At 35.2% G+C, this 72089-nt stretch overlaps 2 protein-coding genes across 6 annotated transcripts; both read left to right on the top strand.

Annotated features, from left to right (window-relative positions):
* Positions 1–12033: 12033 nt before the first annotated feature.
* On the top strand, positions 12034–40698 carry atcayb (ATCAY kinesin light chain interacting caytaxin b). Of its 5 annotated transcripts, none has more exons than XM_062023829.1 (15): positions 12097–12112; positions 16223–16300; positions 19493–19604; positions 21596–21694; positions 26184–26227; positions 26293–26499; positions 26565–26726; positions 29953–30055; positions 30130–30261; positions 30325–30411; positions 30523–30621; positions 32158–32184; positions 32254–32307; positions 34883–34929; positions 40381–40698. In XM_062023829.1, coding segments are annotated over exons 1-14 (1245 nt in total). In that variant the 5' UTR covers positions 12097–12111; the 3' UTR covers positions 34923–34929; positions 40381–40698. The 5 variants fall into 5 exon arrangements, with proteins under 5 accessions (XP_061879816.1, XP_061879813.1, XP_061879815.1 ...); XM_062023828.1 differs by lacking the exon at positions 12097–12112 and adding an exon at positions 14214–14238; XM_062023830.1 differs by lacking the exons at positions 12097–12112; positions 16223–16300 and adding an exon at positions 14214–14238.
* Positions 40699–42471: 1773 nt separating this feature from the next.
* Positions 42472–50716, top strand: LOC133631536 (nicotinamide riboside kinase 2-like). The gene is made up of 8 exons (XM_062023833.1): positions 42472–43294; positions 43374–43464; positions 46035–46083; positions 46234–46414; positions 46483–46554; positions 46629–46735; positions 50012–50094; positions 50171–50716. Exons 1-7 carry the CDS (start codon positions 43269–43271, stop codon positions 50092–50094), a joined length of 609 nt encoding a protein of 202 aa, XP_061879817.1. The 5' UTR covers positions 42472–43268; the 3' UTR covers positions 50171–50716.
* The last annotated feature ends 21373 nt before the right edge of the window (positions 50717–72089 follow it).

Genomic DNA, 72089 nt, shown 5'->3' with positions numbered 1-72089 from the left:
GTTGGCAAGTATGCGTTACTTAGCCAATAAACATTAGCTTACATTCAAAACTTACCGTCCTTTTGCAACTTCAAATGTCGAACGAAGTTGGAAGTTGTTGCGTCTCCGTCTGTAATCTTCGAACCGCATGTTTTGCATACGGCAGTTCGTTTTTTGTTGACCAACTCATAGTTTCTATACCCGAACGAAACTATCTTTGGTATAATTTTTTCTCACTGGCGCGTTGTTTGACAGCTCTTCTTCGTTGGTTGTCCTGCAATTTGATTGGATGTTGTAACGACAGCACACACGCTGACAGACACCTGAATAACTTTTTAATCTTTGTGTTTTGGGGAAAGTAGCAAGTCATGTCAAGTCAAAAGGCTCAAGTCCAAGTGAAGTCACAAGTCATTGATGTTAAAGTCTAAGTCGAGTTGCAAGTCTCTTTACATTTTGTCAAGTCGAGTCCAAAGTCATCAAATTCACGACTCGAGTCTGACTCGAGTCCAAGTCATGTCATTCGAGTCCACACCTCTGCAAATAGCTTACGCTAATTTACAAACAAACACATTTTGAGCAAATTGAGAAAACTCATATTAGATTTAAGAGACATAATTGATAAGAAAACTAAATTCCAGCTGCAGAGGTTACGTTTGGAGTAGTTTGAGCATTACAATAAACCAAGTAAGTTTTTGGCTAACCAACTAAATAAAGAAAAACGCTCTGTACCATGCATTAAAGATTCAGCTGGGAACATTACACATGTTCCTGAGGAAATTAACTATTTTTAGAGACTTTTACAGAAACTTATGTACACCCCAGATTGACCGAACTCCTTCAGATATTGAGACATTTCTTAATAATATAGACTTACCTAAATCAAATACAAGGCAGGTATCGAATTTAGATCTAGCTATTTTCAGTAACTGAAATTCATGATGCTCTTCAACAGATGCCAAACAATAAAGTACCAGGACTTGATGGGTTCCCTGTGGAGTTCTACAAAACATTCTGGTCACTGCTCGCTCCAATATTTACAAAAATGGCTTCAGAGATGAAGAAAACACGTTCCTTCCTCCAAACATTAATTCCGCTATAATCAGTGTCTTGCTAAAACCCGATAAAGACCCATCACTTCCATCCAGTTACCGGCCAGTCTTCTTGATTAATGTTAATCTTTACATTATCTGCAAGGTATTAGTTCAAAGATTGGGAAAGAGTTACTTTACATGTTGTACAACCTGATCAAACAGATTATATCAAAGGGCAACACTCGTCCAACAATGTTCTCCGTCTTCTTAATCTGATAAACTATTCTGTTATTAATAATCTAAAAAAACGCTGCTGTTTCATTACATGCTGAAAAAGCGTCTGATGGAGTGAATTGGAATTTTTTTGTAGCTACTCTACGGAAATTTGGATTCTTAGAATTTTTATAGCCTAGATCAGGGGTCACCAACGCGGTGCCCGCGGGCACCAGGTAGCCCGTAAGGACCAGATGAGTAGCCCGCTGGCCTGTTCTAAAAATAGCTCAAATAGCAGCACTTACCAGTGAGCTGCCTCTATTTTTTAAATTGTATTTATTTACTAGCAAGCTGGTCTCGCTTTGCCCGACATTTTTAATTCTAAGAGAGACAAAACTCAAATAGAATTTGAAAATCCAAGAAAATATTTTAAAGACTTGGTCTTCACTTGTTTAAATAAATTCATTATTTTTTTTTACTTTGCCTCATATAACTTTCAGAAAGACAATTTTAGAGAAAAAATACAACCTTAAAAATGATTTTAGGATTTTTAAACACATATACCTTTTTACCTTTTAAATTCCTTCCTCTTCTTTCCTGACAATTTAAATCAATGTTCAAGTAATTTTTTTTTTATTGTAAAGAATAATAAATACATTTTAATTTAATTCTTCATTTTAGCTTCTGTTTTTTCGACGAAGAATATTTGTGAAATATTTCTTCAAACTTATTATGATTAAAATTCCCAAAAATTATTCTGGCAAATCTAGAAAATCTGTAGAATCAAATTTAAATCTTATTTCAAAGTCTTTTGAATTTCTTTTAAAATTTTTGTTCTGGAAAATCTAGAAGAAATAATGATTTGTCTTTGTTAGAAATATAGCTTGGTCCAATTTGTTATATATTCTAACAAAGTGCAGATTGAATTTTAACCTATTTAAAACATGTCATCAAAATTCTAAAATTAATCTTAGTCAGGAAAAATTACTAATGATGTTCCATAAATTATTTTTTTTATTTTTTCAAAAAGATTCGAATTAGCTAGTTTTTCTCTTCTTTTTTTCGGTTGAATTTTGAATTTTAAAGAGTCGAAATTGAAGATAAACTATGTTTCAAAATTTTATTGTCATTTTTTTCGTGTTTTCTCCTCTTTTAAACCGTTCAATTAAGTGTAAATATTATTAATTATTAATAATAACATAGAGTTAAAGGTAAATTGAGCAAATTGGCTATTTCTGGCAATTTATTGAAGTGTGTATCAAACTGGTAGCCCTTCGCATTAATCACTACCCAAGAAGTAGCTCTTGCTTTCAAAAAGGTTGGTGACCCCTGCCTTAAAGGCACTGCCTTTGCATGCCGGCCCAGTCACATAATATCTACGGCTTTTCACACACACACAAGTGAATGCAAGGCAAACTTGGTCAACAGCCATACAGGTCACACTGAGGGTGGCCGTATAAACAACTATATCACTGTTACAAATATGCGCCACACTGTGAACCCACACCAAACAAGAATGACAAACACATTTCGGGAGAACATCCGCACCATAACACAACATAAACACAACAGAACAAATACCCAGAACCCCTTGCAGCACTAAGTCTTCCGGGACGCTACAATATACACCCACCGCTACCCCTACTCCCCCACCACCTCAACCCCGCTCACCTCAACCTCCTCATGCTCTCCCTGAGAGAGAAAATTAGGCATGATAATGTGTTAATTCCACCACTGTATATATCGGTTGATATCGGAATCGGTAAGTAAGAGTTGGACAATATCGGAATATCGGCAAAAAAGCCATTATCGGACATTTGTAATTGCCATAAGTCCATGCATCTGTCCATTTGCCCTCGTATCTAACCTTCCTTCTATCCTCCAACCATCCAACCATCTCTCCATCCATCCGACCATCAGTTTATCTGCGTTAATCCAATTGTCTGTCAATGGATCGTTCTTTGCCTCATCCGTGCATTTATCTGAATGTCCCTACTAGTGTTGTCCCGATACCAACATTTTGGTACCGCTACCAAAATTATTTTGATATTTTTCGGTACTTTTCTTAACAAAGGGGACCACAAAAAATTGCATTATTGGCTTTATTTGAACAAAAAATCTTAGGGTACATGAAACATATGTTTATTATTGCAAGTTTGTCCTTAAATAAAATAGTGAACATACAAGACAACTTGTCTTTTAGTAGTAAGTAAACAAACAAAGGCTCCTAATTTAGCTACTGACATATGCAGTAACATATTGTGTCATTTTTGTTAGAATAATGATGTATATATTATCACACAACTCTTATGCTTAAGGGCCGTTGCTATAGTTATTATCAATTGTGCTGAAGTGGTATTTTTTTCTTTGTCTGTGCAAGGCTGGCAATCCAAAAGATTGCAAGCCAGTCTGGTATCAGCGTTTGTGTCCAGGAACGGCCTGCTGACTGCCAAGGCCGAACACCGCCGTGACGCAGACAGAGTAGAGACAAGGCGATAGCACCAGCGTCAACACATTTGCATATTTTGTATGATCATATATTGTGTCTAACTGGAGTTGTCGAGATTACCCCCTTTCCCTCAGCGACAGCTTCAGTGATGTAACCAGGGACCTCCCAAATAGAGGAAGCACGCGGGCTGGACTTTAGAACGTAGTTTGGATCTGTAACTAGAGTACGGCCCAAAAAATGTGTCTCCTCAATCAAGCCAAATTTAACTCTTGTCTCTGCATGATTCCTTGCGTCTTGTCTTGTTTAATAGATGTCATCAGTGTTTGAACCTGACAATTTTCCATTCTATTATTTTGTACACATTATTAAGGACAAGTGGTAGAAAATGAATTATTAATCTACTTGTTCATTTACTGTTAATATCTGCTTACTTTCTCTTTTAACATGTTCTATCTACACTTCTGTTCAAATGTAATTATCACTTATTCTTCTCTTCTTTGATACTTTACATTAGTTTTGGATGATACCAATACATCCGACACTGATTGTTATTTATTACTCCGGTACTCTTGTCTCGATCCGTATATTTTCCTGTATTTTGTATTTCTATAGTGTTTTGTATATTGTACATGATTGCTTATTATTTTTATTGGATAGTAGTCTGTTTATTTCAATTGTTAGTTTTTTCTTTATTTTTACCCCATATTTGTTCCCACTACCGCACCTTAAGTTGGAGTCCTTAATCTCGTTATATGCCAATATAATAATAAATAAAATAATATAATGACAATAAAGTCCATTCTATTCTATTCTCTATACCACAAATTTGGGTACCAATCCGATACCAAGTAGTTACAGGATCATACATTGGTCGTATTCAAAGTCCTCATGTGTCCAGGGACATATTTCCTGACTTTATAAACATAATATACATTTTTTTTAAACGAAAGAAGATGTTGTGATGCCAAAAAATATCGACGTAATCGTAGTAGTATCGAATAGATACGCTACTGTACTTGGTATCATTACAGTGGATGTCAGGTGTAGATCCACCAATGGCGTTTGTTTACATTGTGACGCCGGTGAGCTACGGTGTGTAGTGAAGCATGTTTAGCTATTCCTCGTCCTGCAGTGATAATGCTACTTGTAAAGAAGTCACTTTATTACTGCAAGCCGCTACAACATGGATTCATTCTGTATGTTTTCTAGTAAGCCAGTTGAACCCGGTGGCCAGACACTCCCTCAAAGCATGACGACGACGACGACAACACAAAGTAGCCTGCGGGATCCGGCCCCGGCTTGTGTGACATCAACGGACACGAAGATTAGGAGGCAGCTTTAAGGTGGCTGTTTATTTTCTTTGCAGCTCAAATTAGCCCAGGTGAGGAGCTTATGCCGTGTGTGCGACAACGCGGCCCGGCGGCCGGGGCTCCGTTTCACGGCGCCACCATTAAAACGGGCCTCTCAGCCAGTGTGCTTTTAAAACAATCATTATTTAATCACATTAACGTCTCAAATGCTCGCGCTGACGTGTTTGGGCGTCTTCGGTTAAAACAAATTAGGACATCCGTAATTGAATTACCTTCCATTTTCCACGAATGAGGGACTAGAGGGTGCTAGAGCTAAACAATAGTCTGGCATGAAACTGCAGCTGATTGGAGGTCATCTGCAAGAGTCCTGCTTTGCTCTTGGAGAAGACGACATGTTCTACAGCAGGGGTCACCAACGCGGTGCCCGCGGGCACCAGGTCGCCCGTAAGGACCAGATGAGTCGCCCGCGGGCCTGTTCTAAAAAAAAAAAAAAAAAAAAAAAATTTTTTTTTTTTTTTTTTTTTTTTTTTTAAATTAAATCTACATAGAAAAAATACAAGATACAATTTCAATCAGTGCATCAACCCAAACAACCTCCCCCATGCACACTCATCCACACCCACTCACACAAAAGGGGTTATTTCTTTCTGCTACCAATATTCTGGTTCCCACAACATAGACAACACATCTGCAAGGGACACATGATTGTATAGGCTGCTGGTCCACTAACATTTTCATTAATTACTATTTTTTATGTAATTATTTTTATATTGTTTTACTTTCTTTTTTATCCAAGAAAATGTTTTTTATTTATTTATCTTATTTTATTTTATTTTTTAAAAAAGGGCCTTATCTTCAACAGACCAGGTTGTCAATGAAATTAGATTTGTTTAAAGGGTTTTTTTTAACTAGGCCCAGTCCAGATAATGTCCAAGTCGGACTCAGCAACACACACCTTCATTCATGTACACAGAAAAAAATTAGGGAACACAACAGATTGCATATAATTTATAAACAAAATTACATTTTCAAAATAAGCATTTATGTACAGTCCAGATTATGTCCAGGTCACTCAAATTAGGGAACACAACAACAGATATCATATAATCTATAAACATAATTATACTTTCAAAATAAGCCTTTGAGGACTTCTCATCTTTTTTTTAATGTTTTTTGGCATCATTATCGTTTCCAACCATGTAACTTTCTAAAGTTAGAAAATACTGAATAAATGTTTTAAAGAAAGTAATACTAAGTGAATATCTGTTTTTGGCCTTAAAAATAAACATTTTACCGAGTACTATAATTAAATTGACTAAATCATGATTGTCAATGAACTCTCCTAAAATAACAGAAACCACATTTGTGTACCACTCAATGTTTAAATACATCTTTGGAACAATTGATGCTTTTAAAGACAGACACATAGCTTCAAGGTTGAGAAGTTTCAGGCCCCCATATTCATACTCTTTGTACAAAACCTTTCTTTTAATCTTTTCTGGTTTGCCGTTCCAGACAAAATCGAAGACCCTCCGCTCATAAATCTTAAAAAAGTTTTGTGATGGAGCTGGTAATGACAAAAACAAATAAATAAATTGAGGAATATTTAACAAGTTGGCAATAGACATTCTACCATACAAGGTTAGGGATTTCCCTTTCCATAATTGCATAATTTTGTCCAGCTTTCTTAGTCGATTATCATAATTTACTGAGCCTAGATCTTCCAGATTTTCTGGGACAACAACACCAAGTATGTTAACTGGTCCATCTGTCCACAAAACAGGCACTTTGCATTCCATTCGAAAGGACGTTCCCTTTAGATTTCCGATCCTTAACATTTTACATTTATCATAATTAGCTTAAGGCCAGATTGCTGGGAAAATATGTCCAAAAGATTAAGAAGATTCCGCAAACAATGAGGAAAAATCTTATCTTTGTGAATCAGCCTTTTCTGACATGAACTTCATCAAGAACAAACACAGAACACGCCTCACTGATGCACATCTGCAAGACTCACTCAGAGTTGCAGTGTCAAGTTACACACCAGAGTACAACACACTAGTTAACAGCATGCAATGCCAGGCTTCCCACTAACTGACAAAGAAACAGATAACAGATTTGGTGTCCAGTTCAAAGTGTGACATGATTTAAAAATTTGAGAGTTTACTTTTGTATTTTACATGAGTTATTATTTGTACAAACATGGTGCAAAGTAATTCATGATTTGTTAAAAAATGTTAGTGGCTAGCTAGTTAAAATGGGATATTGTGATTTCACAAGACTGTCTTAGAAGTGATCATTTGAAAATGTTCAATTTGAAAAATGTGCACTTGGAGAAAATATAAAAATAAAGTGTTGCATATTGATATTTATCTGTTTCTATATATATTTATTGTGAGAAATCATTAAGATGATCAGTGTTTCCACAAAGATAAATATCATTAATTATTAATAATAACATAGTTAAAGGTAAATTGAGCAAATTGGCTACTTCTGGCAATTTATTTAAGTGTGTATCAAACTGGTAGCCCTTCGCATTAATCAGCACCCAAGAAGTAGCCCTTGGTTTCAAAAAGGTTGGTGACCCCTGTTCTACAGGAAGAAGAGGAACCAATTAATTCTCCGGCCAGGAGATGAAGATGTGTGCCAACATGCACGTGAATTTATTAACTCATACCTCATACTATGTGTCAGAATAATTGTATAGAAGTTATCATGGGTTGGACGTCAAGTGGATCTAACATAATAGTGGGAGAGTCCAGTCCATAGTGGATCTAACATAATAGTGTGAGAGTCCAGTCCATAGTGGATCTAACATAATAGTGTGAGAGTCCAGTCCATAGTGGATCTAACATAATAGTGTGAGAGTCCAGTCCATAGTGGATCTAACATAATAGTGTGACAGTCCAGTCCATAGTGGATCTAACATAATAGTGAGAGTCCAGTCCATAGTGGATCTAACATAATAGTGTGAGAGTCCAGTCCATAGTGGATCTAACATAATAGTGTGAGAGTCCAGTCCATAGTGGATCTAACATAATAGTGTGAGAGTCCAGTCCATAGTGGATCTAACATAATAGTGTGAGAGTCCAGTCCATAGTGGATCTAACGTAATAGTGTGAGAGTCCAGTCCATAGTGGATCTAACATAATAGTGTGAGAGTCCAGTCCATAGTGGATCTAACATAATAGTGTGAGAGTCCAGTCCATAGTGGATCTAACATAATAGTGTGAGAGTCCAGTCCATAGTGGATCTAACATAATAGTGTGAGAGTCCAGTCCATAGTGGATCTAACATAATAGTGTGAGTGTCCAGTCCATAGTGGATCCAACATAATAGTGTGAGAGTCCAGTCCATAGTGGATCCAACACAGGGGTCACCAACCTTTTTGAAACCAAGAGCTACTTCTTGGGTAGTGATTAATGCGAAGGGCTACCAGTTTGATACACACTTAAATAAATTGCCAGAAGTAGCCAATTTGCTCAATTTACCTTTAACTCTGTTATTATTAATAATTAATGATATTTATCTTTGTGGAAACACTGATCATCTTAATGATTCCTCACAATAAATATATATAGAAACAGATAAATATCAATATGCAACACTTTATTTTTATATTTTCTCCAAGTGCACATTTTTCAAATTGAACATTTTCAAATGATCACTTCTAAGACAGTCTTGTGAAATCACAATATCCCATTTTAACTAGCTAGCCACTAACATTTTTTTAACAAATCATGAATTACTTTGCACCATGTTTGTACAAATAACTCATGTAAAATACAAAAGTCAACTCTCAAATTTTTAAATCATGTCACACTTTGAACTGAACACCAAATCTGTTAACTGTTTCTTTGTCAGTTAGTGGGAAGCCTGGCATTGCATGCTGTTAACTAGTGTGTTGTACTCTGGTGTGTAACTTGACACTGCAACTCTGAGTGAGTCTTGCAGATGTGCATCAGTGAGGCGTGTTCTGTGTTTGTTCTTGATGAAGTTCATGTCAGAAAAGGCTGATTCACAAAGATAAGATTTTTCCTCATTGTTTGCGGAATCTTCTTAATCTTTTGGACATATTTTCACAGCAATCTGGCCTTAAGCTAATTATGATAAATGTAAAATGTTAAGGATCGGAAATCTAAAGGGAACGTCCTTTCGAATGGAATGCAAAGTGCCTGTTTTGTGGACAGATGGACCAGTTAACATACTTGGTGTTGTTGTCCCAGAAAATCTGGAAGATCTAGGCTCAGTAAATTATGATAATCGACTAAGAAAGCTGGACAAAATTATGCAATTATGGAAAGGGAAATCCCTAACCTTGTATGGTAGAATGTCTATTGTCAACTCGTTAAATATTCCTCAATTTATTTATTTGTTTTTGTCATTACCAGCTCCATCACAAAACTTTTTTAAGATTTATGAGCGGAGGGTCTTCGATTTTGTCTGGAACGGCAAACCAGAAAAGATTAAAAGAAAGGTTTTGTACAAAGAGTATGAATATGGGGGCCTGAAACTTCTCAACCTTGAAGCTATGTGTCTGTCTTTAAAAGCATCAATTGTTCCAAAGATGTATTTAAACATTGAGTGGTACACAAATGTGGTTTCTGTTATTTTAGGAGAGTTCATTGACAATCATGATTTAGTCAATTTAATTATAGTACTCGGTAAAATGTTTATTTTTAAGGCCAAAAACAGATATTCACTTAGTATTACTTTCTTTAAAACATTTATTCAGTATTTTCTAACTTTAGAAAGTTACATGGTTGGAAATGATAATGATGCCAAAAAACATTAAAAAAAAGATGAGAAGTCCTCAAAGGCTTATTTTGAAAGTATAATTATGTTTATAGATTATATGATATCTGTTGTTGTGTTCCCTAATTTGAGTGACCTGGACATAATCTGGACTGTACATAAATGCTTATTTTGAAAATGTAATTTTGTTTATAAATTATATGCAATCTGTTGTGTTCCCTAATTTTTTTCTGTGTACATGAATGAAGGTGTGTGTTGCTGAGTCCGACTTGGACATTATCTGGACTGGGCCTAGTTTAAAAAAAACCCTTTAAACAAATCTATTTTCATTGACAACCTGGTCTGTTGAAGATAAGGCCCTTTTTTTAAAAATAAAATAAAATAAGATAAATAAATAAAAAACATTTTCTTGGATAAAAAAGAAAGTAAAACAATGTAAAAATAATTACATAAAAAATAGTAATTAATGAAAATGTTAGTGGACCAGCAGCCTATACAATCATGTTTCCCTTGCAGATGTGTTGTCTATGTTGTGGGAACCAGAATATTGGTAGCAGAAAGAAATAACCCCTTTTGTGTGAGTGGGTGTGGATGAGTGTGCATGGGGGAGGTTGTTTGGGTTGATGCACTGATTGGAAGTGTATCTTGTATTTTTTCTATGTAGATTTAATTAATTTTTTTTTTTTTTTTTTTTTTTTTTTTTTTTTTTTTTAGAACAGGCCCGCGGGCGACTCATCTGGTCCTTACGGGCGACCTGGTGCCCGCGGGCACCGCGTTGGTGACCCCTGCTTTAAGGTTTATTGGCGATCTGTACTTCTCCCTACGTCCGTGTACACAGCAGCGTTTTAATAAGTCATACATTTTACTTTTTGAAACCGATACCGATAATTTCTGATATTACATTTTAAAGCATTTATCGGCCGACATCTCTCCTTACTACTAAAAGACAAGTTGTCTTGGATGTTCACTATTTTATTTAAGGACCAACTTGCAATAAGAAACATATGTTTAATGTACCCTAAGATATTTTGTTAAGATAAAAGCAATAATGCAATTTTTTGTGGTCCCCTTTATTTAGAAAAGTATCGAAAAGCATTGAAAATTATCGAAATAATTTTGGTACCGGTACCAAAATGTTGGTATCGGGATGGAGAGATGGTTGGAGGATAGAAGGAAGGTTATATACGAGGGCAAATGGACAGATGCATGGACTTATGGCAATGTCTCTTTTGGCGAATACATTGACTAACGAATAGGTGGATACTAGGGATGTCTGATAATATCGGACTGCCGATATTATCGGCCGATAAATGCTTTAAAATGTACACTACCGTTCAAAAGTTTGGGGTCACCCAAACAATTTTGTGGAATAGCCTTCATTTCTAAGAACAAGTATAGACTGTCGAGTTTCAGATGAAAGTTCTCTTTTTCTGGCCATTTTGAGCGTTTCATTGACCCCACAAATGTGATGCTCCAGAAACTCAATCTGCTCAAAGGAAGGCCAGTTTTGTAGCTTCTGTAACGAGCTAAACTGTTTTCAGATGTGTGAACATGATTGCACAAGGGTTTTCTAATCATCAATTAGCCTTCTGAGCCAATGAGCAAACACATTGTACCATTAGAACACTGGAGTGATAGTTGCTGGAAATGGGCCTCTATACACCTATGTAGATATTGCACCAAAAACCAGACATTTGCAGCTAGAATAGTCATGTACCACATTAGCAATGTATAGAGTGTATTTCTTTAAAGTTAAGACTAGTTTAAAGTTATCTTCATTGAAAAATAAGGACATTTTAATCTGACCCCAAACTTTTGAACGGTAGTGTAATATTGGAAATTATCGGTATCGGTTTCAAAAAGTAAAATGTATGACTTTTTAAAACGCCGCTGTGTACACGGACGTAGGGAGAAGTACAGAGCGCCAATAAACCTTAAAGGCACTGCCTTTGCGTGCCGGCCCAGTCACATAATATCTATGGCTTTTCACACACACAAGTGAATGTAAGGCATACTTGGTCAACAGCCATACAGGTCACACTGAGGGTAGCCGTATAAACAACTTTAACACTGTCATGTCTGTGTGATCATGTTTTGTTTTGGTTATGTTCGGTTTGGTTTATGGACTCTTTGTGCGCTCTTGTTTGTTTTTGTTTCCATGACGACCCATTAGTTTTCACCTGTCCTCATGTCACGCACCTGATTCATTTGGACTCACACACCTGTCATTAATCATGTTCAAGACTATTTAAGCCGATAGTTGCCAGGAAGTCAGCCTGGCGACATGAACCCTGTTTGACTTCTGCTCCCTCCTTGACAACCATGCTATCCTTTGCTTCCTGTTGACACCATAGTTCATGCTCCATGCTTTCAAAGTAAGTTTTTGTTTATGACCATAGTTCAGTTTATGTGTTGACGTTCTTTTGTTTCATAGCCAAGTTTGTTCTCCGCCTTGTGCGCGCCTTTTGTTTGCACCCTTTTTTTGTAGTTTATAGCAGGGGTCACCAACGCGGTGCCCGCGGGCACCAGGTAGCCCGTAAGGACCAGATGAGTAGCCTGCTGGCCTGTTCTAAAAATAGCTCAAATAGCAGCACTTACCAGTGAGCTGCCTCTATTTTTTAAATTTTATTTATTTACTAGCAAGCTGGTCTCGCTTTGCTCGACATTTTTGATTCTAAGAGAGACAAAACTCAAAAAGAATTTGAAAATCCAAGAAAATATTTAAAGACTTGGTCTTCACTTGTTTAAATAAATTCATTAATTGTTTTACTTTGCTTCTTATAACTTTCAGAAAGACAATTTTAGAGAAAAAATACAACCCTAAAAATGATTTTAGGATTTTTAAACACATATACCTTTTTACCTTTTAAATTCCTTCCTCTTCTTTCCTGACAATTTAAATCAATGTTCAAGTAAAACACATTTTTTTTATTGTAAAGAATAATAAATACATTTTAATTTAATTCTTCATTTTAGCTTCTGTTTTTTCGACGAAGAATATTTGTGAAATATTTCTTCAAACTTATTATGATTAAAATTCAAATCTAGAAAATCTGTAGAATCTAATTTAAATCTTACTTCAAAGTCTTTTGAATTTCTTTTAAAATTTTTGTTCTGTAAAATCTAGAAGAAATAATGATTTGTCTTTGTTAGAAATATAGCTTGGTCCAATTTGTTATATATTCTAACAAAGTGCAGATTGGATTTTAACCTATTTAAAACATGTCATCAAAATTCTAAAATGAATCTTAATCAGGAAAAATGACTAATGATGTTCCATAAATTATTTTTTTTATTTTTTCAAAAAGATTCGAATTAGCTAGTTTTTCTCTTCTTTTTTTCGGTTGAATTTTGAATTTTAAAGAGTCGAAATTGAAGATAAACTATGTTTCAAAATGTAATTTTCATTTTTTTTCGTGTTTTCTCCTCTTTTAAACCGTTCAATTAAGTGTCAATATCATTAATTATTAATAATAACATAGAGTTAAAGGTAAATTGAGCAAATTGGCTATTTCTGGCAATTTATTGAAGTGTGTATCAAACTGGTAGCCCTTCGCATTAATCACTACCCAAGAAGTAGCTCTTGCTTTCAAAAAGGTTGGTGACCCCTGCTTTATAGTGTTAAAATAAAGATGCCCTTACCGTCACGCCATGTCCGATCCAACTTTACTTGCATCTCGGGAAAACAAACACCCCATAGTCCACGTCTTGACAAACACTGTTACAAATATGCGCCACACTGTGAACCCACACCAAACAAGAATGACAAAACACATTTCGGGAGAACATCCGCACCGTAACACAACATAAACACAACAGAACAAATACCCAGAACCCCTTGCAGCACTAACTCTTCCGGGACGCTACAATATACACCCCCCGCTACCCCCTACACCCCTCACCTCAACCCCGCCCCCCTCAACCTCCTTTGGGACATGCTCTCCCTGAGAGAGCATGTCCCAAATTCCAAGCTGCTGTTTTGAGGCATGTTAAAAAAAAATAATGCACTATATGTGACTTCAATAATAAATATGGCAGTGCCATGTTGGCATTTTTTTCCATAACTTGAGTTGATTTATTTTGGAAAACCTTGTTACATTGTTTAATGCAGGGGTCGGCAACCCGCGGCTCTAGAGCTGCATGTGGCTCTTTAGCGCCGCCCTAGTGGCTCTCTGGAGCTTTTTCAAAAATGTATGAAAAATGGAAAAAGATGATGGGAAAAAAAAACATTTTTTGTTTTAGTATGGTTTCTGTAGGAGGACAAACATGACACAAACCTCCCTAATTGTTATAAAGCACACTGTTTATATTAAACATGCTTCACTGATTCGAGTATTTGGCGAGCGCCGTTTTGTCCTATTAATTTTGGCGGTCCTTGAACTCACCTTAGTTTGTTTCCATGTATAACTTTCTCCGACTTTCTAGGACGTGTTTTATGCCACTTCTTTTTCTGTCTCATTTTGTCCACCAAACCTTTAACGTTGTGCATGAATGCACAAAGGTGAGTTTTGTTGATGTTATTGACTTGTGTGGAGTGCTAATCAGACATATTTGGTCACTGCATGACTGCAAGCTAATCGATGCTAACATGCTATTTAGGCTAGCTATATGTACATATTGCATCATTATGCCTCATTTGTAGCTATATTTGTGGTCATTTAGCTTCCTTTAAGTCCTCTTAATTCAATTTATATCTCATGACACACTATCTGTATGTAATATGGCTTCTAATTTGTTGCGGCTCCAGACAGATTTGTTTTTGTATTTTTGGTCCAATATGGCTCTTTCAACATTTTGGGTTGCCGACCCCTGGTTTAATGCATCCAGCGGGGCATCACAACAACATTAGGCATAATAATGTGTTAATTCCACCACTGTATATATCGGTATCGGTTGATATCGGTATCGGTAATTAAGAGTTGGACAATATCGGATATCGGCAGAAAAGCCATTATCGGACATCTCTACTGGATACGATAGATCAGGGGTCACTAACCTTTTTGAAAGCAAGAGCTACTTCTTGGGTAGTGATTAATGCGAAGGGCTACCAGTTTGATACACACTTAAATAAATGGCCAGAAATAGCCAATTTGCTCAATTTACCTTTAACTCTATGTTATTATTAATAATTAATGATATTTACACTTAATTGAACGGTTTAAAGAGGAGAATACACGAAAAAAATGACAATTAAATTTTGAAACGTAGTTTATCTTCAATTTCGACTCTTTAAAATTCAAAATTCAACCGAAAAAAAGAAGAGAAAAACTAGCTAATTCAAATCTTTTTGAAAAAATTAAAAAAAGAATTTATGGAACATCATTAGTAATTTTTCCTGATTATGATTAATTATAGAATTTTGATGACATGTTTTAAATAGGTTAAAATCCAATCTGCACTTTGTTAGAATATATAACAAATTGGACCAAGCTATATTTCTATCAAAGACAAATCATTATTTCTTCCTAGATTTTCCAGAACAAAATTTTTAAAAGAAATTCAAAAGGCTTTGAAATAAGATTTAAATTTGATTCTACAGATTTTCTAGATTTGCCAGAATAATTGTTTTGAATTTTAATCATAATAAGTTCGAAGAAATATTTCACAAATATTCTTCATCGAAAAAACAGAAGCTAAAATGAAGAATTAAATTAAAATGTATGTATTATTCTTTACAATAAAAAAAATAAATTTACTTGAACATTGATTTAAATTGTCAGGAAAGAAGAGGAAGGAATTTAAAAGGTAAAAAGGTATATGTGTTTAAAAATCCTAAAATCATTTTTAAGGTTGTATTTTTTCTCTAAAATTGTCTTTCTGAAAGTTATAAGAAGCCAAGTAAAAAAATTAATGAATTTATTTAAACAAGTGAAGACCTTAAGACTTTAAAATATTTTCTTGGATTTTCAAATTTTATTTGAGTTTTGTCTCTCTGAGAATTAAAAATGTCAGGCAAAGCGAGACCAGCTTGCTAGTAAATAAATAACATGTAAAAAATAGAGGCAGCTCACTGGTAAGTGCTGCTATTTGAGCTATTTTTAGAACAGGCCAGCGGGCGACTCATCTGGTCCTTACGGGCTACCTGGTGCCCGCGGGCACTGCGTTGGTGACCCCTGCGATAGATGGTTACAATGCAGAAAGATGTGGAGATGCAAGGACTTATAAAGGGTGAAGTATGCATTTAAATATATTGTAGATGCATTGACAGAAACAAAACAAAAAATGGACAAATGGTTAAAAATCTTCATTGTGCCACCTGCTTATTTCCTGCAGCGGTACTGTAGTAATCAAATGTTGTCACCCACCCACCATTGTGTCATTTGAAGTGGTCAAGTTGTGTTGTGATTTTGAGACACACATGAGGTGTTAGCCTGCTGCCAGCTATTGTAATCACTGCCTGATAATCCCTGCTTATTGCACATGTAGGTCATATTTCCTCTTTGCGTCTTTGCACTCCTGTAAAATCCTTTTACACGTTTTTACAGTGCAGATCACAACACCCTTTGACTTCTCTTTTGACCAGAAGCATGCTGACAAGACTTCAGAGTCAAGGTTACTATACAGTAAGATACTTTTACCATCAGCTCATTACTGGTGGCATGCACTGCACTGCAAAAAGTGAAATCTAAGTAAGATGAAATATGTCAAATAAGGGTGATATTTGCTTATTTCCTGTCTGATAAGATAATTCTTCTCACTAAGCAGATTATATGTTAGAGTCTTTTACTTGTTTTAAGGGTTTTGGTCCTAAATGATCTCAGTAAGATATTACAGCTTGTTGCTGAGATTTGATGAGCTATATTGAGTAAAACATGCTTGAAACTAGAATATCAACTGTTGCAAAGCTGTGTCATCAACACTCACAAGTAGAAAACTACTTTTTTAAAGTCATCATTTCTTACTTCAAGCATGAAAAAAAAAAATCATGATGCCGAGCGCATATCATTATGTCAAGATAATGGCACTAGCATTTACTTCATTTAAGAATATTTTTCAACATATTGAGCAAAAAGGTCTTTTTTTTTCCTACCAAGAAAAGTGCACTTGTTATTAGTGAGAAAATACTTGTTTTAAGGTATCTTTGGGTAATTTTACTTGTTTTGGAAAGTCTTGACAAGCCAAATTTCTTGTTCTATTGGCAGATAATTTTGCTTAGTTCAAATAAAATACCCCTAATTTTTGTATTTTTTCGTCTTGTTTTTTAACACTGACTTGTTGCAGTGTGTACTATATATATATATATATACATATATATAGTTATTACTGATAAGAACAAGTATTCTATGTCTGGAGTAACTCTTTTACCGGAACAATAATGCACTTATTTTAGGCAAAATGTCAGTGGGATGACTTCTGGGACATGTGGCTTGATGCACAACAGCGCCCTCCAGTGGTTACTCTTAGGCTGTGCCCGCTCATCTTGTCAAATTGACGTAGTGGAATTGTATTTATGTGATTGATTTAATGTAATATTTGTTTTTGTTTTAAATATATTTATTCAACTAAGACTTTTTCAAAGAAAAATATATGAAATAAAAAGTAAAAAAAAAAAAAAAATTCATATTTTTCTACATAGTGTGAATTAGTGCTCTGATTATTAGCATGTTCAATTTGTTTTTGATTAAATAATTTTTCAAAATGCATGTACTTTATTTTAGATTTTCACGCCTGGAATGAGGTGTTTTATAAAAAAAATTAATTTACAGGTAATTTGTATTTATTTTTATTTTTTCCATTTTTTTTATCCATTTAATAATGTACTTATTTTATCGTTATAATGTATATATCTGGCCCATGGGCCGTAGTTTGGGGACCCCTGGTATATATGAACACTGTCGCACAATAGTACAGATATTTAACTGGCATAGGCTTGTGGCCCTGCATATATATATATATATATATATATATATATATATATATATATATATATATATATATATATATATATATATATATATATATATATATATATATGTCTTAATTGGATTATCCAAAAAAAAATAGTGCTCGATACCGTGGTAGAGCGTAATATGTATGTGTGGGAAAAAATCACAAGACTATTTGATCTCTACAGGCCTGTTTCATGAGGGTTTCCTCAAAATCTCCTGATGATTGAGGAAACCCTCATGAAACAGGCCTGTAGAGATGAAATAGTCTTGTGATTTTTTTTCCCCACACATACATACATACATATATATATATATATATATATATATATATATATATATATATATATATATATATATATATATATATATATATATATATATATATATATATATATATATATATATATATATATATATATATATATATTTTTTTTTTAAATTTATTTATTTTATTTTATTTTTTTATAAATATCCACTTTGTATCAGTCCATCTTAGATGAGCTCAGGCCCAGCGAAGCCGACGGCGTTTCTGGGTGTTGTTGATAAACGGTTTTCGCCTTGCATAGGAGAGTTTTAACTTGCACTTACATATGTAGCGACTAACTGTAGTTACTGACAGTGGGTTTCTGAAGTGTTCCTGAGCCCATGTGGTGATATCCTTTACACACTGATGTCGCTTGTTAATTTCAGTACAGCCTGAGGGATGGAAGGTCACAGGCTTAGCTGCTTACGTGCAGTGATTTCTCCAGATTCTCTGAACCCTTTGATGATATTACAGAGCGTAGATGGTGAAATCCCTAAATTCCTTGCAATAGCTGGTTGAGAAATGTTGTTCTTAAACTGTTCAACAATTTGCTCACGCATTTGTTGACAAAGTGGTGACCCTCGCCCCATCCTTGTTTGTGAATGACTGAGCATTTCATGGAATCTACTTTTATACCCAATCATGGCACCCACCTGTTCCCAATTAGCCTGTTCACCTGTGGGATGTTCCAAATAAGTGTTTGATGAGCATTCCTCAACTTTATCAGTATTTATTGCCACCTTTCCCAACTTCTTTGTCACGTGTTGCTGCCATCAAATTCTAAAGTTAATGATTATTTGCAAAAAAAAAAAAAAAAGTTTATGAATTTGAACATCAAATATGTTGTCTTTGTAGCATATTCAACTGAATATGGCTTGAAAAGGATTTGCAAATCATTGTATTCCGTTTATATTTACATCTAACACCATTTCCCAACTCATATGGAAACGGGGTTTGTAGACTAAAAATGTACCATAGAAATATTACAGGCAGTTTCAGGGTGACGTCATATAAAAAGCCATGTTGTTTATGCTAAATAAACGCCAGAGTCATCGCCCGCAGCTTAGTGCAATGTGGTGAGGAGGAGGAGGAGAAGGAGGGGAGGAGGAGGAGGAGGAGGAGGAGGAGAGGAATACAACATTAGCAGTGACACAGCTTAAAAACAGGGATGCTGCAAACCGCCATATTGCGGTGGAAAAACACGTGACGATCACATGCAATTATTGCGCTTTGGGTGCACAGTAGCTGTGACGTGACGTGGAGAGGCGGGAAAACAAGTCGTCGTGTCTGCAGGCGCTGCAGTCAAAGGCGAGAGGAGGCAGGTTTGATTACATAACGAGCATATGCATGACATCATCACAGCGGGATTAGAGCTGGAGGCAGGGGGGGGGGGCGGGGCTTTAGCAAAGGAGACACGCAGCATCAGAGGGAACGGAGGCTAAAAGCGCAGGAGGATTAGGGTTTTTTTTGTACACCCTTCAAAAAATGCTGCATGGGATGTGACAGGAGCATGGTGGCTGTGACTGCGCCATGGTCTTGCCCGTAAACCTGCTCCTCTGCAGGAGGACCCCCGCATCAGCACCACCCGCGTGTCCCCCTCCTGGATTCAGACCGGGGATGCTCGCTCATCTTTGAAGGAGCGTCACAACAGCACACAGAAGATCCTTTTAATCCGTGAGTCATTTGTCTCTTTCATTTCATCACAACACTAAAAGCTGGAGCCTACCACCTCGGACTGACCACCTGTCAATCACAGCCTTTTGGAAGCACTGAAGGGGATTTTTCCAAAGAGGCTATCTTAAGTTTTTGTAAACATCAAAGTAGGGTGGTCACTTTCCTGGAATTTCAGTGGTCGATTCCATACCTTTCAATTTCCATGATACCATCATTTAACTAACTAACTGGTACTATGGACTGGACTCTCTCTATTATGTTAGATCCACTATGGACTGGACTCTCTCTATTATGTTAGATCCACTATGGACTGGACTCTCTATTATGTTAGATCCACTATGGACTGGACTCTCACACTATTATGTTAGATCCACTATGAACTGGACTCTCACACTATTATGTTCGATCCACTATGAACTGGACTCTCACACTATTATGTTAGATCCACTATGGACTGGACTCTCACACTATTATGTTAGATCCACTATGGACTGGACTCTCACACTATTATGTTAGATCCACTATGGACTGGACTCTCACACTATTATGTTAGATCCACTATGGACTGGACTCTCACAATATTATGTTAGATCCACAATGGACTGGACTCTCACACTATTATTTTAGATCCACTATGGACTGGACTCTCACACTATTATGTTAGATCCACTATGGACTGGACTCTCACACTATTATGTTAGATCCACTATGGACTGGACTCTCACAATATTATGTTAGATCCACAATGGACTGGACTCTCACACTATTATTTTAGATCCACTATGGACTGGACTCTCACACTATTATGTTAGATCCACTATGGACTGGACTCTCTCTATTATGTTAGACCCACTATGGACTGGACTCTCTCTATTATGTTAGATCCACTATGGACTGGACTCTCTCTATTATGTTAGATCCACTATGGACTGGACTCTCACTATTATGTTCGATCCACTATGGACTGGACTCTCACAATATTATGTTAGATCCACTATGGACTGGACTCTCACACTATTATGTTAGATCCACTATGGACTGGACTCTCACACTATTATGTTAGATCCACTATGGACTGGACTCTCACACTATTAACTAGATCCATGGGTTGAGTTTTTTCTTGCCCTGATGTGGGATCTGAAACCAGTGTATGTGTTTTAGGAAACATGGAAGGCATCTTGAATGGACCTCACGTAAATTGAATAGTGTGTTCTGTTTTCATCTTTCATTTATTGATGTGTTGCAAAAGTGCTGCTTATTTAGTGCTCACAGTACAACAAAGTCTTCAAGTATGTGAAGCATTCAGCACCTAATCACATATTAGCAGACAATCAGTGTTGTTATGTCAGAAGAAGACCGTGTTTAGGAAATCAAGGCCGTGCTGCCATCTGGACTCAAAATCCCCCCCCCCCTGCCGAGCACGTGCTGATTCCACATTGCTTTGCATGCTGGCCGGCCCACGCAGGAGCATCTGCACAAACTACATCTGAACTCACAACTGTCTTTTAGGGCGCTTTTCATGAGTAAATGGATTAAACCCAAAGTGCTACAGTCCGCCATTTTGCAGCCCATCACAACAACGACACAAGCAGCACCTAGCCCGAAGGCCTTTTAGCCAACCAATGTTGCTCCGTTGTCGTGCGTGTGCGTGTGCGTGTGCGTGTGCGTGTGTGTGTGTGTGTGTGTGTGTGTGTGTGTGTGTGTGTGTGTGTGTGTGTGTGTGTGTGTGTGTGTGTGTGTGTGTGTGTGTGTGTGTGTGTGTGTGTGTGTGTGTGTGCGCAACACATCATTGCCAAACCAGTGGACAAAAAGACTCCAGAACGAGGTCTAGAAGCAAGGACGCCCCTCCCCCCTGGTGTGCATTATTTTGATATAAACATATGAAGTCCACTCATGCGTGCTTGGCAACATTGTGACCGATATAGCAAAGGACGGCGGGCATGCAGTGGACGCCGTTTCGCTAAAAACGATAATCTTTTGTCCGTTTTCAGAGAGCTGATTCGCCGCAAAAGCATGGGGACAGCGGAGGCCACGCTACGTATGGACAGCATGGAGGTGAAGGACGAGTGGCAGGACGAAGACTTCCCCAGGTAGCACAGAGTGTAGAAGACTTAGACAAACCCCGTTTCCATATGAGTTGGGATATTGTGTTAGATGTAAATATAAACGGAATACAATGATTTGCAAATCCTTTTCAAGCCATATTCAGTTGAATATGCTACAAAGACAACATATTTCATGTTCAAACTGATAAACTTTTTTTTTTAATGCAAATAATCATTAACTTTAGAATTTGATGGCAGCAACACGTGACAAAGAAGTTGGGAAAGGTGGCAATAAATACTGACAAAGTTGAGGAATGCTCATCAAACACTTATTTGGAACATCCCACAGGTGTGCAGGCTAATTGGGAACAGGTGGGTGCCATGATTGGGTACAAAAGTAGATTCCATGAAATGCTCAGTCATTCACAAACAAGGATGGGGCGAGGGTCACCACTTTGTCAACAAATGCCTGAGCAAATTGTTGAACAGTTTAAGAACATTTCTCAAGCAGCTATTGCAAGGAATTTAGGGATTTCACCATCTACGCTCCGTAATATCATCAAAGGGTTCAGAGAATCTGGAGAAATCACTGCACGTAAGCAGCTAAGCCCGTGACCTTCCATCCCTCAGGCTGTACCGCATCAACAAGCCACATCAGTGTGTAAAGGATATCACCACGTGGGCTCAGGAACACTTCAGAAACCCACCGTCAGTAACTACAGTTGGTCGCTACATCTGTAAGTGCAAGTTAAAACTCTCCTATGCAAGGCAAAAACCGTTTATCAACAACACCCAGGAACGCCGTTGGCTTCGCTGGGCCTGAGCTCATCTAAGATGGACTGATACAAAGTGGAAAAGTGTTCTGTGGTCTGACGAGTCCACATTTGAAATTGCTTTTGGAAACTGTGGACGTCGTGTCCTCCGGACCAAAGAGGAAAAGAACCATCCGGATTGTTATAGGCGCAAAGTGTAAAAGGCAGCATGTGTGATGGTATGGGGGTGTATTAGTGCTCAAGACATGGGTAACTTACACATCCTTGAAGGCGCCATAAATGCTGAAAGGTACATACAGGTTTTGGAGCAACATATGTTGCCATCCAAGCAACGTTGCCATGGACGCCCCTGCTTATTTCAGCAAGACAATGCCAAGCCACGTGTTACATCAACGTGGCTTCATAGTAAAAGAGTGCGGGTACTAGACTGGCCTGCCTGTAGTCCAGACCTGTCTCCCATTGAAAATGTGTGAAGCCTAAAATAGCAGAAGGGAGACCCCCGGACTGTTGAACAACTTAAGCTGTACATCAAGCAAGAATGGGAAAGAATTCCACTTTTAAAGCTTCAAAAATGTGTCTCCTCAGTTCCCAAACCTTTACTGAGTGTTGTTCAAAGGAAAGGCCATGTAACACAGTGGTGAACATGCCCTTTCCCAACTACTTTGGCACGTGTTGCAGCCATGAAATTCTAAGTTAATTATTATTTGCAAAAAAAAAAAAAAATTTATGAGTTTGAACATCAAATATGTTGTCTTTGTAGCATATTAAACTGAATATGGCTTGAAAAGGATTTGCAAATCATTGTATTCCGTTTATATTTACATCTAACACAATTTCCCAACTCATATGGTAACGGGGTTTGTACTTAGACCAGCTTTTTTCAACCTTCTCTGCGCCAAGGCACATGTCAGGTTCAAACACTGATGACATCTATTAAACAAGACAAGAAGCAAGGAATTAAACGGAGACTGAATTCAATTTAGTTCATTGAGGAGAAACGTCTGGGCTGTACTCTTCGAACAGTCTTCCACCACGCTCGCACGCCTCCTCTTTTATTTGGACTAGCAGACACATGTCTCTCCAGCGGAAGCCAGTCTTTTTTTTTTTTAACTATTTATAACAAACATGGCATTTTTATCAGAGTAAGCCAGCGTTTGTGGGTGTTTTTTGTCAGATGCAAAAATATTGTTTTATTGCTTGGAATGAAATTGAATTAAATGAACGTGTCTGCCAATATGGAGGATTATATACTGTATCCGAGATGAAATACTTCTCTAAACTGGACTTTAAGACAAAATGAATGTGATCATCCAAAGTAGGTTTTCATGGAGGATATAGCAATTGCTGCTCCAGATACAAACACAGAAAGGTAAGATACACTCACAAAACTTGATTTATTTTGTTAAAAGCAAATGGGACCAAAAAGTGTTTAATAACAACTTTATCAAAAGACCCATTTATCATATCATAATATCATTATGATCACGTTTTTATGAAAGAGAATGACTCCCTTCTTTTTCCTGTTATGCTAATGTGCAACCTACATCAACAATGATTAGAGCTGCACATATGAATTTAAGTAAAAAAAGAATATCAGTATCTGGTGTTTAGTTCACCGCACGTCACTGACTATACATATAATACAATAAAATCCCATATAAAATGATGTTTCTAGCAATACTTTTAATTTTGCCTTTGAAAGTAACACTCCAATGTCCATTAGTGGAGCTGTACACATAACCAAGCATGCATCACTATAGCTCTTGTCTCAAAGTAGGTGTACTGTCACCACCTGTCACATCACACCCTGACTTATTTGGAGTTTTTTGCTGTTTTCCTGTGTGTAGTGTTTTACTTCTTGTCTTGCGCTCCTATTTTGGTGGCTTTTTCTCTTTTTTGGGTATTTTCCTGTAGCAGTTTCATGTCTTCCTTTGAGCGATATTTCCCGCATCTACTTTGTTTTAGCAACCAAGACTATTTCGGTTGTTTTCATCCTTCTTTGTGGGGACATTGTTGATTGTCATGTCATGTTCAGATGTACTTTGTGGACGCCGTCTTTGCTCCACAGTAAGTCTTTGCTGTCGTCCAGCATTCTGTTTTTGTTTACTTTGCAGCCAGTTCAGTTTTAGTTTTTCGTTCTGCATAGCCTTCCCTAAGCTTCAATTACTTTTCTTAGGGGCACTCACCTTTTCTTTATTTGTGGTTTAAGCCAGGGGTCGGCAACCCGCGGCTCTAGAGCCGCATGCGGCTCTTTAGCGCCGCCCTAGTGGCTCTCTGGAGCTTTTCCAGAAATGCATGAAAAATGGAAAAAGATGAGGGGAAAAAAATATATTTTTTGTTTTAATATAGTTTCTGTAGGAGGACAAACATGACACAAATCTCCCTAATTGTTATAAAGCACACTGTTTATATTAAACATTAGGGATGCCGATAAATGCGTTAAAATGTAATATCGGAAATTATCGGTATCGGTTTTTTTATTATCGGTATCTTTTTTATTTTTTTATTTTATTTTATTTTATTTTTTTAATTAAATCAACATAAAAAACACAAGATACACTTACAATTAATGCACCAACCCAAAAAACCTCCCTCCTCATTCACACAAAAGTGTTGTTTCTTTCTGTTATTAATATTCTGGTTCCTACATTATATATCAATATATATCAATACAGTCTGCAAGGGATACAGTAGGTAAGCACACATGATTGTGCGTGCTGCTGGTCCACTAATAGTACTAACCTTTAACAGTTAATGTTACTCATTTTCATTCATTACTAGTTTCTATGTAACTGTTTTTATATTGTTTTACTTTCTTTTTTATTCAAGAAAATGTTTTTAATTTATTTATCTTATTTTATTTTATAATTTTTTTTTTAAAAGTACCTTATCTTCACCATACCTGGTTGTCCAAATGTGTTAATTCCACGACTGTATATATCGGTTGATATCGGTATCTGTAATTAAAGAGTTGGACAATATCGGAATATCGGATATCGGCAAAAAGCCATTATCGGACATCCCTATTAAACATGCTTCACTGATTCAAGTATTTGGCGAGCGCCGTTTTGTCCTACTAATTTTGGCGGTCTTTGAACTCACCTTAGTTTGTTTACATGTGTAACTTTCTCCGACTTTCTAGGACGTGTTTTACGCCACTTCTTTTTCTGTCTCATTTTGTCCACCAAACTTTTAACGTTGTGCATGAATGCACAAAGGTGAGTTTTGTTGATGTTATTGACTTGTGTGGAGTGCTAATCAGATTTGGTCACTGCATGACTGCAAGCTAATCGATGCTAACATGCTATTTAGGCTAGCTATATGTACATATTGCATCATTATGCCTCATTTGTAGCTATATTTGAGGTCATTTAGCTTCCTTTAAGTCATCTTAATTCAATTTATATCTCATGACACACTATCTGTATGTAATATGGCTTCTAATTTGTTGCGGCTCCAGACAGATTTGTTTTTGTATTTTTGGTCCAATATGGCTCTTTCAACATTTTGGGTTGCCGACCCCTGGTTTAAGCATTCAACACCTTTTTACCTGCACACTGCCTCCCACAAAGCAATTAGCTACCTGCTGCCACCTACTGATATGGAAGAGTATTACATGGTTACTCTGCCGAGCTCTAGACAGCACCGACACTCAACAACAACACATCATTTGCAGACTATAATTACTACTTTGCAAAAAATATTTTTAACCCAAAAAGGTGAAATTAGTACTTCCAGTACTTAATGTTGTGTCCTAACAGGCCTCTACCAGAAGATGGAGACGGCCTCACCGACGCCAGAAGCAGTATGTCACATTGTCGTGTCTCGCTGAAACATGCTGGTGGCGTCATGGCAACTGTCTTCCTCCAGACCCCCCCAGCAGTCTGAACGTGGGACAGTCCAGGGACCAGTCCAAGCGGCGCACGCTGATCGCCCCCGACATGAACCTGTCGCTGGAGCAGAGCGAGGGCTCGGTGCTCTCCGACGACCTGGACATCAACGTGGACGACATGGAGACGCCCGACGACACCGACTCGCTGGGGTCCGCCAATAACGGCAACGAGCTGGAGTGGGAAGGTTAGCCTGAGGTGGCTTCACTGTGTCAACGCTGGCAAAAAAGATAAACGATGTTGTTTTTCCAGACGATACTCCCGTGGCCACCGCCAGGTGTCTTCCGGGTGAAGAAGGTGAGGAAGAGCGAGACTCGTCGGGCCGTCTGTGGCGAACAGTGATCATCGGCGACCAGGAACAACGCATCGACATGCAGGTCATCAGACCCTACCTGAGGGTGGTCACACACGGAGGTGAGATATTTATCCATGACTCTGTTTGGTTATTTGCTGATGATTCCGGGCTTTACGTTGCAGATCAAACCAATCAGATCATTAATCCTGCCCGTCTCCTCTCTAATGACTGACATATGACAGATTCATAAGTTGGCCATTTCATAAATTGTAGTTCGTCAAATCAGTTTAATAACTCATCAATCAATAATTAATTTTGATTGATTGAAGCTTTTATTAGTAGATTGCAGAGTACAGTACATAGTCCGTACAATTGACCACTAAATGGTAACACCCCAATAAGTTTTTCAACTTGTTTAAGTCGGGGTCCACTTAAATTGATTCATGGTACAGATATATACTATCATCATAATACAGTCATCACGTTGGGTTGATATCAACTTCAGTCATCAACAATTGCATCATCAGAGAAATGGACATTGAAACAGTGTAGGTCTGACTTGGTAGGATATGTACAGCAAGTAGTGGACATAGAGAGAAAGATCAGAAAGCATGAAAATAAGTATCTACATTTGATTATTTACAATCCGGGGAGGTAGGATGTGGAAGGGAGGGTGTTAGTTAAGGGTTAAAGTTGCCTGGAGGTGTTGTTTTAGTGCCGCTTTGAAGGAGGATAGAGATGCCCTTTCTTTTACACCTGTTGGGAGTGCATTCCATATTGATGTGGCGTAGAAGGAGAATGAGTTAAGACCTTTGTTAGATCGGAATCTGGGTTTGACGTGGTTAGTGGAGCTCCCCCTGGTGTTGTGGTTATGGCGGTCATTTACGTTAAGGAAGTAGTTTGACATGTACTTCGGTATCAGGGAGGTGTAGCGGATTTTATAGACCAGGCTCAGTGCAAGTTGTTTTACTCTGTCCTCCACCCTGAGCCAGCCCACTTTGGAGAAGTGGGTAGGAGTGAGGTGTGATCTGGGGTGGAGGTCTAGAAGTAACCTGACTAGCTTGTTCTGGGATGTTTGGAGTTTTGGAGGTGCTGGGGTACCAGGAGGTGAATGTGTAATCGAAAAAGGGTTGAATGAGAGTTCCTGCTAGAATCTTCATGGTGCTTTTGTTGACCAGAGAGGAGATTCTGTAGAGAAATCTTGTTCGTTGGTTGACCTTTTTGATTACCTTGGTTGCCATTTTATCACAGGAAAGATTGACCTCTAGAATGGAACCTAGGTAGGTGACCTCATCTTTCCTGGTGATAACAATGTCACCTACTTTTATAGTGAAGAAGTAAATAAATACGTCATGAAATGCAGCTGAGATAGGCTCCAGCACCCCCCGTGACCTCGAAAGAGACAAGCGGTAGAAAAATGGATGGATGGCCGTCATGAAATAAATAAAAAGGTATTGCAATGAAATTAAAGAACATTTTATTGCATAAATCAGCGGATAAATAAATCTAAAGGTGACCGGATGAATGAATTGGTCATGAAATAAATAAAAAACGTAATCAAATGAATACATTGGTTGTGAAATAAATAGACAGTTGGTTAAATAAATATACAGCCCATTGAATAAATAGGTCATGAAATTAATTAAAAAGTCATTATATTAATAATGAAATACATAAAGGTTAATTTAGTAAATAAAAGGTAATCAAATGAATAAATTGGTCATGTAATGAATGATAATGTCATTATTAAACAAATCAAATGGTCATGTCACAAATCAAAAAATATGCAAATTAGTCATGAAATAAACACAAATGTATTTGCATAAATAAATGGGTCAGGAAATTAATTTATTGGTAATGTAATAAATATGCAATTGTGAAGTGAATTATATTTATATAGCGCTTTTCTCCAGTGACTCAAAGCGATTTTACATAGTGAAAGCCAATATCTAAGTTACATTTAAAGCAGTGTGGGTGGCACTGGGAGCGGGTGGGTCAAGTGTCTTGCCCAAGGACACAACGGCAGTGACTAGGATGGCGGAAGCGGATATCGAACCTGGAACCCTCAAGATGTTACCACGGCCGATCTACCAACCGAGCTATGCCGCCCCAATTGTACAATAAGAATGAATTTGGAATGCCCTGAGAATAAAGTCGTACAGAAATTAATCTTACAGGAATAAAGACATCATTTTTTTTCAATGTTGCTATCTTAAAAAGAAATTAACGTAAATGTTTCTTTATTACATAGTAATTTAATGTGAGTTGGCTTTTTTTTTTCAAAGACCCGAATTTGACCAAAATCAAGTTGTATTTTATCAAGAAAAAGTCGAATTTGCTGGGGAATTAAGTTATTTTTGTTAAAGAAATGTTAAAGTAAAACAAATAAATACAAATGTAATTTTAACAGAATTTTTGTGATATAGTCCTAATCCTACAAGAATACCGTTGCATTTTTTTCTTTAAAAAACTCTATTTTACGATAATAATGTCCTAATTTTTCAAAAAATGATCATAGTCTTAAAAGAGTGCATAAAAAGGTGATATTTTTCAATAATAGTAGTCTTAAAGAATAAAAACATTTTGGAGAGTAAATTTTTTCCTAAGTAGTTCTAATCATACGAAAATAAAATGTCATATTTTTTCTTTAAAAGGTCACACTGCAAAAAGTCAGTGTTCAAAAACTAGAAAAAAAAATACAAAAATGAAGGGTATTTTATTTGATCTAAGCAAAATTATCTGCAAATAAAACAAGAAAATTTGGCTTGTCAAGACTTTCCAAAACAAGTAAAATTAGCTAACCTCAATGAACCCAAAAACACCTTAAAATAAGTATATTCTCACTAATAACAACTGCATTTTTCTCAGTATAAAAAAGAGACCTTTTTGCTCAATATGTTGAAAAATATTCTTAAATGAAGTAAGTGCTAGTGCCATTATCTTGACATAATGATATGCATACATCATGATTTTTTTTTCATACAAGAAATTATTACTTTTAGTAGTTTTCTACTTGTGAGTGTTGATGACACAGCTTTGCAACAGTTGATATTCTAGTTTCAAGCATGTTTTACTCAATATAGCTCATCAAATCTCAGCAACAAGCTGTAATATCTAACTGAGATCATTTAGGACCAAAACACTTAAAACAAGTAAAACACTCTAACATCAAATCTGCTTAGTGAGAAGAATTATCTTATCAGACAGAAAATAAGCAAATATCACCCTTATTTGACATATTTCATCTTACTTAGATTTCACTTTTTGCAGTGTGCTAACTGTCAGCCGTTCAGAGAATGATGATATTGCTTCCTTTAAGACCACCCCGCTGTCTCGTCTCGTCAGGTTATTACGGAGAAGGTCTGAACGCCATCATTGTGTTCGCGGCCTGCTACCTTCCCGACAGCAGCTGTGACGACTACGCGTACATCATGGAGAACCTCTTCCTGTAAGACCTCGAGGCGTGGTCACTTCCTCTCAGCTTCACCTTGACTCTGCTGCTGTCATGGCCTTGCCCCTCAGGTACGTGGTGAGCAGCCTGGAGCTCCTGGTGGCCGACGACTACATGATCGTGTATCTGAACGGAGCCACGCCTCGCAGGAAGATGCCCGGCATTGGCTGGCTGAGGAGATGCTACCAGATGATCGACAGGAAGTAAGACAGAGTGTCCTCACGGGCGGTCACCATGCTGAAATTCCAAATGATTTGTGACGACAGATTGAGGAAGAACCTGAAATGTCTCATCATCGCTCACCCGACCTGGTTCATCAGGACCGTCCTGGCCATCTCGCGCCCTTTCATCAGGTAAAGCGCCAATCACTTTGAATACAACACAACTTTATTGTGGGAAAAACTCACTTTGAAATGTCAGAATTAGCAGCACTGAAAATAGGAGTGTGGCGTGTTTCTCTGCAGCGTGAAGTTTTTGGATAAGATTCGATACGTGCACACACTGGAGGAGCTCAACCAGCTCATCCCCATGGAACATGTCCAGGTGCCGGACTGTGTGTTGCAGTAAGTTACTCCCGCCACCAGGGGTCACCACAGGGCTCCACAAAACACACTGCAAAAAGTCAGTGTTCAAAAACAAGAAAAAAAAATACAAAAATGAGGGGTATTTTATTTGAACTAAGCAAAATTATCTGCCAATAGAACAAGAAAATTTGGCTTGTCAAGACTTTCCAAAACAAGTAAAATTAGCTAACCTCAATAAACCCAAAAATACCTTAAAATAAGTATATTCTCACTAATAACAAGTGCACTTTTCTTGGTAGAAAAAACAAATATGAGACCCTTTTTCTCAATATGTTGAAAAATATTCTTAAATTAAGTAAATGCTAGTGCCATTACATTTCATAAAAACAGCAAACTTATACTAAAAACTTGTTTATTTTTTTTAATGGAAAGGCAAAAAGGCAATGCTCAGGCAAATCATATTGTCTAAAAATGCATTTTCCCATCGATAACATGACATCATCGCGCCAAGTGTGTGCTCTTTCAGTCAATTAGTGAGCAAGGAATATATATATATATATATATATATATATATATATATATATATATATATATATATATATATATATATATATATATATATATTTGTTTTTGTATTTATTTAATTTTAATTTTAATTTTATTTTTTTAATTTTATTTTTTTTAATTTTTTAATTTTTACAGCCCGGCCCCCAGCCAATTTCTCTTTACTTGTTTTGAACCAGTTAGGTTGATGACCTCAATGGAATGAATGAAGACCTAAATTTGACAGAATACAGTTGTATATTTTCAAGAAAAAGTTGTTTTTTTGAGGGGGAAACATTTCTGTAGTTTAAAGAAAGAAGGTTTTATACTTTTTAAGGTAAAAACAAAACAAAAACATTGTATTTTTTTGCTGCTGCTGTTACAGATACTGTAATATTGTACATGGTAATTGGGATTTGTTATATATTGTATATATTATATAATATAATATATCTATCTGTGTTAGCCCTGTGATGAGGTGGCGACTTGTCCAGGGTGTAGCCCACCTTCCGCCCGAATGCAGCTGAGATACACACACACACACACACACACACACACACACACAAAATACTGAACAGATGTTTATTGGGATAAGGTAAACATCTGTTCAGTATTTTAACATAAAAGTGTTTGATTGTGAGGCATTAAAAGCCACAAAATGCAACGGGTCTGAGTAACAACAATATGAACGTTGCACAAGGGTCTTTGTTACTTAGAATATGTTCCCCATCAGGGGCGCCGCTAGGGATATTGGGCCCCATGAAAAGAATCTTTACAGGGCCCCCAACACAGCGGCAACATTATAATTTCATCATTATTAGGGGCCTCTCTGGGCCCCCCTCCATCATGGGCCCCTAGAATCCGTCTCCTTTACCCCCCCTTTTCGGTGCCCCTGTTCCCCATACTAAAGTGTTACCAAAATTTAATACAAATTTGAATCACTTTTTCCGTCCTTTTTTTGTCACGTGAGCAGATATTAGTCCTATAAGAGTGTTAACTCCTGCTTCTTATCTTTTTACTTTTTTTCCCCAGGTACGACGATGAAAAGATCAAAGCCAGGTGACGAAGCTTTAAACCTTTCATGACCTTCACGCTGGGCACCAATGTCATAATGTTGTGTGATTGTAGAATGGACCAAGAGCAGCAACACGCCAAGGCATCGACGCTGCTGCCTAAAGAAAGGTGACCCCATTCTTTATCCAGCGTGTGTACATTCCATTGCTATTTTCAGCGCACTTCATTCTAGTCTTTTGACTTTATTGGGAACCTGGAGTTTCACTTCAGGATAATTATCCATGCATGTCCATGCAAAAACCTACTCAGTGGTCTAAAAAGCTACTCAGTGGCCTCGTGGTTAGAGTGTCCGCCCTGAGATCGGTAGGTCGTGAGTTCAAACCCCGGCCGAGTCATGCCAAAGACTATAAAAATGGGACCCATTAACTCCCTGCACTGCAAAAAGTCAGTGTTCAAAAACAAGAAAAAACCCCACCAAAATTAGGGGTAAAAAAGACATGGAGGAAATTTAATTTTAATTAAATTTAATTTTAATTAATTTTTTTAGACATGTACGCACGAGAAACATGTCTAAAAAAAAAAAAAAATTATATTTTTTTAAATTTTTAAATTTTTTATTTTTATTTTTATTTTTTGTAATGCCGAGAAACTTTTTATAAAGTTATTAAAAAAAAAAAAAGTGTATTTTTTTTTCTCGTGCACAGGAGATACATGTCTTAAAAAAAAAAAAGTATAATTTTTTTTCTCTTGCGCACGAGATATATGTCTAAAAAAAAAAAAAAAATTATAAATGTTTTAAATTATTTTTTTTATAACTTTATAAAAAGTTTCTCGTGCGCATGAGAAACTTTTAAAACTTTATAAAAAAAATGTATACTTTTTTTTTCTCGTGCGCACGAGATACATGTCTAAAAAAAATTAAAATTTTTTATTTTTTTTAGACATGTATCAGTGCGCACGAGAAAAACAAATTATAAATTTTTTAAATATTTTTTTAGACGTGTATCTCCTGCGCAAGAGAAAAAAAAGTATATATTTTTTTGTTTTTTAGACATGTATCTCGTGCGCACGAGAAAAAAAATTATAATATTTTTTTTTTATAACTTTATAAAAACTTTCTCGTGCACATGAAAAACTTTCAAAACTTTATTTAAAAAAATGTAAAAAAAATTATAATTTTTTTCTCTCGTGCGCACGAGATACATGTCTAAAAATTTTTTTTTTTAAATGTATAATTTAAAAAAAAAACATTTTTTAGACATGTGTCAGTGCGCACGAGAAAAAAAAATTATAAATTTTTTAAATATTTTTTTAGACGTGTATCTCCTGCGCAAGAGAAAAAAAAGTAGAATTTTTTGTTTGTTTTTTAGACATGTATCTCGTGCGCACGAGAAAAAAATTAGATATGTATTTTTATTTTTTTTAGACATGCACGAGAAAAAAAAATTATATATTTTTTTTATTTTTTTTTATAACTTTATAAAAAGTTTCTCTTGCGCACGAAAAACTTTTTATAAAGTTAAAAAAAAAAAAAAAATTATAATTTTTTTATAAAATTAAACATTTTTTTTATAAAAAAAAAAAGTAGAATTTTTTTTTCTCGTGCGCACGAGAGAAAAACATTATACATTAAAATTTTACATTTTTTTTATAGTTTTAAAAGTTATAAAAAAAAATGTTTTATTTTTTTAGACATGCACGAGAAAAAAAAATGTAATTTTTATTTTTTTTTCGTAACTTTATAAAAAGTTTCTCTTGCGCACGAGAAACTTTTTATAAAGTTATAAAAAAAAAAAAGTATAATTTTTTTATATAATTATACATTTTTTCAAAAAAAAAAAATAAATAAATAAATAATTTTTTTTCTCGTGCGCATGAGATACATGTCTAAAAACAAATTTAGAAAATAATTAATTTTTTTAATTTTGTATTTATAACTTTATAAAAAGTTTCGCGTGTGCATGAGATACATGTCTAAAAAAATAAAAATAAAAAATTATACAAAAAAAATTCCCCCATGTCCCTTTAGGGGCTCCGTAGTATTTTATTTGAACTAAGCAAAATTATCTGCCAATAGAACAAGAAAATTTAGCTTGTCAAGACTTTCCATAACAAGTAAAATTAGCTAACTTCAATGAACCCGAAAATAGCTTAAAATAAGTATATTCTCACTAATAACAAGTGCACTTTTCTTGGTAGAAAAAAAATGAGACCTTTTTGCTCAATATGTTGAAAAATATTCTTAAATGAAGTAAATGCTAGTGCCATTATCTTGACATAATGATATGCGCTCGGCATTACATTTCTTGAAACCAGAAAACTTCTACTAAAAACTAGTTTATTGTTCTTAATGGAAAGGCAACAAGGCAAGCGCTTGTTACTCTCGGGGTCTCCAAGCCGCTCAGGCAAATCATATTGTCTAAAAATGCATTTTTCCATGGATAACATGACATCATCGCGCCAAGTGCGTGCTCTTTCAGTCAATTAGTGCGCATATATACAGCCCAAAAATGCCTCCCGGGCGTGTCCACCGCTGCTGCTCACTGCTCCCCTCACCTCCCTGATCAAGGGTGATGGGTCAAATGCAGAGAATAATCTCGCCACACCTAGTGTGTGTGTGTGACTATCATTGCTACTTCATGAGCAGAACGCTGAGTCAAAGGAGGATTCTGAAGACTACGTTGAACCTTACATAAGTGCTAGTATTTATGACACAAGTCTCAAACGTGTGTTCCCTTTCCAGGCCAAAGTCGACCGTCGCCGAGATCGGCCGTGACATCTGACACGAAGGTAAGCGAGCGCTCCGCATCGTGACACGACACGCCCTCCTCGGTTTGTAATGTCAGCCCCGTGGTCTGCGTAACTGACCTGTGACCCGCAAGGAACTCTCTCCTGGGGCCGCCGACATATGGTGCGGCAGGGGCCAGAGAGGGTGGTCTCCTGACAGGTCCCAGATCCAATTTACAGTAGCTGGGCAAAGGGGATGCAAAGCGAAAACTGACACTCGGTGAGCGGCTAAAACGTCCCAGTGCTAACATGCACTTACAGTAATGGTAAATGGTAAATACTTGTATAGCACTTTTCTACCTTCAAGGTACTCAAAGCACTTTGACACTATTTCCACATTCACCCATTCACACACACATTCACACACTGATGGCGGGAGCTGCCATGCAAGGCGCTAACCACCACCCATCAGGAGCAAGGGTGAAGTGTCTTGCTCAAGGACACAACGGACGTGACTAGGTTGGTAGAAGGTGGGGATCGAACCAGGAACCCTCACTCTCCCAACTGCACCACGCTGTCCCTAATAATGTCATCTTCTGTATGTTGCGTTCACTTCTATAGTATTTCCCTACGCTGGTCCTAGGAAGCGGCGGCCAAAATGTTACATTCATCCATCCATCCATTTTCTGGGTGCTGTAGGCTACCTCAGCTGCATTCAGGCGGAAGGCGGGGTACACCCTGGACAAGTCGCCACTTCATCACAGGGCCAACACAGATAGACAGACAACATATTATTATTAATTGTAATTATTATTGTCATTATTATTACATTCATAATATACGTATAGTATTGTTATATATTGTGAGTCATATTACATTCATATTATTATTAATATTACTAAAAATAACAACATCAATAACAGTTAAATCAAAATTACATAAAAAAATAATGTTAAAAATTAACTCCGTCACCCATATTTTTTATTAATATATAATACATACAATGTTTTTTGTGGTGTATATTATTATTGTATTATTATATTGCTACATGTTAACAATATAGCATTATATTTTTATATGAAAATAATGCTTGTTTAAAAAAACATATATATATATATATATATATATATATATATATATATATATATATATATATATATATATATATAACCACCATATATGTTTAAAAAAACATATATGGTGGTTATATATATATATATATATATATATATATATATATATATATATATATATATATATATATATAATGTTTTTTTAAACATGCATTATTTTCATATAAAAATATAATGCTATATTGTTAACATGTAGCAATATAATAATACAATAATAATATACCCAAAAAAACATTGTATGTATTATATATTAATAAAAATATGGGTGATGGAGTGAATTTTTATATATATTTCATTTTATATATATATATATATATATATATATATATATATATATATATATATATATTTTTTTTTTTTAAACAAGCATGCATTATTTTCATATAAAAATATAATGCTATATTGTTAACATGTAGCAATATAATAATACAATAATAATATACCCAAAAAAACATTGTATGTATTATATATTAATAAAAATATGGGTGATGGAGTGAATTTTTATATATATTTCATTTTATATATATATATATATATATATATATATATATATATATATATATATATATATATATATATATATATATATATATATATATATATATATATATATATATATATATATATATATATATATATATATATTTTTTTTAAACAAGCATGCATTATTTTCATATAAAAATATAATGCTATATTGTTAACATGTAGCAATATAATAATACAATAATAATATACACCACAAAAAACATTGTATGTATTATATATTAATAAAAAATATGGGTGATGGAGTTAATTTTTAACATTATTATATATATATATATATATATATATATATATATATATATATATATATATATATATATATATATATATATATATATATATATATATATATATATATAATTTTTAAATAAATACATTTAATTTAAATTAAATTAATAAATTAAACTAAATTGAGAAATTATAATTGATGTTATGTTGGAATATTCAATGAGGGATTATTACTAATACATAATAATTAAATTACAATTTCTCAATCTAATTTTTTAAAACAAGCCTGCATTATTTCAATATACAAATTGATTGTTTTGTTATATACTATAATACATTTCCAGGAAATTGACAATAGTCATTCACCAAATAATAATATGAATCCATTTTATATAGTCAAATACAAATAAAGCAACAAGAGAAGTATCCCACACTTAATTATCTTTTGTAAAGTAAATATGTACAGCAAATATTGGCATCTACATCAACTATATGATTTACCTGAGTAGCTGGACAGGACAAAAAAAAAAAAAGTCACTTCCCGGTTTTTGTGACCAAAATGATCACGGTTATAATTATTATCAGAGTATTGCTGATGTGCTTAGAGAGTACTTTTACACACAAATTGTTTTAAACAAGCTTCTTCCCTCAGGCTGTAAGACTCTTCAACGCATCATAATAATCCCCTCAATTCCCCCCCAAAAATGGATTAACTGGATGGAATATAAAGACAATATAACATACATCCATAAACATGGATGCATATGCAAAAGTGCAATATATTTATCTGTACAGTAATCTATTTATTTATATCTTCACCTTATTGCTCTTTTATCCTGCACTACCATGAGCTAATGCTACAAAATGTGGTTCTTATCTGTACTGTAAAGTTCTAAATTTAAATGACAATAAAAGGAAGTCTAAGTCTAATTTAAAAAAATTGAATAAAATAATTAGACACACAATATACTTTCTCGGCAGAAGAAGCATTAAATATTGTTCTGGCTTCTCAAGAGCCATGAATATTTTTATTTGAGTGTTTAAATGTGCCTATTTTCCAATATAAGTATAAAGGGCCACATTTTGGACACACCTGCATGAGGCCTGCCCCTGTCACGCCTGTGCTAAAGCGTGTGTGTGTGCGTGTGCGTGTGTGTGTGTGTGTGTGTGTGTGTGTGTGTGTGTGTGTGTGTGTGTGTGTGTGTGTGTGTGTGTGTGTGTGTGTGTGTGTGTGCACTGCAAAAAGTGAAATCTAAGTAAGATGAAATATGTCAAATAAGCGTGATATTTGCTTATTTTCTGTCTGATAAGATAATTCTTCTCACTAAGCAGATTTTATGTTAGAGTGTTTTACTTGTTTTAAGTGTTTTGGTCCTAAATGATCTCAGTAAGATATTACAGCTTGTTGCTGAGATTTGATGACCTATATTGAGTAAAACATGCTTGAAACTAGAATATCAACTGTTGCAAAGCTGTGTCATCAACACTCACAAGTAGAAAACTACTTTTTTAAAGTCATCATTTCTTATTTCAAGCATGAAAAAAAAAAAATCATGATTTTGACACAATTGTGTCTCATAATTAAAACAGATGACAGCCAAATGGACTTTGCTGTTTTATTTTCAATGAAACAATATAAAACACGTACTCATATAGTAGTACAGTTGGCACAGTACAGTAAACTGACAGTTCATATTTAAACATTTAACATGTGACATTTCTAACAATTTTGAACAGAAATAGTTCATGTACATTCAGATAAATTCTTCCAAGTTACAATTAAAACATTTTTTGGCCGGGGGCCGGGCTGTATATATGCGCACTAATTGACTGAAAGAGCACGCACTTGGTGCGATGATGTCATGTTATCCATGGAAAAATGCATTTTTAGACAATATGATTTGCCTGAGCGGCTAGGAGACCCCGAGAGTAACAAGCTCTTGCCTTGTTGCCTTTCCATTAAGAACAATAAATTAGATTTTAGTAGAAGTTTGCTGGTTTCAAGAAATGTAATGCCGAGCGCATATCATTATGTCAAGATAATGGCACTAGCATTTACTTCATTTAAGAATATTTTTCAACATATTGAGCAAAAAGGTCTCTTTTTTTTTCTACCAAGAAAAGTGCACTTGTTATTAGTGAGAATATACTTATTTTAAGGTATTTTTGGGTTCATTGAGGTTAGCTAATTTTACTTGTTTTGGAAAGTCTTGACAAGCCGAATTTTCTTGTTCTATGGCAGATAATTTTGCTTAGTTCAAATAAAATACCCCTCATTTTTGTATTTTTTTTTCTTGTTTTTGAACACTGACTTTTTGCAGTGTGTGTGTGTGTGTGTGTGTGTGCGCGTCACATGATCCTCACACATCATGTTCCCTGAGGACGCCATGTTACATAAGGCGCAGCTGCTAATCTTTTCAACTCCTTCTGTACACGGCTGATCGATGCTATTTTTAACGGCGAGCCCCTGTATATATACATATATATGTATATATATATATATATATATATATATATATATATATATATATATATATATATATATATATATATATATATATATATATATATATATATATATATATATATATATGATAAATAAATACATGTATATGTGTATATATATATATCTATATATATGATAAATAAATGTATATGTGTATATATATATATAGATATACATATATATATATATATATATATATATATATATATATATATATATATATATACACATATACATTTATTTATTTATTTATCATATATATATATATATGTACAGTTTGTATATATATATATATATATATATATATATATATATTTATAAATATTAGGGATGTCCGATAATGGCTTTTTGCCGATATCCGATATTCCGATATTGTCCAACTCTTTAATTACCGATACCGATATCAACCGATACCAATATCAACCGATATATGCAGTCGTGGAATTAACACATTATTATGCCTAATTTGGACAACCATGTATGGTGAAGATAAGGTACTTTTTAAAAATAATAATGAAATAAGATAACTAAATTAAAAACATTTTCTTGAATAAAAAAGAAAGTAAAACAATATAAAAACAGTTACATAGAAACTAGTAATGAATGAAAATGAGTAAAATTAACTGTTAAAGGTTAGTACTATTAGTGGAGCAGCAGCACGCACAATCATGTGTGCTTACGGACTGTATCCCTTGCAGACTGTATTGATATATATTGATACATAATGTAGGAACCAGAATATTAATAACAGAAAGAAATGGGGGGAGGGAGGTTTTTTGGGTTGGTGCACTAATTGTAAGTGTATCTTGTGTTTTTTATGTTGATTTAATAAAAAAAATAATAAAAAAAAACGATACCGATAATTTCCGATATTACATTTTAACGCATTTATCGGCATCCCTAATATATATATATATATATATATATATATATATATATATATATATATATATATATATATATATATATATATATATATATATATATATATATATATATATATATATATATATATATGTATATATATATGTATATATATTTAATTATTAAATATTTTATTTTTGGTCCTTAGGGCCTGACTTACTAAATGTTTTTGCTTTGCAGATCTTTGACTGGTCAAGACTGGATCTGTCCCATGCAGGACAATCATTTGTCATTCAGATCCAACAGATGTGTCAATCTATTTTTGAGAAAGGTGTCTTGTGCTTCGTTATTATCGTTCTGATGATTGGCATGATGATGATGTTGTTGATGGACCTCCTGGTAACGATGCAACGGTGGCATGCTTGTTGATACCTCTTTGTTGCTGTTATCCTCTCGTTTTCGAAGTTGTTTGCCAGATGGAAATCATCAGCTGCTACAAATATTAATGTGTAAATATTCGCTGTTTGTAAAAGAATAATAAACATGTTTGTCACGCTACACTTTGCTCTATTTAACCGTGACATCTTAAAGTGGGAAACTGGGACAGGCTCCAGCACCCCCATGACCCCGAGAGGGACAAGCGGTAGAAAATGGATGGATGGATGAAACTTGAAGTGGAACTGTACTTTTTAGGGAATTTTGCCTATCGTTCACAATCATTAAGAAAGACATGACGGCGGATGTTTGTTTTTTTGTTTTTTTTAATGCATTCTCGCTCCACTATTTTGCTAATAAAATCCGATAAATAACCATTCAAAAAACGCCAACAATACAAACAAGTATTAGTGATATTGTTATTATAAACGCTAACGCAGACAAACTATTAATAACGACTACCGTGTGTCCCTGTGTTTACATCATCGGTTGGTCTGCTGCTTCCTCGCTTCCCTGCTCCCTGTAAGTTTATTGTAGGTCATAAATCATTCCTCTCACCTGGACAGAAGAAGTCTGAGTAGGTATTCCGACAAGTTGCTACACTTGGACAGCCGTTTAGGACCCGAAAATGGCTACAATGAGACGATTTCCCCTCACCCCCACCCTGTTTCTTTGTGAAGATTATGAGACATTCTTCATCTAAATGGCAATATATGAACATCTTAGCAGTCTGCGTCATAATGACAGCAGACATTGTACAGTAAGTGATGTTTTATTATGTTTGTTGGCTCGTATAAAGTCTGCAGTGAGTATAATAATCTGTGGTGAAGAAAAAAAAAAAAAGCAAATGTTTTTTCAAAATTAATGCGCCCTGTATGCTCAAAATGAGCAAAGTACGTAAATATTAAATGCTATTCTAAATGTGCCCGTTACTACATTACATATATACTTACATCATGTATATAAAACCTCAATGGAGGTTGTTGCGTCAGACCAGCTCTTCCTCCCAGGGAATCTAAGTTACTGGTCAATCCCAAGTTCTTTTGATGACATATATGCTGAGTAAGAAGGACCATCAAGACAGAATTGGAATATTTTCAAGTTTATACCAAAGCTTTAGGAGATCATCTTAACCAATACATTCATATCGGCTGCTCTAGTTGATCTGGCCTTCCAAGGGAACAACCAACTTCAACTTCACTAATCTGGGTGTTAGAATGGACCCTCACTTGACCTTTGAGGCTCAAATAAAACAACTGCGCAAGAACTCCTTCTACCACCTCAGGAACATTGCTAAACTCCGCCCCTCACTCACTCTCTCTGATGCCGAGAGGCTCGTCCACGCCTTTGTCTCCTCCAGGCTAGACTACTGCAACGCGCTTCTTGTCGGGATCCCCAGCAAGAACATCCCGAAGCTGCAGTACTTACAGAATAGTGCTGCTAGGATCCTGATGAGAGTGCGGAAATATGACCACATCACCCCAATTGTCAAATCCCTTCACTGGCTTCCTGTTCCACTCAGGATTGAATTCAAAGTCTCCCTGCTAACCCACCAGTGCCTCCATGGAAATGCCCCCCTCTACCTCAAAGAACTACTCACCCCCAAATCCTCCACACGACACCTACGCTCCGGACAAGCTAACCTCCTCCAACCTCCGAGGACAAAGCTACGAACAATGGGAGACCGACCGGGCTTTCTGCTCCGCTGCTCCCAGTCTGTGGAACGCTCTCCCTGACCACCTGAGGGCACCACAGACTGTGGATGCTTTAAAAAAAGGCTTAAAAGCCCTTCTTTTTAAAAAAAGCCTTTTTTTTTTTTTAGATATGTGCATACTAGCTATAGCTATTTGGCTGTTCTAGTTTTTATTTTTATTTATTTCTTTATTATCTTTTTTTATTTATTTTTTAATACACTGTAGCACTTTGAGATTGTTTACTCAATACAAAGTGCTTTTTACAAATAAAATCTATTATTATTATTCTTTTCACACAAAGACAACCCCCCGCTATCCCCCTCGCAACCCTGATAAGGGAAGAGTGGGTGTTGTATTTCACATTCCTGATGGTTTAAGACACTAAACAGACAATCTGAAGACAAAGAGAGACTGGTAGGATACACAAAGGAAAAGTACCAGCTGCTCTAAACATGGATATGTAAAAAGAAAGAACTCTTAAACATATCTGCATCCGTCCACAAGGTGTTTGGATGTTTTTTTAAGGGCTATGTAAGTGGAATTGCGCGGCGACTGAGTCCAACATTGTTTGAAGCTGCAAGATACGATGCAAGACTTTACAGCAGCCGTCAGTCACAATGGCGTTACGACACAAATATGCATGACGCTGCTGGCTCGTCCACTAAATATAGCACCCTGACACATACAAATAAAAAAATCAAATTCCACTTGTCACAATTGGATCTCCCAGACCCCCACACTTCCTAAAGTGTGGTTGTTTGGCAGCTTGGCCACTTTAAAGAGTGAGCTAGCTGGGATTTACCCCGTCACACCCCCCCTGACAGGTGGAACATTGCCGCCCTCCCCGTCTCCTCCCTTCCGCCTTCTGATTGGTGCTGAAGGCGACGACGCTGCAGCCTGGACTCTTTAAATAATCCTACAGTGAGATTGTCTTATCAATGAAGTAGTAAAAGGGGGGCTTAGGCTTTTATTTTCTGAATTCCACAAAAAGCGACCAAGATGAAAATGATCATCGGCATTGGAGGGTGAGTAGACTGGACTTTGTATTCTGATTGAAGTCACGTCTTCAGGGTTCATCCGTGTCATATTTGTGTGCCATTCCAGCGTGACCAACGGGGGCAAGACCACCCTGACCAACAGACTGCTCGGGACTTTGCCCAACTGCTGTGTGGTGTATCAGGACGACTTTTTCAAGGTAAGACTGTCTTCGGTTACTTGGAAGAAATGTGACAGTGTTAGCTGTGACCTTCCGTTCTGACCTGCAGATGTCCTGTCATGGCCGTAACCTAGTAACATGTCTCCACTGATTGTCTCCTGGACGGCAAATCAAAAAAAGGGCCGAGCGTCCGCCCGCTTGAAAGATAAAGCTCCGTTGTGGCCTCTAAATTAAATCAGCCGGGGTAGACTCCAGCTCACCTCGATACACACGAACGCCTTCCGTCTTTTGGTCTTAACGAAGATCTTTTCAAGATTCCTAAACCCTTTAAAGCAGGCAGCCCAAATCACATGAATTCGGTTTAAAACTGGGGGGCAGGTAACAGTTTTGCATTCGATTGATTGAGACTTTTATTAGTAGATTGCACAGTACAGTACATATTCCGTACAATTGACCACTAAATGGTAACACCCCAATAAGTTTTTCAACTTGTTTAAGTCGGGGTCCACGTTAATCAATTCATGGTAAAAGCGGGTATAGGATCGTTAACTGTCGTTTTTGCAGAAGGTCCTTAAAAATACCCGAGCGGGATTTTTGCCTTGGACCTTTGCAGTAGGTCCACTCTTGTCATTAAAAGGGTTTTTCGCAGTTTTTGCAGTAGGTCCTTAAAAACGACAAGAGCGCTTCTGTCATTTAAAGCAGTGGTCCCCAACCACCGGTCCGGGGACTGGTACCGGTCCGTGATGCATTTTCTACCGGGCTGCAGAGAAACATTAAATAAATTATAAACGACTGCCTTTACTCCGACTTAACTTTCCCCTGTCCCACTAGAAACCCCAATAAGCTTGTTTATAGGGTTAACCCTAACCCTAACCCCAATAGAACTCCTCATAGGAAGTTGCCATTGTCAGGTTCAAACACTGATGTCATCTATTAAACCGACGAGAAGCAAGGAATCATGCAGAGACAGAGTAAAATTTTGCTCAATTGAGAAAAGACGTTATTTGGGCTGTACTCTAGTTACAGATCCAAAAAAACGCCCTACAGTCTAGCCCAGGTGCTTCCCCTATTTATTTGGGAGGTCCCTGGTTACGTCACTGAAGCTGTCGCTGAGGGAAGGGGGGTAATCTCGACAGCTCCAGTTAGACACAATATATGATTATACAAAAATGCAAATGTGCTGACAGTCATGATATCGCCTTGTCTCTGCTCTATCTGCGTCACGGTACTCGATGTTCGGCCTTGGCAGTCAGCAGGCCGGTTCTGGAAACAAACACTGATACGAGGCTGGCTGACAAACTTTTGGATTGCCAGCTTTGCACCGACAAAGAAAATTCAACTTCAGCACAATTGATAATAACTATAGCAACGGCCCTTAAGCATAAAAGTTGTGTGATAATATATACATAATAATTACAGCCATTTGTTATATTTGTTCTAACTTTGTGACATGATACAATGCACATTAATGAACGAATAAAGTATAAATGTGACAGATTGTAGCCAAAGGGGGATTTCCATCTGCAGTTTACCATCAACCTGCTAGGGATCTTGTCAGGTTCAAACACCGATGACATCTATTAAACAGACAAAGAAGCAAGGAGTTGAACAGAGACAGAATTAAATTTGGCTCAATTGAGGAGTAACTTCTGGGCTGTACTCTTTGTACAGTGTCCCACCACGCTCTGATGAAAGATTTTACGCCTCCTCTTTTTTTTGGACTTTCCCTGATTACATGGCAACAGCTGTTTCTAAAGGAAGGGGGTTGTAAACAGCCGCTGCCTTTGGTTACAAAACAGTTCAAAGAAAAGGTCGTAAACAGCCGTTGCCCTCGGTCACAAAACAGTTCAAAGAAAAGGTGCCTGGAGGGGGGGTCAGGCCCTGCCTCCTCTCCGCTTTGTAGATCTCGGGTCAAGACAAAATCTTCCAGTGGATTACTATACATCAAAGAAACCGACACCCTCATGTCGCTCCCCATCCTACACAGTGGAGTTTTACAAGCCCTTTGATTGGTAGGATCAAAGACAGCTTTTGTATGCTCGCCAGGAACTCATTGAAACACAAAGTTTTGGGATAACTTAGATACAATTATTCTGACAGATCTCAATTGCAAAAATACAAGCCTAGGGCTCCCACTGAGTTGTATTTTTAATGCACTTATTTTTGCTGTATTCATCTGGCACAAGTGGAAAGCCGGTCCCTGAAAATGATTTGCCCTACAATAAACCGGTCCGTGGTGCAAACAAGGTCGGGGACCACTGATTTAAAGGACCTTTGACTATTTATTAGCTGTAGGTCCTCGAAAAAAAAATGGCAAAGCTCTTGTTTGAACAGCATAAGTTTGTAAAATCCGCAGAGCACTCCTGTCGTACGGAAGATCTTTGACTCGAGTTTTTGCAGTAGATTCTTAGAATCCGCAGAGAGCGCTCTGCTTGTGTTTTCTGTATGAATCGGAATAGAATTGACCTTCTCTCCGGTAAAGGCTACGTCCGTAGTTCAAACTCGATGGTCGTTGGCTTCTTGGGTCGTTGACTTGCCCCGTCCAGGTGTGATCAGCTGCGACTGCTTACTAGATTGCAACAATGTTTTACTGGTGACTGTTATTTCAGAAGCCCGATCAAATAGAAGTCGGGGAGGACGGCTTTAGACAGTGGGATGGTAAGAATGGATTTGGCGTAGGAAAGAAATGCACTTTTCTTATCCTGCACATTCTTTGGTAACCCAAGCAATGCTAAACTGAGTAGCACACCTGTTGAGTAACAGTGACTAATGTCTGCTCAAACCCGCTTTTTCTTTTCTTCCTACCAGTCATCACGGCCCTGGACATGGAGGCCATGGTCAGCACGGTGAGAGGCTGGCAGGAGAACCCGGTCAAGTTCGCCCACTCCCACGGAGTTCGCCTGTCACCCGAAGCCGAGGAATGCGACTCGTTGAAGGAGGAGAGGATCCATATCCTCATTGTGGAGGGCTTCCTCATCTACAACTACAAGTGGGTCAACCCTTCAAAACCCTCCAGGCTTTCCAGAAGTAGTAAGCGGTTCTTGACTCTCCCTGCAGGCCTCTCATGGACGCTTACGACAAAAGCTTCTACATCTCGCTTCCTTATGAGGAGTGCAAGAGGAGGAGAAGGTAGCCATCTCTCGCCGTCCGCATCGTCGTCAGGTTTGCCCAGTCCTTTGATCTGTTGGACTGTGTCTTCGCAGTACGAGGACCTACACCATCCCCGACCCGCCTGGCCTGTTTGATGGCCACGTGTGGCCCATGTACCTGAAGCACCGCAAAGAAATGGAGAGTCAATGTGACAGAATAGGTACGTCAACACAAACACTTCCCAGTGGTTCAGTGGTTAGAGGGTCCGCCCTGAGATGGGTAGGTCGTGAGTTCATACCAAAGACTATAAAAATGGGAGCCATTACCTCCCTGCTTGGCACTCAGCATCAAGGGTTGGAATTGGGGGTTAAATCACCAAAAATGGTTCCTGGGCGCGACCACCGCTGCTGCTCACTGCTCCCCTCACCTCCCAGGGGGTGGAACAAGGGGATGGGTCGAATGCAGAGGTTAATTTCACCACACCTAGTGTGTGTGTGTGACAATCATTGGTACTTTAACTTAACTTCATGCCAAAGTACAGTACTACAGGAACTACTCCTGGTTTCTTGTACTTCAATAAACTGACTAAAGACCTGCTCAGTGGCCTAGTGGTTAGAGGGTCCGCCCTGAGATGGGTAGGTCGTGAGTTCAAACCCCGGCCTCACCCCCCAGGGGGTGAACAAGTGGATTGGTCAAATGCAGAAAGCAAATTTCACCACACCTAGTGTGTGTGTGACAATCATTGGTACTTTCTCATTGCCATTGAGTTTTTCCTTGCCCTTATTTGGGATCTGAGCTTGTGCAGCCCTTTGAGACACTTGTGATTTAGGGCTATATAAATAAACGATTGATTGATGATTGATTTGCCCACAAGGGCAAAGAAGGACAGGGAGATTGTCTGGGGGACTATAAGTGTGGGACCCGTTTCACACTATTGTGCAACGAAATGACCAATGCATACCAATTTGATGTAGAGAATGAAAAGGACAGGGAGATACGGCAGAAACAGGAAGTCAACAGCTCTATCGGGATTCTGAAAAACACTTCTTTTTTTTTTTTACACTCTCCTGAAACAAAATGAGTAACTTAATACCATTTTTTCCCTGCTTATTATGTCAGATGTTGGTGACCATTTGTTGCTAGGCAGACTTCGTAGGGCAGCGTGATTTGTGCCCCTGGCTCAATAAAGGAATACAAAACAATCACATTGCAAACTGGATTAAAAAAAAGGCCACCAAAGCATGGCTTAAAAAAAAAAGGACGGGGAGTTTCGTCAAAAAAAAAATTCTCCAGGAGCAGCACCCTAATCATGAAACATTATTTCACACTATTTTGCAACAAAATAAGTGATATTGAACGCATCATGTCTCCTGCTTATTACGTCAAATGTTTGCAGACATTGTTGCTCGCTAGCCTTCAACATCATTGTACCGTTTCCCTGGCAAATACTAGAAAAGACAGGGATATTTGGCAAGGGAAGGAAGTCAAACAATGAACAACTGGGGGCGTAGGGTTCCTTTGCCCCACACATTTAATTCCTCCCAAACTCGTATCACACCACTTTGTACGAAAACGGGGGAATCTTTTATTCCACCGATGCACCATCTACACTGCAAAAACTGAAATCTAAGCAAGAAGAAATATCTCAAATAAGGGTGATATTTGCTTATTTTCTGTCTAATTCTTCTCACTAAGCAGATTTGATGTTAGAGTGTTTTACTTGTTTTAAGTGTTTTGGTCCTAAATGATCTCAGTAAGATATTACAGCTTGTTGCTGAGATTTGATGAGCTATATTGAGTAAAACATGCTTGAAACTAGAATATCAACTGTTGCAAAGCTGTGTCATCAACACTCACAAGTAGGGATGTCCGATAATGGCTTTTTGCCGATATCCAATATTCCGATATTGTCCAACTCTTTAATTACCGATACCGATATCAACCGATATATGCAGTCGTGGAATTAACACATTATTATGCCTAATTTGGACAACCATGTATGGTGAAGATAAGGTACTTTTTTAAAAAAATTAGTAAAATAAGATAAATAAATTAAAAACATTTTCTTGAATAAAAAAGAAAGTAAAACAATATAAAAACAGTTACATAGAAACTAGTAATGAATGAAAATTAGTAAAATTAACTGTTAAAGGTTAGTACTATTAGTGGAGCAGCAGCACGCACAATCATGTGTGCTTACGGACTGTATCCCTTGCAGACTGTATTGATATATATTGATATATAATGTAGGAAGCAGAATATTAATAACAGAAAGAAACAACCCTTTTGTGTGAATGAGTGTAAATGGGGGAGGGAGGTTTTTTGGGTTGGTGCACTAATTGTAAGTGTATCGTGTGTTTTTTATGTGGATTTAATAAAAAAACAAAAACAAAAAACAAAACAAAAACGATACCGATAATTAAAAAAACGATACCGATAATTTCCGATATTACATTTTAACGCATATATCGGACATCTCTACTCACAAGTATAAAACTACATTTTTAAAGTAATCATTTCTTACTTCAAGCATGAAGAAAAAAATCATGATGCCGAGCGCATATCATTATGTCAAGATAATGGCACTAGCATTTACTTCATTTAAGAATATTTTTCAACATATTGAGCAAAAAGGTCTCTTTTTTTTTCTACCAAGAAAAGTGCACTTGTTATTAGTGAGAATATACTTATTTTAAGCTATTTTTGGGTTCATTGAGGTTAACTAATTTGACTTGTTTTAGAAAGTCTTGACAAGCCGAATTTTCTTGTTCTATTGGCAGATAATTTTGCTTAGTTCAAATAAAATACCCCTCATTATTTATTTATTTTTTCTTGTTTTTGAACACTGACTTTTTGCAGTGCAGTCCTTTGTTCAACTTCTTTAGTTATACTAGTGGTGTTCCTCAAGGTTCCATTTTAGGTCCACTCTATTTCATTACGTGGGCTATTCAACTGGTGGGTTCAGTTGAAAAAAAACATGTCAGAGACTCACATTTTTGCAGCAAAACAGGAGAGTGCTGTCATATAGATGATCTTTGACTAGCTTTTTCGTAAAAAAAAAACAAAAAAACCTCTGTAACTTTGACAAAATACATGTCTACCGTAGAGGACACTGGTTGTCCGGAATAAACAAAATAAGAATATTCTGGAAAAGTGGCCCCCTAAACGCTCCATGCAGAAATAGGACAGTAACATATTTTGTCACTTTTTGTTATTAGTGAGAATATACTTATTTTAAGGTATTTTTAGGTTCATTAGTTAGCTAATTTTACTTGTTTTGGAAATCTTGACAAGCCGAATTTTCTTGTTCTATTGGCAGATAATTTTGCTTAGTTCTAATAAAATACCCCTCATTTTTATATATTTTTTTCTTGCTTATGAACACTGACTTTTTGCAGTGTACTGAATGTGACGGGGCAGTGTCCCACTTGCCCCCAATGCAAAATTGCCAATGTGTTTTTTGGGGCTTGATAAAAACTTAGCTCACCTATTCTAGAATACCTCGACGGATTGACGTCAAAAGACGACATATACGACCACGTCTTCGAGAGCATCCAGAACGCAATTCTCAACTCATAGGTAAAAAAAAAACACTCACTAGTTTATTTATTTTTGTACATTTTTTTTGTACAAACCTCACTTTTTTTCTTCACAGCGTGACGACCACCTGCCGGGGGAAACGTGTGTACATATGTGTAAATAAATGATGATTGCTGAAATGTACAACAATGTGTCGTGTAAATAGTCGCCAACAACAAGCAGCGTCGTGTTTTCTATCGTCCTGTCAAACGTTGTTGTTGTGTTTTGGTTCAAAGAGATGAACTTCCTGTGCTTCAGCGCAGGTTGAATGGACGTTCAAAGTGAAACCACCTAAAGACCACATAAACAAACTCAAAAGACTCAAATCTGTTTCCTGTCCTTCTTGCGCTCACAGTCTAAATGTCACGTTTTGGGAGAACTAGTTGCATCTTACTGTGAACCGCTCAAATATAACAAGTTTCCCTTCATTTCTGAATTATTGCTGGAAACCAACAAAAGTGTCAACTTAATTTTGCCTTATTTTTACTGAATCACGTATTTGCATATTAATACACAAAAAAAGATTAAATCTTAAAATATTTCTGGTTAGTTATCCCTGTTTTGTTTTGTTAAATAAAATAAATATATTTAATTTGAAAAAAAAATTAATATTTATTTTTTAACCATTAAGACAATTACCAAATCATTAAACATCATTTTAGTTTGTTAACAAACTCCAAAACACAAAAAGTGCATTTCTTACAACATCATCATTGGAAATATAATATACTTGAACGTTTTATTAAAAAAATAAAAATAAAATAAAATACATTTAAAAAAGAGAGAGAAAAAAATAAATTAAAAAATAAAATAAATAAATAAAAATATATTTTTATTTATTTAAAATAAAATACATTAAAAAAAGAGAAATTTAAAAAAAAATAAATAAAATAAAATTTAAAAAAAAAAATATATATATATATATATATATATATATATATATATATATATATATATATATATATATATATATATATATATATATATATATATCTTGAAAATTATTTTAAGTGTTGCTTAAGCTACTACTTCAAAATGGGATTAAACACATTTCGTAAGGCAGGAAAAGTAAGGTATTACATTTTTGAAAAATATATTTCTGCTTTAAACATTGAAAAAAAACATTAAATTAGGTCACTCATTTCTATTTTTGTATGCAAATTTAATACAAAAAATATTTTATTTGAATAATAAAATAATATAATTGTTTTTAACCCATTAAAAACTCAACAAATCATTAATTTGGTGATTGATTTTTCAAAACTATTAAAAAAAGCAATAAATCATTAAATTAGTGAATGATTTTTAAATGGTTTAAAATACAATTATTACATTTTTATTCCAAAAAATAAAATGAAAATATATAATATTCCTGTTTTGATTTTTTTTTAAATCGGTAAGTTAGTTCATTAAGTTGTTTTTTTGGGGGTTTTTTTCCTAGTGTAATTTATTTTAGCTTTTTAACGGTGTATACCAGAATTATACCATTTTAAATCAAAATACAATATTTCTGTTTTAAACCATTAAAAAACGAATAAAACAGAAATAGGACATTTTTAATGTAAAAAAAAAATAAAAATATATAAACATTAAATTATTTTTTACGCAGAAAGAAAATCAACATTAAATTAAATTAGTGATTGATTTTTTTAAGAAACTCAACAAATCAGTAAAATAGTTTTACAAAATGTTGGTATTTTTGTTAGCAAAACTCCAAAAACATAAAGTGGGTGTTACACAGCCTCATCATTTATAAGTCATTTTTTATTTTATTATTAGAAAACAAAATGTATTAATATACTGTATACAAAATTCTCATCAAATTTATAGTACAACACATTTTTATGATTAAAACGTTTTTAGAAACTTCATAGTGCAGAGCTTTAAATACAAGTATTAGTAAATTTATGTTAAATATGAAATAGAGCTGGGCTATTTCTACCCTTCTTGAGACAGCAACAAGGAAAAGTAGCTTCCATATGAGGACCGGTGAACAAGTTAGGACCGGAATCATGGTCCCAATACGGAAAACCATTGCATTTAATACAGAGACAAATAATAGAGTCCGTGAACATTGCTCCAAAGTCAGGATTTTTTTGTTTACAAAAGTAAACATTGACAGGTGCAAAGGCAGCAATATATGATTAAACAAGACAGCAGCTAAAGAAGGACTTCCCTATATGAACATATGAAATAAGTGTGTGCAAAAATTTGAAGTGCTCCCCCTCTGGCCAACATATGAAATAACAAGTGTGTGCAAAAATTTGAAGTGCTCCCCCTCTGGCCAACATATGAAATAACAAGTGTGTGTAAAAATTTGAAGTGCTCCCCCTCTGGCCAACATATGAAATAACAAGTGTGCGTAAAAATTTGAAGTGCTCTCCCTCTGGCCAACATATGAAATAAGTGTGTGCAAAAATTTGAAGTGCTCCCCCTCTGGCCAACATATGAAATAACAAGTGTGTGCAAAAATTTGAAGTGCTCCCCCTCTGGCCAACATATGAAATAACAAGTGTGTGTAAAAATTTGAAATGCTCCCCCTCTGGCCAACATATGAAATAACAAGTGTGTGTAAAAATTTGAAGCGCTCCCCGTCGGGTCAAAATATGAAATAACATGTGTGTGTAAAAATTTGAAGTGCTCTCCCTCTGGCCAACATATGAAATAACAAGTGTGTGTAAAAATTTGAAGTGCTCCCCCTCTGGCCAACATATGAAATAACAAGTGTGTGTAAAAATTTGAAGTGGTCCCCCTCTGGCCAACATATGAAATAACAAGTGTGTGTAAAAATTTGAAATGCTCCCCCTCTGGCCAACATATGCAATAACAAGTGTGTGTAAGAAATTTAAATTCGGCCCCTTTGGCCCAAATGTATTGAAAAAAAAAAAAATGTATATAGAGACATACTTTAATAACTTGAAGTAAATAATAAAGATTAAATACCAATTACAAACACAAAATTAAAAATTAAAAAAAACCAAAAACCTAAAAGCTTACCTTTTTTTATATTTGCATAGTTTGTATATATTATTAATGTTGTTAATATAAATCTTTATATATCTAGAAAGGGTGGTCCTAAAGTGGTAGGAATTTTACGGAGGTCTCAAGAAGGTAATACTAGAAAGTACGGGTGTGTGCAAATGTGTGTGTGTGGGCCTTATGTTATGGCCATATATAGACTCACACACACTAGGTGTGGCGAAATTCTTCTCTGCATTTGACCCATCACCCTTGTTCACCCCCTGGGAGGTGAGGGGAGCAGTGAGCAGCAGCGGTGGCCGCGCCCGGGAATAATTTTTGGGTGATTTAACCCCCAATTCCAACCCTTGATGCTGAGTGCCAAGCAGGGAGGTAATGGCTCCCGTTTTTTATAGTCTTTGGTATGACTCGGGGTTTGAACTCACGACTCGGGGTTTGAACTCACGACCTACCCATCTCAGGGCGGTACACTCTAACCACTAGGCCACTGAGTAGTTTTATTGCTTTTGTAGTGTTTTACCCAGATGTACTCTTGAATACATAATACAGTTATATATACATGTGAAACAGGATGTGTTGATAAGACGCGTATACTATTCAAAAAAGACTTTGTTTCCTCTTGGGATGAAACACTCGCGATGTGTTCAGGGGTCCTCTCATGTGATGCGTTTATGGGAGTCTTGACATTCCAGTGTTTGGCCTGCAACAGATGGCAGCTGGCCTGTCACTTTAAATTTAGCCTCGAATGTCCAGAGTCACGGCGTGACAAGTAAGGTGAGAACTTGAGGCGGTGGTCCAACGTCACCCGTTGCCGTAGAAACCCCCTCCCAAAATTCCATGTTTGGTGCGGACGCGCGGTCACGTGACCGAGCTAAATTCCAATGAGACGTTTGATTTTTTTATATTGTTTCACTGAACACGATGATTGATCAAAATTAGGGATGTCCGATAATGGCTTTTTGCCGATATCCGATATGCCGATATTGTCCAACTCTTTAATTACCGATACCGATATCAACCGATACGGATATCAACCGATATATACAGTCGTGGAATTAACACATTATTATGCCTAATTTGGACAACCAGGTATGGTGAAGATAAGGTACTTTTTTAAAAAATGAATCAAATAAAATAAGATAAATAAATTAAAAACATTTTCTTGAATAAAAAAGAAAGTACAACAATATAAAAACAGTTACATAGAAACTAGTAATTAATGAAAATTTGTAAAATTAACTGTTAAAGGTTAGTACTATTAGTGGAGCAGCAGCACGCACAATCATGTGTGCTTACGGACTGTATCCCTTGCAGACTGTATTGATATATATTGATATATAATGTAGGAAGCAGAATATTAATAACAGACAGAAACAACCCTTTTGTGTGAATGAGTGTAAATGGGGGAGGGAGGTTTTTTGTGTTGGTGCACTAATTGTATGTGTATCTTGTGTTTTTTATGTGGATTTAATAAAAAAAAAAAAAAAAAAACACCAAAAAAAACGATACTGATAATAAAAAAAAAAACGATACCGATAATTTCCGATATTACATTTTAACGCATTTATCGGCCGATAATATCGGCAGACCGATATTATCGGACATCTCTAATCAAAATGATACAGTTTGTATATTTACCTGCCATTAAAAACTCACACAATATAATGATATTAAATGAGACATAAATAAAGTATCTAATGTGTACGATAGCAGTATAATAACGCATGTATGGGACTTTTAAAAACATCTTTATTAAACACATATCCGTGTGAGCTGTGTGCTTGGTATTTTTATATATTTTATCTATTTATCTTTGTTTTTATGTGTTATTATGAATTTGCACTAAATTAGTTTTGCTTACAATTTTGTTGTACAATGACAATAAAGATATATTCTATTCTATTCATGTATTGATTGGAGAATATATTAAAAAGTGTTTATTCAACATTCATGAGAAGAAAACTACATAAATATTTGAGATAGAAAAAGTAAAACTAGTATTGATATCAAATTAGTCATACTATCTAGCTATCCTGAAATGTCAATATTTTAGGATCTTTTTTTTTTAATCTTTATAAATCTTTTTTGTAGTACTATAATAATATAGTAATACATATACAATAAGATATTGGGAATGTAAAAGAATACAGAAAAAAATTATATTTTTAACTATCAAAATTTTTAAAAATTAAGTCACAAATTTGAATTTATGAGGAATATAATTTAAATATATTTTACTATAATAACAATACAAAATAAATATTCTATTATGCATGTAAAACAATTAAGTACAAAGTATTTTAGATAGTCCTATAGCAATCAAGATAATATTTGATGGCACATTTTTACATGTACCAGGCATACAGTTTAAACATAATAATAATAATGATAATAATAATAGATTTTATTTGTAAAAAAAAAAAAAAAACACTTTACATTGAGTAAACAACCTCAGAGTGCTACAGTGTATTAAAAAAATAAAAAGATAATATAAATAAATAAAAAATAAAAACTAGAACAGCCTAATAGTTAGAACTAGTATGCATATATCTTTTTAAAAAAATGCTTTTTTTAAAAGAAGGGTTTTTTTTAGCCTTTTTTAAAAGCATCCACAGTCTGTGGTGCCCTCAGGTGGTCAGGGAGAGCGTTCCATAGACTGGGAGCGGCGGAGCAGAAAGCCCGGTAATACATTTTGTAGTCATATATTTATTGTTGATGTACTGTTTTACGCACACAAGAGAATATGATGTATAAAATGTACATGTGCTCTTGTGCATGTATAACAGTACATCAAAGTACTATTTACTAGCAATGAAAATATTATTTTACAGCACATTTTTATATTTATCGGGCATATATAGTGCTTAGTCAATATAATGTCTACTATTTACAGCTACATTAAATTTGTAGTACTATATCTATCATAATAATAACAATTTCAGCAGACATTTTTATATTTTATATTTGTCAGCCTTTATAATGCCCGATAAAAATATGAAATAAAGAAAAGATGTCTACATTGCTGTCTTTAATTATTGACTAATACATATGAGCACATACGTGATAAATATTACGCTATGATGAAGTTAAATTGACTAACACATATGTGCACGTACATAATAAATATTACGCTATAATAAAGTTAAATTGACTAATACATATGTGCACATACATGATAAATATTACGCTATAATAGAATTAAATTGACTAATATATATGTGCACGTACATGATAAATATTACGCCATAATAAAGTTAAATTGACTAATACATATGTGCATGTACATGATAAATATTACGCTATAATAAAGTTAAAATGACTAATACATATGTGCACATACATGATAAATATTACGCTATAATAAAGTTAAATTGACTAATACATATGTGTACATACATGATAAATATTACGCTATAATAAAGTTAAATTGACTAATACATATGTGTACATACATGATAAATATTACACTATAATAAAGTTAAAATGACTAACACATATGTGCACATACATGATAAATATTACGCTATAATAAAGTTAAATTGACTAATACATATGTGCACATACATGATAAATATTACGCTATAATAGAATTAAATTGACTAATATATATGTGCACGTACATGATAAATATTACGCCATAATAAAGTTAAATTGACTAATACATATGTGCACGTACATGATAAATATTACGCTATAATAAAGTTAAAATGACTAACACATATGTGCACATACATGATAAATATTACGCTATAATAAAGTTAAATTGACTAATACATATGTGCACATACATGATAAATATTACACTATAATAAAGTTAAATTGACTAATACATATGTGCACATACATGATAAATATTACACTATAATAAAGTTAAATTGACTAATACATATATGCACGTACATGATAAATATTACGCTATAATAAAGTTAAAATGACTAACACATATGTGCACATACATGATAAATATTACGCTATAATAAAGTTAAATTGACTAATACATATGTGCACATACATGATAAATATTACGCTATAATAAAGTTAAATTGACTAATACATATATGCACATACATGATAAATATTACGCTATAATAAAGTTAAATTGACTAATACATATATGCACATACATGATAAATATTACGCTATAATAAAGTTAAATTGCCTAATATGTGCATACATGATAAATATTACGCCATAATAAAGTTAAATTGACTAATACATATGTGCACATACATGATAAATATTACGCTATAATAAAGTTAAATTGACTAATACATATATGCACATACATGATAAATATTACGCTATAATAAAGTTAAATTGACTAATACATATATGCACATACATGATAAATATTACGCTATAATAAAGTTAAATTGACTAATACATGTGTGCATACATGATAAATATTATGCTGTAATAAAGTTAAATTGACTAAAACATATGTGCACGTACATGATAAATATTACGCTATAATAAAGTTAAATTGACTAATACATATGTGCACATACATGATAAATATTACGCTATAATAAAGTTAAATTGACTAATACATATGTGCACATACATGATAAATATTACGCTACAATAAAGTTAAATTGACTAATACATATGTGCACGTACATGATAAATATTACGCTATAATAAAGTTAAATTGACTAATACATATATGTACATACATGATAAATATTACGCTATAATAAAGTTGAATTGACTAATACATATGTGCACATACATGATAAATATTACGCTATAATAAAGTTAAATTGACTAATATATATGTGCACATACATGATAAATATTACACTATAATAAAGTTAAATTGACTAATACATATGTGCACATACATGATAAATATTACACTATAATAAAGTTAAATTGACGAATACATATGTGTACATACATGATAAATATTACACTATAATAAAGTTAAATTGACTAATACATGTGTGCATACATGATAAATATTACGCTACAATAAAGTTAAAATGACTAATACATATGTGTACATACATGATAAATATTACGCTATAATAAAGTTAAATTGACTAATACATATGTGCACATACATGATAAATATTACGCTATAATAAAGTTAAATTGACTAATACATATGTGCACATACATGATAAATATTACGCTATAATAAAGTTAAATTGACTAATACATATGTGCACATACATGATAAATATTACGCTATAATAAAGTTAAATTGACTAATACATATGTGCACATACATGATAAATATTACGCCATAATAAAGTTAAATTGACTAATACATATGTGCACATACATGATAAATATTACGCTACAATAAAGTTAAATGGACTAATACATATGTGCACATACATGATAAATATTACGCTATAATAAAGTTAAATTGACTAATACATATGTGCACATACATGATAAATATTACGCTATAATAAAGTTAAATTGACTAATACATATTTGCACATACATGATAAATATTACGCTATAATAAAGTTAAATTGACTAATACATATGTGTACATACATGATAAATATTACGCTACAATAAAGTTAAATTGACTAATACATATGTGCACGTACATGATAAATATTACGCTATAATAAAGTTAAATTGACTAATACATATGTGCACGTACATGATAAATATTACGCTATAATAAAGTTAAATTGACTAATACATATGTGCACATACATGATAAATATTACGCTATAATAAAGTTAAATTGACTAATACATATGTGTACATACATGATAAATATTACGCTACAATAAAGTTAAATTGACTAATACATATGTGCACATACATGATAAATATTACGCTATAATATAATTAAATTGACTAATATATATGTGCACGTACATGATAAATATTACGCCATAATAAAGTTAAATTGACTAATACATATGTGCACATACATGATAAATATTACGCTATAATAAAGTTAAAATGACTAATACATATGTGCACATACATGATAAATATTACGCTATAATAAAGTTAAATTGACTAATACATATTTGCACATACATGATAAATATTACGCTATAATAGAATTAAATTGACTAATATATATGTGCACGTACATGATAAATATTACGCCATAATAAAGTTAAATTGACTAATACATATGTGCACGTACATGATAAATATTACGCTATAATAAAGTTAAAATGACTAACACATATGTGCACATACATGATAAATATTACGCTATAATAAAGTTAAATTGACTAATACATATGTGCACATACATGATAAATATTACACTATAATAAAGTTAAATTGACTAATACATATGTGCACATACATGATAAATATTACACTATAATAAAGTTAAATTGACTAATACATATATGCACGTACATGATAAATATTACGCTATAATAAAGTTAAAATGACTAACACATATGTGCACATACATGATAAATATTACGCTATAATAAAGTTAAATTGACTAATACATATGTGCACATACATGATAAATATTACGCTATAATAAAGTTAAATTGACTAATACATATATGCACATACATGATAAATATTACGCTATAATAAAGTTAAATTGACTAATACATATATGCACATACATGATAAATATTACGCTATAATAAAGTTAAATTGCCTAATACATATGTGCATACATGACAAATATTATGCCATAATAAAGTTAAATTGACTAATACATATGTGCACATACATGATAAATATTACGCTATAATAAAGTTAAATTGACTAATACATATATGCACATACATGATAAATATTACGCTATAATAAAGTTAAATTGACTAATACATATATGCACATACATGATAAATATTACGCTATAATAAAGTTAAATTGACTAATACATATATGCACATACATGATAAATATTACGCTATAATAAAGTTAAATTGACTAATACATGTGTGCATACATGATAAATATTATGCTGTAATAAAGTTAAATTGACTAAAACATATGTGCACGTACATGATAAATATTACGCTATAATAAAGTTAAATTGACTAATACATATGTGCACATACATGATAAATATTACGCTATAATAAAGTTAAATTGACTAATACATATGTGCACATACATGATAAATATTACGCTACAATAAAGTTAAATTGACTAATACATATGTGCACGTACATGATAAATATTACGCTATAATAAAGTTAAATTGACTAATACATATATGTACATACATGATAAATATTACGCTATAATAAAGTTGAATTGACTAATACATATGTGCACATACATGATAAATATTACGCTATAATAAAGTTAAATTGACTAATATATATGTGCACATACATGATAAATATTACACTATAATAAAGTTAAATTGACTAATACATATGTGCACATACATGATAAATATTACACTATAATAAAGTTAAATTGACGAATACATATGTGTACATACATGATAAATATTACACTATAATAAAGTTAAATTGACTAATACATGTGTGCATACATGATAAATATTACACTACAATAAAGTTAAAATGACTAATACATATGTGTACATACATGATAAATATTACGCTATAATAAAGTTAAATTGACTAATACATATGTGCACATACATGATAAATATTACGCTATAATAAAGTTAAATTGACTAATACATATGTGCACATACATGATAAATATTACGCTATAATAAAGTTAAATTGACTAATACATATGTGCACATACATGATAAATATTACGCTATAATAAAGTTAAATTGACTAATACATATGTGCACATACATGATAAATATTACGCTATAATAAAGTTAAATTGACTAATACATATGTGCACATACATGATAAATATTACGCTACAATAAAGTTAAATGGACTAATACATATGTGCACATACATGATAAATATTACGCTATAATAAAGTTAAATTGACTAATACATATGTGCACATACATGATAAATATTACGCTATAATAAAGTTAAATTGACTAATACATATGTGCACATACATGATAAATATTACGCTATAATAAAGTTAAATTGACTAATACATATGTGTACATACATGATAAATATTACGCTACAATAAAGTTAAATTGACTAATACATATGTGCACATACATGATAAATATTACGCTATAATAAAGTTAAATTGACTAATACATATGTGCACGTACATGATAAATATTACGCTATAATAAAGTTAAATTGACTAATACATATGTGCACATACATGATAAATATTACGCTATAATAAAGTTAAATTGACTAATACATATGTGCACGTACATGATAAATATTACGCTACAATAAAGTTAAATGGACTAATACATATGTGCACATACATGATAAATATTACGCTACAATAAAGTTAAATTGACTAATACATATGTGTACATACATGATAAATATTACGCTATAATAAAGTTAAATTGACTAATACATATGTGCACATACATGATAAATATTACGCTATAATAAAGTTAAATTGACTAATACATATGTGCACATACATGATAAATATTACGCTATAATAAAGTTAAATTGACTAATACATATGTGCACGTACATGATAAATATTGCGCTATAATAAAGTTAAATTGACTAATACATATGTGCACATACATGATAAATATTACGCTATAATAAAGTTAAATTGACTAATACATATGTGCACGTACATGATAAATATTACGCTATAATAAAGTTAAATTGACTAATACATATGTGCACATACATGATAAATATTACGCTATAATAAAGTTAAATTGACTAATACATATGTGTACATACATGATAAATATTACGCTACAATAAAGTTAAATTGACTAATACATATGTGCACATACATGATAAATATTACGCTATAATAGAATTAAATTGACTAATATATATGTGCACGTACATGATAAATATTACGCCATAATAAAGTTCAATTGACTAATACATATGTGCACGTACATGATAAATATTACGCTATAATAAAGTTAAAATGACTAACACATATGTGCACGTACATGATAAATATTACGCTATAATAAAGTTAAATTGACTAATACATATGTGCACATACATGATAAATATTACGCTATAATAAAGTTAAATTGACTAATACATATGTGCACGTACATGATAAATATTACGCTATAATAAAGTTAAATTGACTAATACATGTGTGCATACATGATAAATATTACACTATAATAAAGTTAAATTGACTAATACATATGTGCACGTACATGATAAATATTACGCTATAATAAAGTTAAATTGACTAATACATGTGTGCATACATGATAAATATTACGCTATAATAAAGTTAAATTGACTAATACATATGTGCATACATGATAAATATTATGCTGTAATAAAGTTAAATTGACTAATACATGTGTGCATACATGATAAATGTTATGCTGTAATAAAGTTAAATTGACTAATACATATGTGCATACATGATAAATATTATGCTGTAATAAAGTTAAATTGACTAATACATATGTGCACATACATGATAAATATTACACTATAATAAAGTTAAATTGACTAATACATATGTGTACATACATGATAAATATTACGTTATAATAAAGTTAAATTGACTAATACATATGTGTACATACATGATAAATATTACGTTATAATAAAGTTAAATTGACTAATACATGTGTGCATACATGATAAATATTATGCTGTAATAAAGTTAAATTGACTAATACATATGTGCACATACATGATAAATATTACGTTATAATAAAGTTAAATTGACTAATACATGTGCACGTACATGATAAATATTACGCTATAATAAAGTTAAATTGACTAATACATATGTGCACGTACATGATAAATATTACGCTATAATAAAGTTAAATTGACTAATACATATGTGCATACATGATAAATATTATGCTGTAATAAAGTTAAATTGACTAATACATGTGTGCATACATGATAAATGTTATGCTGTAATAAAGTTAAATTGACTAATACATATGTGCATACATGATAAATATTATGCTGTAATAAAGTTAAATTGACTAATACATATGTGCACATACATGATAAATATTACACTATAATAAAGTTAAATTGACTAATACATATGTGTACATACATGATAAATATTACGTTATAATAAAGTTAAATTGACTAATACATATGTGCACGTACATGATAAATATTACGTTATAATAAAGTTAAATTGACTAATACATGTGTGCATACATGATAAATATTATGCTGTAATAAAGTTAAATTGACTAATACATATGTGCACATACATGATAAATATTACGTTATAATAAAGTTAAATTGACTAATACATGTGCACGTACATGATAAATATTACGCTATAATAAAGTTAAATTGACTAATACATATGTGCACATACATGATAAATATTACGTCATAATAAAGTTAAATTGACTAATACATATGTGCACGTACATGATAAATATTACACTATAATAAAGTTAAATTGACTAATACATATGTGTACATACATGATAAATATTACGCTATAATAAAGTTAAATTGACTAATACATATGTGCACATACATGATAAATATTACGTTATAATAAAGTTAAATTGACTAATACATATGTGCACGTACATGATAAATATTACACTATAATAAAGTTAAATTGACGAATACATATGTGCACGTACATGATAAATATTACGCTATAATAAAGTTAAATTGACTAATACATATGTGCACGTACATGATAAATATTACGCTATAATAAAGTTAAATTGACTAATACATATGTGCACATACATGATAAATATTACGCTACAATAAAGTTAAATTGACTAATACATATGTGCACGTACATGATAAATATTACACTATAATAAAATTAAATTGACTAATACATATGTGCACGTACATGATAAATATTACACTATAATAAAGTTAAATTGACTAATACATATGTGTACATACATGATAAATATTACGCTATAATAAAGTTAAACAATAGTAATACAAGAGACAAAGATAACACTTTTGATGAATATGTTGAACCATTACTCTTACTGTATGTTGCCAAATAGCACTAATAAGTCCCCCTAATAAACACATCACATGACCTCCTTGTTTTCAAAGTCCTTATAGACAAAAGGTGACCTGTCACATGTCACTCAAACGCACATCATGTGACCTGTGCCTTGAAAAACATGACCTCCGCCCGGGTGTTGTCATAATGTTCCATCTAATGAGCAACATTTGGCAGCAGTCTCACCTGTGTTGTAAATATTCCTTTTATTATGAGCGTCTTCTTTTAATCTCATGCTGTGATCAGCAGCGGGCACCTACAGATTGATGACATATATTCACAGTTATTATTAGTGCTTCACACTTTGCTGCCGCACCTCTTTTTGAAGCGTTAAAAGGTTAGTTCTCCCTTTTCCCTTTTCTTTTTCGTGGGCAACATTCTGTCATGTCGTCATACTTACTGGCTATTTGTTTGTGTCTTACATGTTCCTGCTCGGGGAGGTCTTGTGCCAAACAAGTGCCCAGGACGCGCGGCTCTTATAAAGCCGCCGGACGGGGCGGCGTTGGGCGGGTGTGTGCCGGGAATAGAACCACTTGCAGGCCCTATTTGGACCGGGAGACTGTTGCAGGGTCATGGGAGGACGCCTCAAAAGGGCACAATGAGATCCTGGTAGGGGTGTAACGGTACACAAATATTTCGGTTCGGTACGTACCTCGGTTTAGAGGTCACGGTTCGGTTCATTTTCAGTACAGTAAGAAAACAACAAAATATACATTTTTGGGTTATCTATTCACCAAATATGCAAAATCTTCCACCAAAATATTTTTCTTAGTGGAATATTTGAATTGAAGTACAAACCCCGTTTCCATATGAGTTGGGAAATGGTGTTAGATGTAAATATGAACGGAATACAATGATTTGCAAATAATTTTCAACCCATATTCAGTTGAATATGCTACAAAGACAACATATTTCATGTTCAAACTGATCAAAAAATTTTTTTTTTGCAAATAATCATTATTAACTTTAGAATTTGATGGCAGCAACACGTGACAAAGAAGTTGGGAAAGGTGGCAATAAATACTGATAAAGTTGAGGAATGCTCATCAAACACTTATTTGGAACATCCCACAGGTGTGCAGGCAAATTGGGAACAGGTGGGTGCCATGATTGGGTATAAAAGTAGATTCCATGAAATGCTCAGTCATTCACAAACAAGGATGGGGCGAGGGTCACCACTTTGTCAACAAATGCCTGAGCAAATTGTTGAACAGTTTAAGAACAACATTTCTCAACCAGCTATTGCAAGGAATTTAGGGAGTTCACCATCTACGCTCTGTAATATCATCAAAGGGTTCAGATCTGGAGAAATCACTGCACGTAAGCAGCTAAGCCCGTGACCTTCCATCCCTCGGGCTGTACTGGCATCAACAAGCCACATCAGTGTGTAAAGGATATCACCACATGGGCTCAGGAACACTTCAGAAACCCACCGTCAGTAACTACAGTTGGTCGCTACATCTGTAAGTGCAAGTTAAAACTCTCCAAAGCAAGGCGAAAACCGTTTATCAACAACACCCAGAAACGCCGTCGGCTTCGCTGGGCCTGAGCTCATCTAAGATGGACTGATACAAAGTGGAAAAGTGTTCTGTGGTCTGACGAGTCCACATTTCAAATTGTTTTTGGAAACTGTGGACGTCGTGTCCTCCGGAACAAAGAGGAAAAGAACCATCCGGATTGTTCTAGGCGCAAAGTGTAAAAGCCAGCATGTGTGATGGTATGGGGGTGTATTAGTGCCCAAGACATGGGTAACTTACACATCTGTGAAGGCGCCATTAATGCTGAAAGGTACATACAGCTTTTGGAGCAACATTTGTTGCCATCCAAGCAACGTTACCATGGACGCCCCTGCTTATTTCAGCAAGACAATGCCAAGCCACGTGTTACATTAACGTGGCTTCATAGTAAAAGAGTGCAGGTACTAGACTGGCCTGCCTGTAGTCCAGACCTGTCTCCCATTGAAAATGTGTGGCACCTAAAATAGCACAAGGGAGACCCCCGGACTGTTGAACAACTTAAGCTGTACATCAAGCAAGAATGGGAAAGAATTCCACCTGAGAAGCTTCAAAAATGTGTCACCTCAGTTCCCAAACCTTTACTGAGTGTTGTTAAAAGGAAAGGCCATGTAACACAGTGGTGAACATGCCCTTTCACAACTACTTTGGCACGTGTTGCAGCCATGAAATTCTAAGTTAATTATTATTTGCAAAAAAAAAAAAAGTTTATGAGTTTGAACATGAAATATGTTGTCTTTGTACTGCATTCAATTGAATATGGCTTGAAAAGGATTTGCAAATCATTGTATTCCGTTTATATTTACATCTAACACAATTTCCCAACTCATATGGAAACGGGGTTTGTAATGGGAACCTTGCATAGGTCAATAATTCATAATAACATTGATTTTGATTCAATATTATGTTTTGAGCAATGACAGTTTGAAAGAAAAAAAAAACAGCTTTGTTTTATTAGTCAACATTGCAACTTTTTCTAAATTACATTTAACCTTTAAGCTTTTTTATTTCACTTTTGTTATGTTTTTGTTTATTTTAATAGTACTCAGTGGCCTAGTGGTTAGAGTGTACGCCCTGAGATGGGTAGGTCGTGAGTTTAAACCCCGGCCGAGTCATGCCAAAGACTATAAAAATGGGAGCCATTACCTCCCTGCTTGGCACTCAGCATCAAGGGTTGGAATTGGGGGTTAAATCACCAAAAATTATTCCCAGGCGTGGCCACCGCTGCTGCTCACTGCTCCCCTCATTTCCCAGGGGGTGATCAAGGGTGATGGGTCAAAATGCAGAGAATAATTTCGCCACACCTAGTGTGTGTGTGTGTGACAATCATTCCTACTTTATATTTACTGTAGTATGACTGTTGACAACAATACCAGACATCAGTAGCTTGGCAACACTGCCCTCATGTGGTGACTAATTCCTCAGGCAGACGTGCAGATGAAATAAAATTAGTGATTGTGAAAAATATAGACTTTCAAAAATATATATATTAGCTAACCGGTGGTGAAAATTTTATATTTTTGTCTAAAAAAAATGTAATAAAGAAGCAAACAGCCCCATTGTGGACCTCAGTAGTTTGGCAACACTGCCCTCATGTGGTGGCTTTCTACAACTACATTCAGTACATTTACTCAGCTACATTTGTAACATTATTTTGTGAATGATGAATGTTGTCTGTCTATCTGTGTTGGCCCTGCGATGAGGTGGCGACTTGTCCAGGGTGTACCCTGCCTTCCGCCCGAATGCAGCTGAGATAGGCTCCAGCACCCCCTGCGACCCCAAAAGGGACAAGCGGTAGAAAATGGATGGATGGATGATGTATTGTAAAGAATTCACACAGCATTCACACATTTGCACGCATGTAGGACTCCAATTGTTATTCGTTTTGTTTGTCTGCCTTCTTCTCCCACAGTTTTCAACCCATCGGAACCGTTTAAGTACCAAAACGTTCCACTTTTTTTATGTTCTCAAATATCCCAGATTGCCATTACCGGGACATTTTTCGGATAAAAAAATATTGGGTAAAATTCCCACATTTCTCAAAGGATTCACACCATCCACAAAGTCCACGCTCAAGACGACATATTTCCATGGGCCAAAAAATGTCCCGGATTTACCAGGTAAATCCAACAATGTCTTTCACGGATTAATGTTTAATTTGTGGACCCCTCAGATGTAAAGACATGATGTGCCTCCAATCTTCTTTTTTTTTCTCTAAATAGTGTGAGAGTCCAGTCCATAGTAGATCTAACATAATAGTGTGAGAGTCCAGTCCATAGTAGATCTAACATAATAGTGTGAGAGAGTCCAGTCCATAGTGGATCTAACATAATAGTGTGAGAGTCCAGTCCATAGTGGATCTAACATAATATTGTGAGAGTCCAGTCCATAGTGGATCTAACATAATAGTGTGAGAGTCCAGTCCATTGTGGATCTAACATAATAGTGTGACAGTCCAGTCCATAGTGGATCTAACATAATAGTGTGAGAGTCCAGTCCATAGTGGATCTAACATAATAGTGTGAGCAGGGGCGGATTAAGACATTTTGGCCCCCTGGGCCTGACATGGTCTTGGCCCCTCAACCCCCCGCGCGTGTGGGCGCACACACACGCACGCACTATGCAAGAAATACTGTATACTGTGAACAGACATGCACACTGTACTGTACAGAAGAGTGCACATACTGCACACACACTATTAGGTATACCACACAGACACTGACAAGCACAGGTTTCACACAGACACAGGGGGAGGGGATAAATGGCCTAAAAATAAACATTTTTGAAAATGATTACGCCCACTTCAGTGATGGTGCATTGGGTCATTTGAGAGATATTATGTATTGGAAGTTGGTAGCTATCATGAAATAAACCCCCCAACCCACCCAAAAAACTAAATCGGACATGATTTTTGCCCCCTTTTCCTCCCTTCTATCATTAAAAATAAAATAATATCTTAGGAAAACACATTGGCATAACGGCAGCTGTGCAGCAAATTGAGGCTCAAAGTCTGTATCTATTTGTGGTTAAGCTTGAGGAGAAGGAGAAAGGTAAAATGATAACATGCATCGGAGAGCACCACAAAGAAAGGTGTAGGCCAGTTCATGGTACAAGGGCTGCATGCAGGTCAAGATAGCCCATTTCCAAGAATGCTATAGTGGCTGGACAGGCACTGGACATGTCCTGAACTCAGTGTCAGACGTGGCTGCCGAATACTTGGATGAAGTGAAGCAGCTGACAGATCTCATGCTGCCCCATCTGAAGACTGTCCTGGCCAGGCAGAGGATGGATGAGGAGACCTTCCCAATGGACCCTGTCAGTGAACAGGCTAGTAACATTGATGGCACCCCTGTGCACAACATTGGGATGGAGAGACAATGTGGCAAGGTGGACTACAAACTGAAGAAGTTGGGCACACTGAACGCAGTCAATAGGTCAATAATTTTACAGAAGAGCCAGGAGCTTCAGAGGTTTCAAGGCAGCAGCACAAGCAAAAAGGGAGGTTGAACTCAACTGGAGTAAATTCATGAAGGCAAAATTCGAGAGTAGGGCAGATGAGAAACAAGAGATGGCTCAAAGAAAGGAGAGTAAGAGACTAGACATGCTGGACACACTGAAATCTTTTGATGGCCCCTTCACGATAGTGGGGAAGTTGAAAAGTTCCTTGTGGATGAAAGTCTGCACAAGAATGCAAAGCTGCAGAGAATGAAGCTTGAGGTTCAGTTTGCCAGAGAAAGCACCAAGCTTCTGCCTAAAGTCAATCCTATCTTCACAATCCAGGTGACACTTCCCAGAAATGGCAAAAGTGCAATTCTCCAAGTCATAATGGATACTTAGAATTTTATGGTGGTGGTAAGTATTCATGAAAACAGGTAGCCTAACATTAGTGAATGGGTGAATTCTGGAAATAACCTAAAAATCTTACACAGTGCACCTTTAAGCAAGGGGTTTCTTTCGTGCTTTCAATTTTGCAAAATCATCCACCACATCATTGAAGTCCAACTCTCTTGTCAGCTCACTCTCAATTGCCATTAGAGATAACGCATTTAATCTTTTCTGAGTCATTCTTGTGCGCAGCTCATTTTTTACTCTTGACAAAAGAGAGAATGAGCGTTCTCCCTCACAGTTACTGACCGGTAGAGTGAGAAAAATCTGTAGCGCAATGTATGTATTAGGAAACGTAGGCTGTAGTCCAAAATGTATTATTGTTTTGAGCAGTCCTGAAGGGGTCCTCTCCTCATCAGTGTTGTTGAGCTGTATAAAAGATTTGAACTGTATAAGCTCCTGTCCAAGACTTTCATTGAGGTCAGATGGGTATGATTCAGTGAGAATCTTGGCCTTGTGAAGGACTGAAGCATTGGACTCTGTATCCAAAGAGAAAAGGACACTGAACAAATTGTTCAGATGTTTGTAGGCCTCCAGACGGTGATTAAGGCTTGAACTCAGTTGATCAATAGAGGCAATAAATGTCTCTATTTGAAACAGTTGCCTTCCCTCAAGCACAACATCTGGGGATGCTGATTCATCAGCAAACTTTTTACGTTTCCTCGTCCGTTCAGCCCTGTAAGATGGGGTGCCACCCAACATGTTTAAGGCTTTCTGCTCAAAATGATCAAATAGATCTCTTTGGGAGAGAACAAAGGTGCGCAGAGATTCCAGCAATCTAACTGCTGTACCAAGGTCCATGTCTGCTTTTTGAAGTTGCAGACTTGTGGCCTGAAATCTGGACAGAACAGTGTCCCAAAAGCCTGCCATGAAGGCCATCTCAAGTGAATCCAGCTTCCGCACTAGACTGTCAGCTTCAGTTCGTGTGTCTCGTTTCTCTGTGTCATCAGTGGAAATAACCTGTAGTGCTGCTTTTATTTTACTGTAGTTCTGCCACAGTGCTTTGGTAGATTCTGCACGGCAACTCCAACGCGTGTTGGATAAAGCTTTAAGTGTGAGATCTATGTTGGAATTGCCAAATACCCTGTCCCATCGGTGTGTGGATGCAGTTGTGAAGTTGTAAATAGACTGAATCAAGTCAAAATACTTAGAGACTTCATTTCCACATCTGTCAATGCTGTTGACTCCCACCAAATTCAAAGAGTGAGCTGCACATGGAATATAGTGTATTAATGGGTTGCTTTTCTTTAAGTGAGCCTGCAACCCATTATACCTCCCTGACATGTTGCTGGCATTATCATAAGCCTGCCCCCTGCAATTTGACAGCTCTAACCCTAGATTTTCCAACACAGACATGACACAGTTAGCCAAACTTTCACCTGTATGGCTAGTAATGGGCTCAAAACCCACAAAGCGTTCAACAACACTGCCCTCTTTGCTAACAAAACGGAATATGAATGTCAATTGGTCCACATGAGATAAATCTGGGGTTGAATCCACAATGATAGAGTAGTATTTGCTTGCTTGCAGTTCATCTGCTATAGCCTGTTTGGTTTTTGCACCCATCAATTCAATGAATTCCTCACAAATGGTGGAGGACAGATATGAGGTATTACCTCGACCCATCTGCCCAAACTTTCTGATGTGATCCTTTAGAAAGGGATCAAATTCAGCCAGGACCTCCAGAATACCAAGGTAGTTCCCATTGAGAGGAGACCCTAACGATTCATTTTTACCCCTAAATGCAAGGCCCCTTTCTGCAAGGAATTTAATGACTGCAACAACTCTTTGTAACACCTGCCTCCAATAGCTGCTCTCTGCCTGAAACTGTTTGAACAGGTCTGCATCAACTGTGGCACCTTTGGCGCGGTTCAAGACTGCTTGCATGCAGGTTATGTGCTCAGCACTTCGCTCATGTTCACCAAATCTTTCTGAGTGTTTCCAATCACAATAGCCTGTCACAAAAGAATGCGTTTTTGGGGAAAACAGTTTGCATGCAAAGCAGTAAACATTACCAGTAGAGGGAGAGTACATCAGCCACTCTCTTTGTACTCATTGTCCATTGGGCAAGTGTGAAGTAAAATGTTCATTGTTTAGGCATCGGGTTTTGCCTCCTAGCCCACTGTTCCTCACAGAAGCTGGATAATGGCTGTGACGGTTGTGAAATGATTTTGCACCTCTTTGAATAAGAACTTCCTTCATTGACTCAGTGAGGGTCTCAGCCCATTTAGCGGGATCACTAGGTAGAGTTGTCACTGTAGATGGTGTTGAAGAAAGATTCAGCTCATTTTCTATGCTGTCCAGAGGTGCAGTGACCTCACATTCATCCGAGCAACTGGCTACTGCTGAATTGGTTGAATCATAAGCATCAGAAGCATTTGGTTCAGTGTCTACACTTGTAGTGGTCTCAGGATCTTGGGAGCTACATGCTAGCTCAGGTGCATTGCTAACCTTAGCTGAATTTGCAGTAGCATTTATAGAATTGCTTTCAGCAGATGTCTTTGTACTGAAGAAGCTGGAGATATTTGGAACACTCTCAAGTAAAACTGATTCCTTTTTTTTCTTTTCTTGCTGAATTTTTTTTCTAGC

Source organism: Entelurus aequoreus, linkage group LG16, assembly GCF_033978785.1.
Source record: "Entelurus aequoreus isolate RoL-2023_Sb linkage group LG16, RoL_Eaeq_v1.1, whole genome shotgun sequence".
NCBI lineage: Eukaryota > Metazoa > Chordata > Actinopteri > Syngnathiformes > Syngnathidae > Entelurus > Entelurus aequoreus.
Note: the sequence above shows the minus strand (reverse complement) of the source record. Positions and strands in the feature narration are given on the sequence as shown.

Bases quoted from the DNA above. Each gene is read 5' to 3' on its own strand.
- LOC133631536 (XM_062023833.1), top strand. From the start codon at position 43,269: ATGAAAATGATCATCGGCATTGGAGG. The intron at 43,295-43,373 runs GTGAGTAGACTG...GTGCCATTCCAG, and splicing joins ATGATCATCGGCATTGGAGG to CGTGACCAACGGGGGCAAGA. The intron at 46,736-50,011 runs GTACGTCAACAC...CACCTATTCTAG, and splicing joins GAGTCAATGTGACAGAATAG to AATACCTCGACGGATTGACG.
- atcayb (XM_062023828.1), top strand. The intron at 26,228-26,292 runs GTATGTCACATT...GTCTTCCTCCAG, and splicing joins CCTCACCGACGCCAGAAGCA to ACCCCCCCAGCAGTCTGAAC. The intron at 30,262-30,324 runs GTAAGACAGAGT...TTGTGACGACAG, and splicing joins TACCAGATGATCGACAGGAA to ATTGAGGAAGAACCTGAAAT.